We start from the raw sequence: 72,089 nt of genomic DNA, 5'->3' as shown, positions 1-72,089 counted from the left end.
TTTATTCTATACTTAGATTATATTCCAATACTATTTATTTCTTTGCTTTAATTGTTTCAGCTTTGGGAGCTCATTTAATTGACTCTAGTGTCCCTTTAGCATGCCCCTTCATTGGGTTTGTTCATTTCCTTATTGTTGTTGACTTTCTCACTTGCTGGCAGTACACGATATCCCAGGCTCGTTGTTTATATTTACTTCATCAGTTCTAGAATCAGCTATTTATTGAAGGATCCCTGGATCCTTATATCTGAGAATTTTAGAAACTTTTTTTTAGAAACTAAAATCAGAGTGTAAGGTGACCTCACTATATACATATGTTTTAATACTGTGGTCCATTTTATTAACTGGTTGGATCTCCTTGCAATCCAAGGGACTCTCAAGAATCTTTTCCAATATCACAATCCAAAAGCATCTATTCTTTGGTGCTCAGCTTTCTTTATAGTCCAACTTTCACATCCATACATGACTACTGGAAAAACCATAGCTTTGACTAGATGGGCCTTTGTTGGCAAAGTAATGTCTTGGCTTTTTAATATGCTGTCTAGGTTGATCATAGCTTTTCTTCTAAGGAGCAAGCGTCTCTTAATTTCATGGCTGCAGTCACCATCTGCAGCAATTTTGTAGCCCCCCAAAATAAAGTTTGTCACTGTTTCCACTGTTTCCCCATCTATTTGCCATAAAGTGATGGGGGCAGATGCCATGATCTTAATTTTCTGAATGTTGAACTTTAAGCCAACTTTTTCACTCTGCTCTTTCACTTTTATCAAGAGGCTCTTTAGGTCTTCTTCATAAGGGTGGTGTCATCTGCATATATGAGGTTATTGACATTTCTCCCATCAATCTTAATTAGAGCTTGTGCTTCATCCAGCCCAACATTTTGCATGATTTACTCTGCATATGTTAAATAAGCAAGGTGACAATATATAGCCTTGATATATTCCTTTCCAAACTTGGGAAGATCCAACCAGTCAGTCCTAAAGGAAATCAGTCCTGAATATTCATTGGAAGGACTGATGCTGAAGCTGAAACTCCAATATATTATGGCTACCTGATGTGAAGAATTGACTCATTGGAAAAGACCTGATGCTGGGAAAGATTGAAGGCAGAAGGAGAAGGGGGTCGACAGAGGATGAGATGGTTGGTTTGCATCACCAATGTGATGGACATGAGTTTGAATAAACTCTGGGAATTGGTGATGGACAGGGAAGCCTGGCCTTCTGCAGTCCATGGGGTCACAAAGAGTCAGCCACCACTGAGTAACAGAACTGAACTGATTTTATTAACATGCAGTATTTCATAGCATTGTTGTCGTTCAGTCGATAAGTCCTATCCCACTGTTTGTGAACCCATGGACTGCAGCACACCAGACTCCCTCCTCCTTCACAATTTCCCAGAGTTTCCTCAAATTCATGTCCTTTGAGTCCATTACTCTACTCCAACCATCACCTCCTCTTCGGCCCCATTCTCATTTTGCCTTCACAGTATAGGTGTGCTGTGCTGTGCTTAGTCGCTCAGTCTTGTCCAACTCTTTGCCACCCCACGGACTGTAGTCCGCCAGACTCCTGTGTTCATGGGATTCTCCAGGCGAGAATACTGGAGCGAGTTGCCATGCCCTCCTCCAGGGGATCTTCCCAACGCAGGGATCGAACCCAGGTCTGTCCACACTGCAGGTGTATTCTGTACTGTCTGAGCTGCCATGGAATCCTGGTATAGGTGTACCATTGTTTAATCAGTCAGGGTTGAAGGCTATCTGGGCTGTTTGCAGTTTTCGGCTATTCATAAAGTTGCTAAGGAACATTCACCTTTTCTGGACTAAATGTCCAACAGTGCAATTTCCGGGTCATAGGGTTAATGCACGTTCAGTTGTATAAGAAACTGGCTAAACTTTTCTAGAGTGGCTTACCATTTTATATTCCATTTCCACCAGCAGTGTACGCGTGATCAAGTTCCTCTGTACCCTTGCCAGCATTTCAGATTATTTTTAAGCCATTTTGATAGACGTGTAGTGATGTGTTGTTTTGGTTTTATAATAATATTTCTTGTGCCGGAGAGACGTGAGGAACGATGGAAGCGCGCAGGAGACTTGAGAGCTGAGAGCTGCAGAGCCAGTTGGTGAGATCGCGAGATGGCAATATCACGAGAAAGTGCGCCTGCACTGTATAGAACCCTGCGTGGTAGCGCTGTCTCGCGAGAAAGCGCGCTGGCATGGTAGAAAACTTGCAAGCCAGCCTGAGGGAGAGAGATGAAGGAGAGGGAGAGAGCTCGCTAGCGAGGGAGAGTGTCAACTAAGGATACTCCACTGACAGTAAGTTTTATCCTAAATACAGAAATTTTAAATCCTGACGGGAAAATGTGCACTTCCTCCTTCCTATCTTAGGTAAAAGTACGTTTTCTCACAGACCCTTTGCTTGGTTCTGTGAGCTTGATAAGGTCAATGCCTTCTTTTATCTTGTAGTTCCCCCTGTTTATTTTTCCCCATAGTACTGACAATGCTTTGTAATCACATCACAGGGTATTTAGTTGACGCATCCCTCTTTCTCACTAGACCCGGAAGCTTCACAAGGGCAGAAAATGAATATGATCTGATTACCACACTATCTCCACACTTGCTCAGGAATCTGGCATAGAGGTATTTGATAAATACTGTTACATTAATACATAGACATATGTATTATATCTAATACATAGACATATTCTTCATTAAAGGCTTCCCTAGTGGCTCAGTGGTAAAGAATCTGTCTCCCAGTGCAGGAGCCACAGGAGACCTGGGTTCGATCCCTGGGTTGGGAAGATACCCTGGAGGAGGAAATGGCAACCCAGTCCAGTATTCTTGCCTGGGAAAGCCCATGGACAGAGGACCTGGCAGGCTACAATTTGTGGGGTTGTAAAGAGTCCCGGGATCGCAAAGAGTCCCAGGGTCACAGAGAGTTGAACACAACTTTGCATAAGCACGAGATTGTTTATTAATTATTGCAATTTTAATTTGAATAACTCAATATTCTTAAAGTTATATTTACCTATTTATAAAATTGTTGAGTTAGATCAATTCTAAGACTGTCAACCTAAAGGACCCCAAACTAATACAAGGAGGCAAAAAGGCAATTTGAAGACTTCCAGTTACAATTTGGGGTTCTCAGATTCAGGAGGAACCCATAATAGTGTCCTACCAGAGGAAAATGATTAAGGGTTTTTATGGGGAAAGGAGGGGATGTTAATGTAGTCTTATACAAGTTATTTACCAAGAAAATGGGTTGTAGAGTAAAACTGTTCTGTACATATGATTGGGTTATAGAATGTATGCATTTGTTACTAGGAAAAGGTATATTTTCTTTAGTGCAGGAAAACTCCAGGTCTCAGCATTATTCTTTCCTTTTGGCAACTCAGCAACTATTCAGCAGTTTAATTTAGAGTGCTCAGCAAAAGTCTAGCATAAGCAGTAAACCTGGAGGTCCTCAGGTCACTTCTCAGTCATTCCTGACATAGTTCTTTTCACAAGATTCTTGATTTCCAGTTACAGAGAAGACGTGATAAGAGACAAATATATAAAGAGATGATTTCATTTTCAAACACAATTATGATTGATTTAGAAAAGAAGTATCATTTAAAGTTATCAGTAAGGTATACAGTCACCATATAATTCCATAAGCAAGGCTAAACATTTGTTTTTTTTTCTCCTTTTTAAAAGTACACCATTTCCATCTTCATCCTCAGACATGGTCAAATTGGCTAGGATATCTCTGGTTAAGTTATCTTATCTTCCCAGGAGGCTTCAATCTCTAAGTATCTCTGAAAATAATCCATGTTTTTTGATGTTTTTATAACCATCTAAAAATTAAGATAATGCTAGAAGCATAAAAAGGAGGCATAAAAAGGATATTGGGTACACCCCCAGTACCCAATAAATATTTGGTTTGATGAAATCTACCAATAAGGAAAAAAACTTGTCAAAACAGAGTGATTTTGAATTTTACTAGTTATTGATCTATAGTTATATTTCAGAATCCCTCTTAAAGACTGAGGTCAATACAAATTAATTTCAGTGTATTTATTGAAAACAGTTTCCTGACACAAATTTATAGCCAAATTTATGACTAGTGGAATAAAAATAAATTATGTGCCATGATGCAGGATAGCCAATGCATTAAAATCTGATGTGCTTGACATGTCCCCAATAAAAGAGAATGTTATAAATCATATTCAATATAAAATATTAATCAATGAATGGCACCTATGCATTTTTTATGGGAGAGTAAACTAAAATTATAGTAAAAGAGCGTGAGTGGTGATACAAGCATTTTCAAATTAAATATAGGATAGTCTTCAATTTATAATATGCTCAAGCAGTTTTAAATCATTTTTGTTATATCATTGCATATTCTAGAATAAAGATTGATAGGGTATAATTTAATCTTATATGTAGAAATGACTTGAAGGAAATGGAGAATTTACTGGTTTAAGTGAACAATGTGAATAGTCTAACTGGGTAATTCAGGCCAAATTGCTTCATATTTAAATAAATATCAATTTAGGTGCTTTTTTATTTCTTCTCATTTATCTTAAGAAACTCTGTTGGATTCTTCCATCCCTTATAGTCTATTATTTCTTCCTTACTTTTATTTATACAAATATATTGCTACTGGTCTGTAATCTGCATCCCTAGCCTATATTTATAAGGATACATTGGGTCCAGTTGTATGCAGGCAGAATTATATGCAGCTTCCATATCACAGCCTTAAAGAAGGTTACCCTTGACTGGAAAAATTTCTACTGACTGGAAAAATTAATGGTCTATATGTCCTAAGGAAAATGTGAGAATTGAATAAAATAATTTATGTAAAACAGAATAAAATCAGTTATTCAGTTCAGTTCAATTCAGTCGCTCAGTCGTGTCCTACTCTTTGCGACTCCATGAATCACAGCACACCAGGGCTCCCTGTCTATCACCAACTCCCGGAGTTCACTCAAACTCACGTCCATCGAGTTGGTGATGCCATCCAGCCATCTCATCCTCTGTCGTCCCCTTCTCCTCTTGCCCCCAATCCCTCCCAGCATCAGAGTCTTTTCCAATGAGTCAACTCTTCGCATGAAGAGTTGTGGCCAAAGTACTGGAGTTTCAGCTTTAGCATCATTCCTTTCAAAGAAATCCCAGGGCTGATCTCCTTCAGAATGGACTGGTTGGATCTCCTTGCAGTCCAAGGGACTCTCAAGAGTCTTCTCCAACACCACAGTTCAAAAGCATCAATTCTTCGGTGCTCAGCCTTCTTCACAGTCCAACTCTCACATCCATACATGACCACAGGAAAAACCATAGCCTTGACTAGACGAACCTTTGTTGGCAAAGTAATGTCTCTGCTTTTGAATATGCTATCTAGATTGGTCATAACTTTCCTTCCAAGGAGTAAGTGTCTTTTAATTTCATGGCTGCAGTCACCATAACCATCTATAAGTTATGGATGTTTTTGCACTTATAGAACATTGTTAAATAAAATTGTTAAATTGGCAACTTCAAGGAGAATATAAATGGAATGAGACCAGAACTTCCTATGCATTGCAAAATATGTACCCAAATTTAACTATGTCTCAATAGCCAAAACAAAATAAGAAAATGTGACTATTAACGTAATTTTTTGTATCCATGAGAAAATGATGGGTGCTAAGTAGAAGGAAAAATTTTAAATGCTTATATTTTAAAGTAGTTTCTCTTATAGACTTCTAATAAATGCATGGCAAGCTCTGCGTCTATGTCTGTCTATCAGTATAATTTGAGGGGCAGTTTCAAAGCTTAATGAGGTGAAATCAGTTCTGTCAAAGTTAGTGACAAGGCACAGGCAGTAGAGCAGAGTGTGTAAAGGATAGTGAACTAGTTTTGAATCCAGGTTTGGCTTTACCTATGGATCCCCATGCAAGTTACTTACCTCAAGAAAATCTAAAGCTTGTACTGCCTTGAAAACTGATAATTCAGATTCATTCGGTATCCAAGAAAAATTTAAAAAATGCACTGAGATTATTTGCATTAGTTATTTATACCATCATAGTAGCCAAGTTTTACAGAAGAGTTATCAGAACAAATTCCTCTTTGTAATAGAAAAGCAAGTTTCTTATAGCTGGAAGAATCCTCTGCAGAAATAATAGGAAACTGGGGACTTAGAGCCTGAAAATATTAGATTTCCCAATTTGTGTGGTTGTCTTAGTAGCTGTTCACTTATTTTTTTCATTTAAGAAAATTTGTATCCTTTATCTTTGTCAGTTAACATCTTTCCATCAACCTCAAAGGTTGGTGTCAGAATATGGATTAGCACCAAGACCTAGAACTTAAAAATTAAGTTGACTTGAAATTAGAATCTGATTATTAGGGTTGATTTGAAGTAATTAGGAACAACAACAACAAAGTAGTTGAGCAAGAAAATGATATAGAAGGCTAGGGTTGCACCCAGACCATTCTGAGCAAATACTCTATATGTATTTACCAGTGAGGAAGGATTGTTTCAGTAAACTACGACCATTATATCCTAAGATTTCAGAAGGCTTATCAAACTGGGTTAAAAATAAAGTATGGTGAAAAAATGGTAAAGTGAACATTTCTCCTTTAGATTTTGGAGTTCATTGGCTTTACCTGGAGGAGTAGAGATGCCTGAGAATTCCCAACAGAGACTGAAACTAAGAAGCGCTAAACCAGAGATCTAGTAGGTAAGTGAAATAAGAACTAAAACTATGGATTCTTGTGTCTTTATATAACTAAATACTAGGGGTGTTAATGTTAGAAATGTTGATGTTCAGAGGGCTGCATCAACCTCATCCTCTCTGAAATAGGAGTTTATCATAAGTAAAAACATACAAGAGCTGAGAAGTTCTTTGACTTTAACAAACTTGAAGCTTTCTGAAAAAGGGAAAAGAAAGCAGATTGCAGAGTAAGGAAAATAAAATTTCAAGTATGGGATGAATAGTTAATCTCCATTATTACAGGCATTTTCTGAATGAAGTGCACATTTGGAGCTTGATGACTTAATTACTATACATATACTCCATACATTTTTTACTTTTTAAAAATTATCTTAATAATGGATCTCAGAAATGATTTCATATGTGGACTCTATCTCTTCCAGTGTAGAGTTAGAAGTAGGTGATATAGAATTTTTGTTGTTAAAATGTATATAGTAAGAAAAGTTACTTGCAAATTCTCTTTGAATGATATAAGTGAAAGCATGATGCATGAGCAGTTAGGGAGATTCTGAGAGGGTATATTTGCCTCACATGTCCAAATGATTTCACTATTACCAGAGTGATTCATGATTCCACTGTATACGAAATTGGTCTAAATATATGGTGATTGAAGGGTTAACTTACTTTTGTCCTTCAAGCATGGTTGTGTTTTGGGGAAGATATTTTGCTGCACCAGAGCCAAGATAGATAAGTGGGAGAGGCTGGAAATATGCCCAGCTTCTCCAATCCCAAAGTCCTTAGGAAAATAACTTTTTTTCTTTTCTCATCCTCTTGAGGTGTTCTGCTAACAATGGTTTTTACTAAGCTTTCTTAGGAAGTGAAAGCATTTAGCAAGGATATGGATGTAGGTTCCCAACCACCGTCCCCTCCCTCCCAACTACTTTTATTTCTTTATTTTTTTAGTAAAATACATGTAGGAGGTAAAGTTATATTGAAAAGAATAAGAAGTAAAATGATTATAATTTAAAGAAAATTACTCAAGATAATTATCAAATATTAAATTGTTCAGAGCTCTGACAATTACTGTTGGCCAGGAGCAGCAAGTGAAGCTGATAGTTAAACATCTGAGTAAGGGTTGGAACAGTTTCTGCTTCCACATTTAAGGAGTTTGGAAGTCACCCCTCTGTCCTAAGAATAGGTACAAATCTAAGCAGACTGAAAATCAACACCTTTTTTTGTATCCATAAGAGAGGGGAGATCACATGGCAGATTGCTGCCTCCAGGATTGGAGAAAAAGATAGGTGAATACAGGGAGTCATGGCTTACTAGAGCAGAGACATATAATCAGGAAGTAATATAGGTACCAGTGGTGGGGAAGGAAAATCTGAATTGTTATTGACAACATTGTTGGAGGCCAGTATGGACAAATCTGAGGTTTAACAACTCCAGGGAAAACCAGTCATAGGGAGTCCCTGCTTCAGTATTGTGGGATTTACCTTCAGGAGGTCTGCCAGCTCCCACATTACTCATCAGGAAAAAACGCCTTCAGGCTTTGGGCAGGGAGAAAGGGGAAAAGGAACCCATTTTGAAATAATCCAGAGTACTCTGTTCTTGTTAACAAGGCCTCCCTTCTGGTGAAGCTAGTTAACCTGAGCCTAACTTGCTGGCATATTATCAGAGCCTAAGGTATCTAGAGGACAGAGAAATACTCAACTCCGATCAATAACTCTGATAAGCCTCTAGCTATGCTAACTAAGGAACAAAGAAAAAAGACAAGTTACTAATGTGAGAAGTGAGAAACATGTGAAATCACAAACCCAAAGACATGAAAAGTATAATAAAGGATTTATTATGAATAATTCTATGTATACAAATCTGATAACTTAGATGCAATGCACCGATTCATTGAAAGACATAATTTCTAAACTTATATAAGAATAGATAATTCAAATATGTGTTTATTTATTAAAGAAACTGAGTTAATAAATAATCTTACAAAACAGAAAACACCAAGCCCACATGGGTTCACTGGTGAATTCTATTAAACATTTTGTTAAAAATTAAGCCAAATCTCTGCAATCTCATTCAGAGAATAGAAGCACAGAGATACTTGCTAACCCATTCTGTGAGGCCAGCTTACCCTAAAAACAAAACCAGACAAAGACAGAAAGAAAACTATAGATCAGTATCTCTCATGAAATGAATGTAAAAGTCCTCAACAAAATATTAGTGGATCAAATTCAACAATGTGTACAAATAATTATATGTCATGACCAAATGAGATTTTTTACCAGGTATGCAAGGCTGGTTCAACATTCAAATAACAATTTATGTAATCCATCACATCAATAGCCTAAAAAAGCACAAACCCCATGATCATATCAATAGATGCAGAAAAAATATTAATAATATCCAGTGCACACTCATGATAAAAACTCTCAGTAAATTGGGAATACAAAGGGACTTCTTCATCTTTAAAAAGAATATCTACAAAAAATCATACAGATAATATCATACTCAATGATGAGAAACTTGAATCTTTTTCACTAAGATCAGTTATAAAGCAAGGATGTTTTTTCTCACCATTCCTTTTTAAAATTGTACTAGAAGTCTGGTAATAAATGTACTAGAGAAGAGCAAGAATTTCAGGGTAAGAAAAATATCATAAATGTACTAGGATAAAATATGTGCAAATCCTTTTATGAGCTTAGAGTATGGAAGCTTTTTTCAGTTATGATTTAATATCCATAATCCATAAAGGAAAATATTGATAAATTTGACTATAACAACATCAAATACTTCTGCATAGCAAAATGAAGGGAAAAAAAGCACTGTAAACAAACTCTGAGAACAAGTGACAAACTAGGAAAAATTATTTTCAGTTCATCTGTGAGAAGAAGATTTAATCTTCCTAATTTATGTAAATATCTTACAGATATATAAAAGATGAAAGAATGAACAAAAGAAAGCAAATTTATATATACATTAAAGAGTAATTAAGAAGATTCAACCTTGCTCAAAAGAGAAATGCAAAGTAAAAATAAAACAAGATACCATTTTTTACTTCTCAGATTAGCAATAATTCAAAAGGATGAGAAAATCAGAAAATATTCTGTGGGCCAGGCTAAGGGGAAACAGATACTTTGATACATTGCTGGTGGGAGGACAAGTGCTATAATGCCAATAAAAGGAGTTAGAATAATATATCGAAATATTTACCTGTATCCTATGACCAACTGATCTCACTTTCTAGAATTTATCTGGAATACATTTCTATATAGATAAGATGATATAGCTATAAAGTAGGTAACTGAAATATTGTCTGTAACACCAGAAGAATGGAAATAACCCAAGTGTTCATCAATGCGTGTGTATGTATTAGTCACTCAGTCATGTCCAACTCTTTGCGCCCCCATGGATTGTAGCCCGCTGGGCTTCTCTGTCCATGGAATTCTACAGGCAAGAATCCTGGAGTGAGTAGCTATTCTCTTCTCCAGGTGATATTCCCAATCCAGGTCTTGAACCCCAGTCTCCTGCATTGCAGACAGATTCTTTATCATCTGAGCTACAAGGGAACCCTGTGTTCATCAATAGGGGACTAGTAATATATCACTCTAGTAAAGCAGGTAAAGAAAATAAGGAAACTTTCTATATGCTGATATTAAAGAGCTCAAGATACATCATTATCAGTTGAAAAAGCAATTTTCATAGTATTGTCTATATCAAGTTTACGTTTTTTTTTTAAACAAAAAGGGAAAAATGAGTATATATTTATGTTTGCACAAAGCACTCCAGGGTGATGTACCCAAAAGTAATAACAATGGTTGCCTCTGATGGAATGAGGTGGGGTAAATTAGATTGATGGTGATTGAGTGAGTCTGAGACTTCTCATTGTTTACAATTTTGTCTTTTGGATTTTTGAACTGTGTAAACACATGAAAATAAATATTTAAAAGTCAGTCAGTCAAAATGGTGTATTCATAACATTTTTTTGTTACTGAAATAGTTCCAAATTCCTCACTGCACTGATGAAAAAGATTTTGAGCTTTAGAATGTTTAATGACTTCGTTTAATTCACAAAGCTATATTGTAGTAAATTTGAAATTAGAAATGCAGCGACATACACTGATAACACCTGAAATTCTGAGTAGATTTTCTAAGACATTTCTACCAGTTTAGTCCTCACAGAAGCTGCAATGTCAAGAAAATATGTTTATCCAGGTACAGGGGTCAGGATGGAAATGTATTTATATCCTTTCTCAAAGTATCATAAATGTGATAGGTCAAAATAAAACTTATAAAGTTAATCTACAAGGATTAAGTAAGGAAAAACTTAAAGGAAGTATGATGCATGTGGAGATGTTCTTCATAAGTTTATGTGGTTTGTGAGAAAATCAAATCTGTATGGTCTTGGTTGTGCTTACTAAAAAGGAAATTTATGAATATAATCTATTTGCTTTTGATAAATTATATAGCTTAATATAAAATTAATATTTTAAAAATTGTGAAAATGTATATTTTAAATAAACAGGCTTGCTGTAGAGTTTCAAGTTTAAATGCATGCTTTGTGAAATGAGATTGTGCTATTAAACACTGAAAACTTACAATGGAATTGAACAGTGTAAATAAAATGAATAAAATGAGTGACTCTTCCCACAAACCTTTTAGGATCTAGAGTTGTTGAATATTTTTAAAACTGAATATTAAATTTATAATATAAAATGTTATATTATAATATTTAATATAAAATGTAAAATTCTGTTGACTTAAAACATTTTTTAAATCATTAGCTTCAATTTTGTTGACCTTTGCTTATATTCTTCTAAGGCACAGTGGTACAGAATCCATCTGCAGTGTGGGAGCCACAGGAGAGGAGGGTTCAATCTCTGGGTCAGAAGATGGCCAGAAGTAGGGCATGGTAACCCATTCCAGTATTCTTGCCTAGAGAATCCCATGGACAGAGGAGCTGGGGGGGCTACAGTCCATAAGGTTGCAAAGAGTTGGATATGACTGAAGCAAATTAGCACAAACACATATTCTTCTAAATCACTCTAGTATTAAATGAAAAATTTCTTCATATCAAAATCAAAATTTTCATGCTATCATAAAGAGTTGTGTTTTATTGCCACACTTCTATAACATGTATTTCATTGTGATCGTAAATTAAATTAAATAAATTAAATCTCAATTAAGCTAATTTTTTTAAAATTATACTACAGTGAGTCAGAGAACAGCTGAGATGAAAAGAAATCAAATTGCTTTTGCTTCTTTGTGTTTCTTAATTTGTAAAATATCATTTGTATGGAACACCAGTGTTTATAAGGATTAGATGAATATGGAGATCTTCAAGCCAGGATTTGCAAATCTATTCTAACAGTATAGGAGTTTAGGGCAGATCTTCTGTTGTTCTTCTCTATTACTTTCCTATTCTATGCAGTGCAAGTTGTCGTTCTTTGCAGTTGAAATAGTTTTTAAGTTTAGCTAATGCAGTCTAAGTGATGAAAAGGGTTTTAAAATAAATATTTGGAATTTAAAGTATAGCAGTTGTCCCAAAGTAGATTTTGAGAAATTTTGTTTGGTCCTTTCGTTGCACCATATTATAGTGTTTTGATCACCTTTTATTAACTCTGCTGGTGAGTAAGGGTTTCTCTACTCTAAATAGTGTTAAATGGCTGATGTTGAGCCAGGTCAATTTGCCCTATGTACACAAGTCAAAATGCTGAGCCACTAAGGTTTGCAGCAAAGAGAGAGAGGGTTTATTCACAAGGCAGCCAAATGAGGAGATAGGAGAACAAGTCTCAGTTTTGCTTTCCTGGAGGCAAGGGACTTCCAGCATTTATGGGGTAAAGAATAGAGAAGCAAAGTTGTCCAAGGCATGGGAACTATAGGGAAAGGTGACCGGGAAAAGTATGCTAATTGTGCAGTTGTACAGACTTAACTGGATTACAGGCCTCTGCTTGTTCTTAAGGTAATTTTCAGCCTTCTAATGTCCAGAGTCACTGAGGACACTTGTGCCTGTCCAGTTGAAGGGTTGGTGGTCCTGTCTATCTTAACTAACTCAGCTTGAATTAGATGCAGTTGACTCCAAATTCCTAGAAAATAACTTAGGCAGAAATCTTACAGTATTGTTTAGGTTGTGTGCTGCCTGGAGGACAAGCAAGTGTTAAAATGATGTTGATTAGTGAAATGTGGTGAATTGGATTTCACCCACAGTCATGGGCAAATACATGCCACCCAACAATCGAATGGAGAAGGAAATGACAACCCACTCCAGTATTCTTGCCTGGAAAATCTCATGGATGGAGGAGCCTGGTGGGCTACAGTCCATGGGGTCGCAAAGAGTCAGATATGACTAAGCAACTTCACTTCAGCAATCAAATGAAAGTTTATTAATCAAATATACTCACAGCCCCAGAGGAGGATGTAACATGCCACACAGGGATACAGAGTTGCACTCAGTAATACAGTGAATAAACAGGCTTTAGGAGGTAGGGTTTGTGGTAAAAAGAGGGCAGGGGTAACTCTGGGAGGGTGTGTTAGTTAATCAGTCATGTCCGACTCTTTGTGATCCCATGGACCATAGCCCACTAGGCCATTCTGTCCATGGATTTCTCCAGGCAAGAATACTGGGGTGGGTTGCCGTTTCTTTCTACAGGATCTGGGAGGGTATGATTGGCTTATTTGAATGATTTCAAGGACTTGCAAGCAGGTAAAACCCATATGTTATGGATCATCAGATGGCATCCAGAAGGTCTAGCTGATAGAAGATCTGGCCAGGTGGGAAGTTTTCTTCCTGTGGCCAGCATACCTGGTGAGAGCAAGGGGACCTGTGAAGTTCAAAAAGTCAAGGCAATAGCATGGGAAAGTTTGGGCCTTATGATATATAGAATTGTAGTCTAAAATAGTATGTTCCTCTTGACAAGAACTTTATTAATATTTTCTTTTTTCAGTTCTCTCTTAAATGAATGTTTCTGTTTTCCCCCTGAAAGCTCCAGAAATATTTCATTCTTCCATGTGAAATGTTCAGTGTTACATAATTACATAGTACCTCAAGTGTCTAAAATACCTAAAAGGGTAGACTACAGATTTAACAATTTTTAAAAACAGATTATATTCATGTGTAAAAAATTATGAAATGTTACAATTTTATGAAGTGTTCTATTCTGAAGATTTTTTTTTAATTCATAAAATATAGAGAGGCAACATGGAATGTGATAGAATGGGAAAACAACACAGAACAAGTGTAAGAAACAAAGGTTCTAATCTTGGTTCTTTTGGATGTAGTTTAGTTGTTCTAGTCTTCAGCTTCAGCAGAAAATAAGATGGTAAAGCATGTTTTTTATTTTCCTCCTGTCTCCAATATTATTTTAATTCATCTAATTTTAAACATGGTTTAAAAATCCTTGGCCAGTTTCATGTATATTTTAATTTTTGTTCTGTAAATAATGAACCAAAGTTAGTGGAACAGATGGCTATCAGAAGAAAATGATGTTTCAGTTGATACCAGAAAGGAGCGAAGCCAAAGGAAAATACCTTCACTAAAATATTTTGTTGATGTTCACGTTGGCTATTAGGTACCAACTCATTCATATTATAGAATTATTACAAAGATCGTAATTACTTAAGGTATTTACAAATACTTCAATTTTAAAAATAAGTTCATCATATCCTTGCTAGTAAAACTTGTGAAGATAAAATGTAGCAGCTGTTCTTTAAAAGATAATTTGGTCACTTTCAGTATATGAGTTGAAGGGAAGCATCCTTTTACAGTGATTCTATTTATTCTTTTGGAATTTACTGAATACAGATTGAGAGAAAATAGGTTAACCACTACAAAAAAATGAAAGGGAAGCTCTTGCTTATTTTGATTTATCTTACTACTTCTGGGAGTTGAAAATACACAAATAAAGATCTAACTTTGGCAGAAAGAACAAATGAATCAAAATGAAACTCAAATCTGCTGCAGGCAAAAGAGGTTGAATGTTCTTTTTTCTATGCAGTGTTGGAGATTATAGAATTTTAAGTGTGTGATACAATGGGGTTGCTATTGGTGGATTCTTGGGGCATTGTTTAAGTCATTCTCATTTCTCCATTTTTTTCTTTCATTTGTGCAAAACCTTTGGGAAGTAATTTGTTGCAGAATGTTAAAAGATTGTGATGAAATGAGACTTACTTGGAAGAGGGAAAGCTTAGGATTGGCCTAAAGTTTAGCTCCAAGTAATGCTAAAGGTTCTTTTGTGTTTTTCTAAGTTGCTCAACCATTTTTATTGGAATAGGACAAATAGGGAGAAGAGAACAGAAATTTTATGTCCAGGAATAAAAGTCATGGAGTTGTCTGAAACTTCCCTTTTATTCATCTTCCTGGTTGGCAGTCCTTACTGTTGGGCAAGAAATAGATTTGGAATCTGCAAGGATGTAACATTATGTCCAAACTGAAAATTTTATAAATAAGCTTTATAAAATCATCTGCAAGTGAACACCCATCTGAGCATGAACTGAGATACTTTCTAGGTACTATGCCATTTTATTCCTTTGGCAATATTATCAAATATTCCATATAGATAAAGTCTACTCATTGACTATGGAAAAAACTGATATTTTGGGATTTTTTTACTTTTGCAACTTCCTCTGAGAAGATGTCTTCTCAGAGATGTATTCTAAATATTCTTCATTTTAGCACTTTATTTTACTATTGATTGAGTGTTAGAATTGAAACACATACACACACATTTCACTAGCAGCAGGTGCTTTGAAATCAGTGACCAGATTACTCATCTTTGTTTGTCCATTGTCACATAGAATGATAGAAAATACAAAGCAAATGATACTTAGTTTTATTCTTAATTCCTCTAATTAATTCTTATAGTTCCTACACCTTGATTATCTACTTATTAAATCTTACCAATCTTTAGAGGCTCATCTCAGATACAGTCTTTTGAAAGCACTTATTTTTATTTCCATCCAAATAATATATTTTTTCCTACCAATCAAAAAATACTTTGTTTCTTGTCTTGCTTATGTTTCTTGTCTTACTCTTCCTAGAATTAAATTTGTATGTGTGTGTTTTGTCACTAGCATTATATTAAAATATTCTGTTCTCTTCAAAATATCTTTTAAATACTTTCCAGGGTATTGTTTTAGGTCTTTGTATTGTATCCTTGAGGATGTTTTGCTCAACAATAGACAAGTTGTTTTGCTCAGTGGAAATTATATTTTAATTGATATAGGGAAATATAATGAATACACTAATTAAACAGAATATTAGAAAATAATATTATTGGAATAAGCAAAAGTAAAACAATATAAAGGAAATAGAAGTGACAAAAGTTGTAGTTGCAAAGTAAAATAAGGTAATCAGAGTAGGCTATATTGGGAAGATGACATTTTTGTAAAGATTAGACTGGCAGTTAGGGAGTTAGCCATATCCCTCCCTGGGGTTACAGGGAGTGCTCCAGGCAGAGGAAACAGACAGTACAAAGGTCCTAAGACAGGATCATGGGAGGCAAATTAGAGTAATAGAGGCCAGTATAATGGGAAGGGGACCTGTTTGAAAGACGGGGGTGAGGTAGGAAATGAGATTAGGATGATTATGAGGGCCTAGATCATTAAGGTCTTTCTAAACCCTTTAATCCCCTTCATGGATCACAGCCTTCTTGTGGTGAAGGGGCTTGCATAACTCAATGAAGCTATGAGCCATGTCTTGCCAAACTTCCAAGACAGACAGGTCATAGTGAAGAGTTCTGACAGAATGTGGTCCACTGGAGGAGGAAAAAGCAAAAAGATATGACACTGGAAGATGAGCTACCCAGGTTGTAAGGTGTCTGATATGCTACTAGGGAGGAGCAGAGGGCAATTACTGATAGCTCCAGAAAGAATGAAGAGGCTGGGCCAAAGCAGAAATGACCCTCAGTTTTTGATGTGCCTGGTGGTGAAAGCGAAGTCCAGTTCTGTACAGAACAATATTGCATAGGAAGCTGGAATATTAGGTCCATGGAACAAGGTAAATGAGATGTGGTCAAGCAGTATATGGCAAGATTGAACATCGACATCTTAGGAATTAGTGAACTAAAATGGATAGGAATAGGTGAATAGAATTCAAATGACCATTATATCTACTACTGTGAGCAAGAATGCCTTAGAAGAAATGGAATAAACTTCAGAGTCTACAAGAGCATCCGAAATGCAGTTTTGGATGTAACCTCAAAAATGAAAGAATTATTTCAGTTCATTTCCAAGGCAAACCAGTCAACATCACAGTAATTCAAGTCTATACTCCAACCACTGATACTGAACAAGTTGAAGTTGACCAGTTCTATGAAGACCTAGGGGCTTCCCTGGTGGCTCAGATGGTAAAGAATCCGCCTGCAATGTGGGAGACCTGGGTTCGATCCCTGGGTTGGGAAGATTCCCTGGAGGAGGGCATGGCTACTCCATTTTCCAGTATTCTTGCCTGGAGAATTCCCATGGACAGAGGAGCCTGGTGGGCTACTGTTCATGGGTTTGCAAAGAGCCAGACATGACTGAGTGACTAAGCACATACACATGAAGACCTACAACACCTTTTGGAGCTAACACCAAAAAAAAAAAAAAAGATATCCTTTTCATCATAGGAGATTGGAATGCAAAAGTAGAAAGTCAAGAGATACCTGGAATAACAGGGAAGTTTGATTTGGAGTACAAAATGTAGCAGGGCATAGGCTAACAGAGTTTTGTCAAGAGAAAACACTGGTCTTAGCAAACGCCCTTTTCCAACAACACAAGAGATGACTCTACCCATGGATATCATGTGTCAATACTGAAATCAGATTGATTATATTCTTTGTAGCCGAAGATGGAAAAGCTCTATATTGTCAGTTAAAACAAGACCAGGAACTGACTGTGGCTCAGATAATGGCTCAGATCATTGCAAAATTCAGGCTTCATATGAAGAAAGTAAGGAAAAACACTAGACCATTCAGATATGACCTAAATCAAATCCCTTATGATTGTACAATGGAGGTGACAAATAGATTCAAGGGATTAGATCTGGTAGACAGAGTGCCTGAAGAACTATGAACAGGGGTTCATAACATTGTACAGGAGGCAGTGACCAAAACCATCCCAAAGAAAAAGAAATGTTATAAGGCAACATGGTTGTTTGAGGAGGCTTTACAAATATCTGAGGAAAGAACAGAAGCAAAAGGCAAAGGAGAAAAGGAAAAGTATACCCAACTGAATACAGAGTTCCAGAGAATGGCAAGGAGAGATAAGAAGGCCTTCCTAAATGAATAATGCAAAGAAATAAAGGAAAACAATAGATTGGGAAAGATGAGAGATCTCTTTAGGAAAATTGGAAATATCAAGGAAACATTTCATGCAAGGATGGGCACAATAAAGGACAGAAATGATAAGGACCTAACAGAAGCAGAAGAGATTAAAATGAGGTAGCAGGGATACACAGAAGAACTATACAAGAAAGGTCTTAATGACACAGATAACCATGACGGTGTGGTCACTCACCTAGAGCCGTACGTTCTGGAGTATAAAGTCAAGTGGGCCTTAGGAAGCATTATTATAAACAAAGCTAGTGGAGGTGATGGAATTATAACTCAGCTTTTTAAATCCTAAAATATGATACTTTAAAGTTCTGTGCTCAATATATTAGCAAATTTGGAAAACTCTGCTGGGACCACAGGACTGGAAACAGTCATTCCAATCCCAAAGAAAGGCAGTGCCAAAGAATATTCAAACCACTATACAATTGTATTCATTTCACAGCTAGCAAGTTTATGCTCAAGTCTTTTAAGCTAGACTTCAGCAGTATGTGAACGGAGAATTTCCAGACGTACAGGCTGTGTTTAGAATAGGCAGAGGAACCAGAGATGAAATTGCCAACATTTGTTGGATCATAGAGAAAGCAAGGGAACTTCAGGAAAATATCTACTTCTGCTCCATTTACTACACTAAAGATTTTGACTTATGGATCACAACAAACTGTGGATAATTCTTAAACATGGGAGTACCAGACCACCATAGATGTCTCCTGTCTCTTGTATGCAGATCAAGAAGCAGCAGTTAAAACTGGATTAGAATACTGGACTGGTTCAAAATTGGGAAGGGAGTATGACAAGGCTGCATATCATCACCCTGTTTACTTAACTTCTATGCAGAGTACATCAAGAAAAATAACAGGCTGGATGAATCACAAACTGGAATCAAGATTTCCAGGAGAAATATCAACAATCTCAGATACGTAGATGATACCACTCTAATGGCAGAAAGCGAAGAGGAACTAAAGAGCCTCTTGATGAGGGTGAAATAAGATAGTGAAAATGGTGGCTTGAAACTCAGCATTCTAAAAGCTAAGATCATGGCTTTGGATCCCATCACTTCATGGCAAATAGAACGAGAAAAAGTGGAAGCAGTGTCAGATTTTATTTTATTTTCTTGGGCTCCAAAATCACTGTGGACAGTGACTGCAGTTCTGAAATTAAAAGAGAGTTGCTCCTTGGAAGGAAAGCTATGATGAACCTAGACAGCCTATTAAAAAATAGAGACCTCACTTTGCTGACAAAGGTGAGTATACTCAAAGGTATGTTTTTTCCAGTAGTCATGTAGGGGTGTGAGAGTTGGATCATGAAGAAGTCTGAGCGGCAAAGAATTGATGTTTCAAACTGTGGTGCTGAAGAAGATTCTTGAGAGTCCCATGGACTACAAGAAGATCAAACCAGTAAATCCTGAAAGAAATCGATTCTGACTGTTTGTTGGAAGGACTGATGCTGAATTGAAGCTCCAATATTTTGGCCACCTGATGAGAAGAGCCAACTCATTGCAAAAGACCCTGATGCTGAGAAAGATTGAAGGCAAAAGGAGAAGGGGGTGGCAGAGGATGAAATGGTTAGATAGCATCATTGACTGAATGGACAGGAATTTGAGCAAGCTCTGCAAGATATGGACAGTGGAGCCTAGCATGCTGCAGTCTGTGCAGTCTCAGAGTGGGTCATGACTTAGCGACTGAAGAACAGCAACAAGCCCTTTAAAAGAGTTTGTGTTTTACACAGGTAAAATCTGCAGATATTGAAAGAATTTTAGCAGATTAGTGATGTGACCTGGCTGCTTTAAAAGGACAAAGTGTAATTACTGTAATGAAAATATTTGTTAGGTTTGCCAAGGATAGAGCAGAGAGACTAAGAGAATATTGCAGTAGAGGGATGATATTATTAATGTCAGAACACAGAATATCTGTAGAAGTAGGAAGTGAACATATTCCAAGGAAGTTTGCAATGGACAGATTTAGAGGAGAATATAAGCAGTTTAGTTTAAGAAATGTCAATGTGATGTGTATTAAACATTTTCTTTCGCTAAGTGCTGTTTACAACTATTTATTTATTATGTAGAAGCTAGCTATATAACACATAAAAACATCACTCTGTTTTCCTCTTACTTTATGTGATAGTATTCTTAGGTAATAAGAGAAGTTTATTTTCTGTCCAATTAATACTTTGAGAACTAGAGTAAATATTTTTAATTTCAGAATCTTTGGTAAAGATTTTACCAAACTGTAATATATTAGGAAATAAGAAATTGAAAAAAATAACACTTTGTGGCTTATAGATTTCTGTAGATTTGTGAAAACATGGCATATTTTTCACACTGATGGTTTTAATTTATACCTGTCATATTAACTTTCTGGTAAAATGTCAGGTATTTTGAAAATTAGCACAACGAATGAATCAGACACACAAAGATAATGTCTTTGCCAGCCCATAAAATATATGCAGTCCTCCTATGCCTGAATACCCCTTTATTTTTTTTTTTCATGATTTATCATTGAAATGTGAGTTGACAGTTTTATGTATAGGTTGCAAATCTGGCTCACTTTATCAATCCCATGCATATTAATATGTATGTATGGTAATTTTTGTTGCTTGTAGAATGGCCTTTAGACACTGCTTCAATTCTGTGCAATTTAATAGGTGAAGTGTTGCAATGTGCACTTTCCATGGGTTTGTTTTTATTAAACTAGTGAACTAGGCTGTATAAATTTGCTCAGTAATTGTCACTTTGTTATTATATTCCTATACTTGATCAAAAAATAAAATGTGAGATACATTACCATATATATGCATATATAATCCATTTGCCGTAGATGTTGCTTCTATTTATGGAAACTCAATAACTTCATTGAAGCAAGAGAGTCATTTTGGAAGTGTAATTTTTACAAAATGAAGGCACACATTTTCATAAATTTCCAGAAATTGTCTGAATTAGAGTAATTATGATCCACCAAGTGATTCTTAGCTTTCTAATATAATTTTAAGAGAAAATAAAACTTCATAAGCTCTAGTTATTCTAGCACATGTCAAATATCATTATCAGCTAGACTTGGTTATGAAGATGAAAAGCCTCCCTTTGTCTTTTTCCCTTAACTTTTCTCGATGTTGTATTTCAAAAATTTAAAAGTTGGTGTTTTACAGTCAAGAACTTATAAATCCTCAATCCAAGCATTTCCTGAGTGACAGAATTGGACAAATTTTCTGTGTCAGCTTTTGAACTATGAATTGAAATAACAATAGTAATTGATTCACAAAATTTAATGGTATGAGTAATTGAGATAAGAGAGGTAAAATGTTTTATTATTCTGTCCTACACTGAATTACCTCATAATATTTCTATTACTATGACTCTCATCATCAACATACATGTAGGATTTATATAATAATAAAGGACACCTTTTCTCTGTTTATCCACAGTAGCTCTATCCTATAAAGCACATAGATTTTATATCTGCTCAGAATTCTTACACTTAAAAGTGTTATTTGTCTTTTGTTTATTCTGTAGTTACACTGATCCATTTTCATGTGTGTATAAACATGCCCAGTTTTCTTTAAAAAACAACAATAAAATAGTCCTCAGATCCAGATCCATTCTTCTAACCTGCACCACCCTCCAACTGTCAACCTTCTGCCTCTACAGTAGCACCATCCCGGGTTCTTGAAAGTGTTGCTATGCTTGATTTCTTTATTCTCCACTTCACTCTCATTTCTTCATTGTGGATTTGACCTTTATCTTTCTTGTCAAATCCATCTGAGAATTCCACGGTCTTAATAGTTATAAATACAATGAATATTTTTCCAGCTTTTTCTTGTCGTACTTTAGTGACATTTACAAACTTGGCTACTTACACTATTTTCGATATCTCACTAAACCATCAGTGTCCCAACTTTCTTTGTTTTCCCTCTAGCCTGACTGTTCCTTCTTAGTTTCCTTCCCTTATCTTTTAAAGTTTTTGTTTAATGTTCTAGTTTCTCAGGAACTCTTAATGACTTCACCAAAGTTCACATTTTAAAAAATACTTTAAATTTTTCAGTAAATTTTTGCACAACAGTAATTTTAAAAACCAAACAATAAAAACACCTAATTGTTCTGGCTCAAAAAGCAGAACACATATTTGATTTCTTTTCCTCACTTTTACGTTCATTACATCAGTATATCCTGTCACTTCTACATTTGTATATAGTATGAAAACTCTGATGACTGTTCTCAGTTTCTATGATTACTATCTCCACTGGGATACAATGTTATTGTTTTCTATGTAGCTATAAGATAAATAAGAGGAATAAGTACAATAGTATAATATAGCATAGTTAGATTTGTTATGCTGTGACAAGTGTTGTGGGGAAAAATTAAGCAAGGAAGGGCAGTAGGTGTGTTCTAGAAGTGGATGTGTCTCCAGTTTTAAATAAGAAGTTGAATGTAGGCCACACTGAAAAGCGGACATACAAATAAACGTTTGTAATGTGTGTTATTCCAAAGAAATTCGCTTAAATAATTCAAGCTGCCTGAATTTTTTATAAACAAGATAAATAACACAAGAACTTTACAAAAATTAATTCAATGTAAATCATGACATGTGAAAACTAAATGCATGTAACATATTAAATGTGATCTTGAATGTTTTTTCTAAGTTTTATTATAAATTTGAAGACAATGTAATGGAGGTATTTAGAGAGAAGTAATTGCTGGTATACTGTGGGTTTCCTCTAACCTCTTATGATCAGGCAGTATCTCCTCCTTATCTCAAAACAAATGAGAGTGTACTTCAAGTAAACCAAGTCTGTATTCAAGTGTGAAATGCAGTTAAATGTATTCAAGTGTGAAAGTCTAAATGCACGAGAGCAGATCTAAAGTCTGCTAAAGAGCAGACCTAAAGTTTACTTGGAACAAGTTCAGATGTACTACTTTGAGAGAGAATGGCACTTTTACTGGCTGCCAAAACAGAGGTATTATTTTTTTCGTGAGCTTCAGAAGGAAATGGCAACCCACTCCAGTACTCTTGCCTGGAAAACCCCATGGACAGAGGAGCCTGGTAGGCTGCAGTCCGTGGGGTCACTAAGAGTCCGACACAACTGAGTAACTTCACTTTCACTTTTCAGTTTCATGCATTGGAGAAGGTAATGGCAACCCACTCCAGTGTTCTTGCCTGGAGAATCCCAGGGACGGGGGAGCTTGATGGGCTGCCGTCTATGGGGTTGCACAGAGTCAGACACCACTGAAGTGGCTTAGCAGCAACAGCAGCAAGAAGAATACTGAACAAAGTTCTAATAGTGAGTCATTTCTAAAAGATGCTTTCCAGGATGACTGCCAATCAGAAATGAGGTAACCTCCAAAGGAAAGGCTGGAAGTCTAACATGGCCCTATAAGAGATGGGACATGAGTGATGGGGACAGAAACATTGACATGACAGAAGGAACACTGTCAATCACTTTAGAAACTTCAGGAAGCTATGCAACTACGAAGAATGTCTTACATGAGAAAGAGTTAGCTTTTCACAATCCAAATGATACCAGTGGTGATTTACAACCTTTCCAGATAGCTGCGACTTCTTACTCTTATCTCTCCCCACTTCTCTTGCTTCAACTTGGAATGTACCTTAAAGTGTGGGTCAGGAGATCAAGACAAAGCAACTATGCATTTATTTTCCTTTGATTGCTTATCAGCCAAATAGAGAGAAATTATAGATTTGAAGAGAGTTAAAGATTTGATATTAGACTGACAGGGATTTATATTACCTGAAAGGAATGAGAAATCTATGAGATTTTCCTGAGGTTTCATTTAACCTTGGGAAATAAAATCAGTCTACAGAATGCACTGCAAGGGGAAGTTATGAGGAGAAATAAAGTTTCTCCCTGATTGCATTCTATCGCATCCAATTTTTCAGTAAACCGAGTATGTGTAATTTTATAAATTTCATTAAGTTCTTCATTGAGTTATAATTGTTTCTGTTAGGAACTTTGTTGATTAAATTCATTTGTTCTGTATCTAAAATTAGAGATCAGTTCATTTAATAGGAACAATTTGGCAAATTATTCCTAATGATAAATTCAGGAATAATTGTGAATGACTTTGAAATGCAGAAAAAAGATCATTGGGTATTCTTTCTAGCTCATCCTTCACTGCCTTTGAGCTATATAACCACTCTAAGTTGTAGATAAATGATGGCAATGGATGTAATTTTCTCAGAGGCATGTAAAATAAATCTTGTTCTGTAGAAGTTCTATTGATTTCCTTCGCTCTCCCAAAGAAGTCAGTTTTCAATCTATTGAACAAATTCATTTCATCATTCCTAATTACTTAATATGTATCTCTTAATTCTCCTTTGAAGACTTTTATATTACTAATCCTGTCCCTAATTAATGAGTTAAATAAAAATCTTATGTTCATTTTTTGTATGAGGATTATGATTTTATTCTTTTCTATAGTTTATCCATATTTATTTTTTATTGTTTTAATTGAAATATAGTTGATTTATAATATATTAATTTCAAATACAAAACATAGTAGTCAAAAAAAAACATAGTAGTCATTAATTTTACTAATTATACTCCATTAAAAGTTATTACAAGATATTAGCTATTATTCCCTGTGCTATTTAATATGTCCTTGTTTATTTTATACATAGTAGTTTGTATCTCAATCCTATGCCCTACCTTGCTCCCCCTTTTCTTTCTTTACTGGTAATCACTACTTTGATTTCTATATCTGTAAGTCTGTTGGTATATAACTGTTTATAGTATTCTCTTATGATTTTTTGTAGCTTTGTGGTTATTTCTCCTCTTTCAGTTTTTATTTTATCTGGTTCTCTCTTATTTTTGGTGAGCCTTCTTGGCTAGAGGTTTTTTAATTTTATCTTTTCAAAAAACTAGCATCAATGATCTTTTCTCTGATTTATTATTGTTAAGTATAATAGAAACAAAGGGCTTCCCAGTTGGCACTAGTGGTAAACAATGTGCCTGCCAAGCAGAAGACCTGTGTTTAATCCCTGGATTGGGAAGATCCCCTGGAGAAGGAAATGGCAACCCACTCCAGTACTCTTGCCTGGAGAATCCCATGGACGGAGGAGCCTGGTGGGCTACAGTCCACGGGGTCGCAAAGAGTCAGACACGACTGAGCGACTTCACTTTCTTTCTTTAATATTAAGACAGATTTAAATTTGTTCAATTAAATTGAATAATTATTTTGTCATACTTTTTATTTCTACAGTAATTATGTTTTATATCATGCCAGTTCAAGGGAAATTTCTGAGATCTTTCAGTTCAGTTCAGTTGCTCAGTCGTGTCCGACTCTTTGCGACCTCATGAACTGCAGCACCCCAGGCCTCCCTGTCCATCACCAACTCCCGGAGTTCACTCAAACCCATGTCCATTGAATCAGTGATGCCATCCAGACATCTCATCCTCTGTCATCCCCTTATCCTCCTTCCCTCAATCCTCCCAGCATCAGGGTCTTTTCCAATGAGTCAACCCTTCACATGAGGTGGCCAAAGTATTGGAGTTTCAGCTTTAGCATCAGTCCTTCCAATGAACACCCAGGACTGATCTCCTTTAGGTTGGACTGGTTGGACCTCCTTATGGTCCAAGGGAGTCTCAAGAGTCTTCTCCCACACCACAGTTCAAAAGCATCAATTCTTCGGCATTCAACTTTCTTCACAGTCCAACTCTCACATCCATACATGACCACAGGAAAAACCATAGCCTTGACTAGATGGACCTTTGTTGGCAAAGTAATATTTCTGCTTTTTAATATGCTATCTAGGTTGATCATAACTTTCCTTCCAAGGAGTAAGCGTCTTTTAATTTCATGGCTGCAATCACCATCTGCAGTGATTTTGGAACCCAAAAAAGATAAAGTCTGACACTATTTCCACTGTTTCCCCCTCTATTTGCCATGAAGTAATGGGACCAGATGCCATGATCTTTGTTTTCTGAATGTTGAGCTTTAAGCCAACTTTTTCACTCTCCTCTTTCATCAAGAGGTTTTTTAGTTCCTCTTCACTTTCTGAGATCTTTAAATAATCTAAAACCACAGTCTGATATTACCTTAAGCTACTTAACGGATACTCATTGTATATACCTAGATAATTTTTAAGTAAGGTAGATTACCAGAGCCTAGTTATTAAACATCATTTTGATTCTGTATGCCTTTTTAATTTAATATTCTATAGAGAGCCTGCAGCTTTGGGTCATGAATGTGTAAGAGACATATGTCTCTAACATATGTGATATTAGAGAATTTATTGTGTACATTCATGAAGCTGCTAGTAAGACAGTTCTCATTTATCCAACTCCGTGCTTTTTCTGTGAAAATTGTAGTTTAATTTTGTTAAAAGTTATCTATACTAGGAGCAGTGGTAACAAAGAAATGCAATTGTGTATCTGTTTTTTGTTTATCAAGAAAAAAGTATAGGGTTTTCTTAATGCAGAAGTTTTCAGGAGTCTTAGTCTCTGAACCTTTAATACTTTTGTGTACTTCAAAGAGCTTTTGTTTATGTGTGTTAACTCTGTACACTTACTGTATTGGAAATAGAAACTGACGTTTTTAACACTTATTGATTCCTTTGAATATAGTGATAATGAACACATTGCATTTTAACATAAGTAGCATTTTGGTATTATTGCAAAAATTATTTTGATCTTGCAGACCCCATGAGAGAATCACTGTCCCTAAAGTGTCCATTTGGAGAAGGCAATGGCAGCCCACTCCAGTACTCTTGCCTGGAAAATCCCATGGGCGGAAGAGTCTGGTAGGCTGCAGTACATGGGGTCGCTAAGAGTCAGACACTACTGAGCGACTTCACTTTCATTTTTCACTTTCACGCATTGGAGAAGGAAATGGCAACCCATTCCAGTGTTCTTGCCTGGAGAATCCTAGGGACGGGGTAGCCTGGTGGGCTGATGTCTATGGGGTCACACAGAGTCGAACACGACTGAAGTGTCTTAGCAGCAGCAGCAGCAGCAGCAAAGTGCCCGTTGGTTCCAGAGAATAAAAGGGCATAATGAAGTATAAACATTTGGATTCATTCAATTTGGGGGTGAACTTGCAAATTTTCTAATTAGTGCCTTTAGCAACAATAAAAGGAGTTATTTTTCAATCTGATGCAATCCACAAAGGTCCGTCTAGTCAAGACTATGGTTTTTCCAGTGGTCATGTATGGATGTGAGAGTTGGACTATAAAGAAAGCTGAGCGCCGAAGAATTGATGCTTTTGAACTGTGGTGTTGAAGACTCTTGAGAGTCCTTTGGACTGCAAGGAGATCCAACCAGTCCATTCTAAAGATCATTCCTGGGTGTTCATTGGAAGGACTGATGTTGAAGCTGAAACTCCAATACTTTGGCCACCTGATGCGAAGAACTGACTCATTTGAAAAGACCCTGATGCTGGGAAAGATTGAGGGCAAGGGGAGAAGGGGACAACAGAGGATGAGATGGTTGGATGGCATCACTGACTCAATGGACATGGGTTTGGGTGGACTCTGGGAATTGATGATGGACAGGGAGGCCTGGCGTGCTGTGGTTCATGGGGAGGCAAAGAGTCGGACATGACTGAGCGACTGAATGAACCTAGATAGTAGAGATTCTGTGTTGTATTAGATTAATTTTCTATGTCTTATGCTGAATTTAAAGTCTTCTTTACTACTTAAAGGAATAAGAAAGAAGACAAAGTTTTCTTCATTTTTGAAAAAAAAAACTATTAAGTTCTTCACAATTGCATTATTTTCTATGTGTCCATAAAACTTTTTCTTGTCACTGTGATTAAATGCAAAACCAACTATTGCTTCTCAGGCAACCACAATCTATCCTAATCAAATGCCCCAATCTCTGACAACTCCTGGTTTCATCATTTCCAAAACCTACATTAAAACTTATAAAATGTCTACTTATAATTTTCTTTGAGATTTTCCATTCAGCTTTTGAGAAATCATATATATTCCTTTTCCTCTTTATGTAAAGGGAAATGATGGAAATCATTAGGTTGGTTTCATGTTATTGTAAGAGCTGCATAGAAAACTGTCAGATCAGAAGATATGCCCAGTCTTCCCATAGTTTATGCAGGTAAAGCATTAATAATATAAATATTTCAGAGACAGTATGCATTTTGGGAAGAATGGAGATTTGTCAATGGGTTTCTTTCCATGATATGTACTTATCTTCAGGGAAAGCACTAATTAATGCTTATAAACTATGCTGCCATAGAGAATTTTGGTCTCCTCCCCTGATATTATTACTTACAGAAATAAACTAACCACAACCAGAAATTAATCCAATATCATCCACAGATATTTTTATTTTACTATTTGGCTTTCTTGAAGACTTTGATACAAACTACAGGCTAGAGAATATGCTTTCAAAAAAGAAAGAAAGACAGTCTCAGAGATTTGTGGAAAATACTCCATCAGGCATTTCAAACTATGGACAGTAAGGCTTAGACTTGAAGGTAGAGTCTCTTAGCAAACGTCACTTAGATAACTTTCAGATCATACAAGTGACCTGAATCAGAATTTCCAAGGCTCATTTTAATACAGAAGTCAGTTGCAGTATTTAATACAGAAGTCACCTGCAACTGGATGCATAACCTAGGCTCCAGCAGAAAAACAAAAACATGCAAACAAAACCAACCCCAAACTAATTACATAGGAATGAGTGCACTGATGGGAGAAATTACACTGTGTTTATTTATTGCAGTATTATTGGTGTTTTTTGAATGTTCCATTTTCCAAATATACATGGAAGTCCTTTTTCTTTTTTCTTACGCTATTTGCAACTCAAAACAATTAGTTACTCCAGTTTAGTAACTCTAACAATTTAGCATTTATTAGTTGAAATAATACATTTAAAATGATATCTGATTCTCACTGACCTCCCAGAATTATTAAAATCTGAGTCTCTTGACTTTTTATGGAAAAATAAAAATAGATTGCATTAGTACTGTAAAAGTCTGTTCTCATTTTTACCAGTACATACGTGACAAATTACATAATCACAGCCACACCTGCAGTATCATATGATTCTGTGATGCTTATTGAATTGGGTGTGATAAGAAGGTTTTTAATAAGAATGCTTGCTTTATTGACAACACAAGGCATACAAAGTTCTGTTAGGAGAACTGACCTTACAGAGCTGAGTCTCCAAGCTGGTAAGAAAGGTAAATTTCTGATAAGCCAGGAGCCTTAGAAAATTTTGAGGATCTCTGAAAGAGAATTCATTCATTCAAATGTACAAGCACTGTAGTACAGATTTGCTGGAGATAATTTCTTGTGTTTGTTTTCCTATTCTCTGAATAGTGAATACATAGAAATATTTAAAATGATGATCTTAATTTTTTTTTAATGGAAACATTTGAGTGGAAATGAATTTTGTGTACTTGTGAATTTATTCAGTACTCTATGGCACTTGATTAGTAAAAGAATTCTAAAGGAAGCTTACAGAGTTAATGAAAAAAATCTTACTTGATCTACATAAAACTAGGTCAAACCTAACAAGACTAGTCTATTTTTCTGTGACCAATAATAAAATGTATTTGATATCATAATGAACGTAAGGTGGGAAGACTGTCAGAAAAATGAGTGTGAGTGGACAAATGGAAATTGGCAGAAATTAGTACCAGATGTCTTATTTAGTGCATAAATCCTACTTATCTCTGTCTTTTTATAATCTTTGAGCTATTTTTATAACGTTGTAAATTGTAGATAACTGCTAGTGGTACAACTAATTCTTGGTTGTTATATGTAGATGCATTCTGATGAGTGGAGTGCAGGTGATTTCTACAAACCTTGTTGAAGGATCAAAATATTATGCCTATTAATCACATTAATTTCAATATTCCTGTTTGCTTATATATGTATCTGCTTTCTGGATAATCAATCGACCAGATGTAACATCCTTCATTGGTGAAGGCAAAGGCACCCCACTCCAGTACTCTTGCCTGGAAAATCCCACGGACGGAAGAGCCTTGTAGGCTGCAGTCCGTGGGGTCGCTGAGAGTCAGACATGACTGAGCGACTTCACTTTCACTTTTCACTTTCATGTATTGGAGAAGGAAATGGCAACCCACTCCAGTGGTCTTGCCTGGAGAATCCCAGGGACAGGGAAGCCTGGTGGGCTGCTGTCTATGGGGTCGCACAGAGTCGGACACGACTGAAGTGACTTAGCATAGCATAGCATAGCAACATCCTTCATGCTGTCTCATTAATTAATAAATTAAACTATATATTTGAAATTTGTTCATATATTTAGATGAGAATCATGGTTTTACCTTTTTCAAGATTATGCTTTAATGTTACTGACATATATATTATTTCAGTTTGTCTTTCAAGCCCTTAGTGTCATTTTTTTCAACTTCTACTGTGTAACAGGTTCCATTTAAGTAGATGTACACATCCTTTCAATTCTAAGAACCACTCCACCCTGTAGGTATTAGTATGTTCATTTTACATATAAGATCAAGGTTCTAAGTGGCAAAATTATGATTTAATCTATTTCTTATGACTGTACCATTAGTAACAGTTTGTTAACTCTTCAAATGTTTAAAGCTCCAAAATGCAAATAATTGATACTATCACTTATCATCTACCTTGATATAACACAATTTGGTTTAATTGTTTTGGTTATCATTCAGAAAGTAAACTATAAAAAAAATATTATAGGGAAATTCTCAATGAGATGAAGGAAACTGGCATCTGATGTATAAATTCTGTTGACAACAAAAAGAAACCTCCATAAATGATCCTAGAGAATTGGCTGCTTTATTATTATTATTTTCTTTTATTTTAAATTTTGTTTTATTTTATTTATTTTATGTTATTTTTATTTTTTTAAATTTTATTTTATTTTTAAACTTTACAATATTGTATTAGTTTTGCCAAATATTGAAATGAATCTGCCAAAAAAAAATGGCTGCTTTATTATTGATAAACCTCTATAAAATTGGCCAACTTCCTAACTTTCAACCTTCCAAAGAACCTATTAACCTTAGCTGGTATTGTTTTGAACAATTTTTAGAATCATCTACTTTATCACCAAAAGCCAGGAATTGCTTGTTCATTTTTATGTTGTTTTCAGTTTTGTTTTTTATAAAACTAGAATTCTTGACAGAGCTGACTTTCCTACATACCTCAGCAATGTGACTTGCTCATACTTAGATATGACGTAACATTTTGAATGTCTTGCTATAAAACATTTTCTCTGTCTAAATTGCAAGGCCTTTGCATTTTTATTTCTTTTCAAAGATTTCTCTATTCTATAACTATGGGTTTCCAATAACTATTTTAGTGAGAACAATAAATTATTGTTCCCTCTTGTTCTAGAATTCTTTTACCAAATGTCTACTTGTCTTCAGATGTTGGCCACTTTTTGCTTTCTCCTAAATTAAAAAGTCCAGAACAAAAGCTACACTGGGACTTGTGATAGTTTTGGATAATTTATATCTTAATTTCTCTTGTCCTTCATGATTGAATTTTGGTAAGACACAGAGAGCCTTTCCCCCCCTGTCAGTTTCTGTATACCAGCAACATAAGATAATCCATTGTGTGGGAATTATGTCAGTCTTAATCAATGCTTATCTCATAAATTTGTGAGAATTAAGTATATATATTATAATAACTTGAGCTTCCCTGGTAGCTCAGACAGTAAAGCGTCTGCCTACAATGCGGGAGACCCGGGTTTGATCCCTGGGTTGGGAAGATCTCCTGGAGAAGGCAATGGCAACCCACTCCAGTACTCTTGCCTGGAAAATCCCATGGACCAAGGAGCCTGGTAGGCTACAGTCCACGGGGTCGCAAAGAATTGGACACAACTGAGCGACTTTACTTCTTCACTTCATTATAACAGCTAAGCCCCTTTTGAGCACATACCAAATTTCAGTTTCCTCTCTTGTTTTTCCTTTATGTTTAGTTTTGTCTTTTCTATCACTGATTATCAGTGATATCCTAGATATACCTACTATGCTTACCCAGTTCTTATTTGGATTAGTTCTTCTTATCTGAAAGTTGTTTAACTCTTCTGCTTGGGTATTTCTTTGGCAAGATGTGTTTATACTTTAATGATTCTTAGATTTTCTTTCTGTTTTCTGTTTGTTGCCTTACTGATTAGCCGCATATTTAATTCTTGAATCTATGTTTGTTTTACTTTCTATTCTTTACTTTATAACATTTATATATTCAAGTTTGTACTTGAAGCTGATCTCTTCAAATATTCTTATCTTCTTTATGATGGGGCTTTCAAATGTGTAAGGGTTTTTACACTTTTTTCTGTAAATTCATCCTCAAAATTAGCAAGTCAAGACTGATTTTGTTAGTTTCTCCAAGAAATATATCATTTGAAAATTCTTGATTTGGGATCATCCTACCATAATGCCAATCTCTACTCAAAGTGTAATGGGCTAAAAACAACTCTGAAGCTTTTTCAAATTACCTTCTTTTACTTCTGATATTTTCATACCAGTATCAACCTCCACTTTAATATATATATATATATATATATATATATATTTAACTGAAGGATAATTGCTTTACAGATTTTTGTTGCTTTCTGTCAAACATCAATATGAATCAGCCTCAACCTCCACTTTTTCTTTTTCAAATAAGGATCTTAAATTTCTTCTTCCTTTTCTACTTACACAAGTACTAAGAGTTAATCATTTTGTTTTCTATTCTCACTTATTGTAATACAGCTACATCTTAGAATTTCTTAAACACACTTTACTTTCCATATGTCCTTCCTCCATTCTGTCATGTTACTGCTAAATTCTAAACTCTTTAATTTTAAAACGCTTCACTTTTCTATGTTCATTTATAGAGTCAACTATTAAATTCTTTCCATTTTCCTCCTCACTGGCTCCTTGGTTTGATTTATCAGTTGTATCTCACATGCTTCACAATCCTTAGATTATATTGCTCAGTCAATCCCAGCTTTGTTGTGTTTGTCATATCTGTAAGTTCAGTAATTTTACAAATCAAATAAAAAATAAAATGGGGAACATTTTTTCTATAGACATGTGCTCTAATGTTAAATTATATCTGGGAAGAATTTCTTTAGAATTTGCCATCCATATCTGAATTAAGAATCAGTAGAAATCTCCTTATGCATTCTGACTTGATGTTCAGTCGCCAAGTCGTGGCTGACTCTTCGTTACCCTGTGGACTGTAGCACGCTAGCCCTCCCTGTCCCTCACCATCTCCAGGAATTTGCCCAAGATCATGTCCGTTGAATCGGTGATGCTATCCATCCATCTTATCCTCTTCTGACACTGGCACCAAATGCATACTTTTTATTTTATTCAGTGTTGTAAAGGTGCTGTTGATCATATTTTTCTCATTCAGTCATTCTTTCAATCATTCACTCATTTATTAAGCAGGTTTTTGAGGGTGATGTCTATATCCAACCCTTATGAACATATATAAAAACAAGATGTCACTGTGTTCAAATTGCTTTAGTGTAATGGGGTAAGAAAATAAGTAAAATATTAACATGCAGTGTGATAAGGATCACAATTAAGATATGGTGGAAATGCTATGAAAGGATAACCTTCAGAAGTTTTGAAATGCTATAAAGGGGAAAGAGAAGAGGATTTATCTGGAGGGAGAAACAACACAAAACTTCCGGGCATAGGGATTACTTGTAAAATGGCATGGCAGGTGCTTGTGGAAAAGCAGTGTGGGGTTAGGCACGGTAAGGAGTTTGGTATGACTTTATATGAAGTAGTTGCTCTCTCACTTTACTGTCTTTGTTTCTCCAGTATTTTATATAAACTTTCCTTTGTCACCCTTACAGTTTACAGAAGCCTTTAGGATTAGCAGTAATCTGATGTTTTGTTTTTGTGAAATGATAGTAACTGTTAAAACTCAATTTGCAAACAGCATGGTAACCATGTAGTTAGGTACCTTTTCTTATTTTTTATAGAGACAGAATTTGAGTTAGTCTGTCAAAGTAACCTCTATTTTAATAAGTAGAATAGTCATGAAGTAAATTAATGAATGGGAGAAGGCAATGGCACCCCACTCCAGTACTGTTGCCGGGAAAATCCCATGGATGGAGGATCCTGGTGGGCTGCAGTCCATGGGGTCGCTAAGAGTCAGATACGACTGAGTGACTTCACTTTCACTTTCCACTTTCACGATTTGGAGAAGGAAATGGCAACCAACTCCAGTGTTCTTGCCTGGAGAATCCCATGGACGGAGAATCCTGGTAGGCTGCAGTCCATGAGGTTGCACAGAGTCGGACATGACTGAAGCGACTTAGCAGCAGCAGCAGCAGCAAATTAATGAATGTTTCAATATGTACATTTGTACATATTTATACTTTCACATGGATAGCTCTAACTGGCGTGATTCAGATTCATTTCAGTTCATACACACAAGAACACATTTATCAGACTCCAGACGGCAAGGCTCCTTTAGAAAGTCGAACTGCCGAAGGGGCTTCTTTGGTAGCTCAGTTAGTAAAGAATCTACCTGCAATGCAGGAGACCCCGGTTCAATTCCTGGGTTGGGAAGATCCACTGGAGAAGGGATACGCTACTCACTCCAGTATTCTCGGGCTTCCCTGGTGGCTCAGCTGGTAAAGGATCCGCCTGTGATGCAGGAAACCTGGGTTCTATCTCTGGGTTGGGAAGATCCTCTGGAGAAGGGAAAGGCTACCCACTGCAGTATTCTGGCCTGGAGAATTCCATAGACCGTATGGGGTCACAAAGAGTCGAACACAACTGAGTGACTTTCACTTCATACTGCAGGAGAGATGTTAAAAAATGAAATTATAATTATTCTTGACATAGGACATTCTTAGGGTGCCTTGTGCCAAAATACTGAGTTACTTTTCTTCAGGAAATTGAAGAGATGATGCATAAGACACCTTCAGATTTCCACGGAAGTGGAGTTAAATAAGAAACAAATGTACCCCCGTGGTGGATTCATATCAATGTATGACAAAACCAATACAATATTGTATAGTAATTAGCCTCTAAAAAATTAAATAAATAAAGTGAAAAAAAAAAGAATTTGCTCACAATGTCTATTGGCAGTAAAGTATAAAAAATGTATTCTAGGCATATAATATTTAAATATTTCATCAAAAAGAAATTAAATACTAAAATTATTTTCATATTTTAAAAAGTCTTAAAATATTAGACTAATTTGGCCACCTCATGTGAAGAGTTGACTCACTGGAAAAGACTCTGATGCTGGGAGGGATTGGGGGCAGGAGGAGAAGGGGACGACATAGGATGAGATGGCTGGATGGCATCACTGACTCGATGGACATGAGTCTGAGTGAACTCCGGGAGTTGGTGTTGGACAGGGAGGCCTGGCTTGCTGCGATTCATGGGGTCGCAAAGAGTCAGACATGACTGAGCGACTGAACTGAACTGAACTGAATATTCAAATTAGAAGGCAAATATGAATATTATTATTATCTCAATTTTAAATAAAAATTTAAATAACTTAATTTTTGGAAACTTAAATGAAATGTAATTAAATAGTTTTATAAATAAAATTCCTTGCAATTCAAAAAAAAAAAAAACAAATGGTACTTTCTGATACATATAGATCATCCTGAAATCACTTCACATCTGCTTGGTAAAATAGAGAAATAACTATAAATCTTTTTAAAAACAAGGGAGAGAAAATGTAGCAAATGTCACGTAAGAACTTCATGGCATCATTTAGCATGGCTCTATATAGGTTATTTATAATGGTAGACTTATTGTTTTACACAAGTAAAAAGGAATTAAATTATAGATGGGTTGCAATACTATATATAATCTTATTAACCTTTGATATTTCCAAACTTTGATATGTCACTTTGATATTTAAAAAACTTATTTTTAATCTTTAGCACTATTTAAGAAATTTACAAATATTTACATTTTCAGACTATTGTAAGCTCATTACATTAGACTATTCTAAATTAAAAAAACTTTTTTTGTAGAAATTTAAATGAGTATTTCTTACCCTCACATATGCATATATGTGAAAAAACTATGTTGAAGGAGTATTAATAGTGAATTAATATACATGGTGGAATACATTTTTTGTAACTATGTATATGTGTGTGCAAGCTCAGTCACTTCAGTCCTGTCTAACTCTTTCAACCCTGTAGACTGTAACCCACAAGACTCCTCTGACCACGGGGATTCTCCAGGCAAGAATACTGGAGTGGGTTGCCATGTCCTCCTCCGAGGGATCTTCCTGACCTGGTGATCGAAGTCACATCTGCCTGTGTCTCCTCCATTGCAAGTGGATTCTTTACCCACTCAGCCATGCGGGAAGCTGGGTTCGATTCCTGGGTCGGGAGATCCCCTGGAGAAGGAAATGGCAACCCACTCCAGTATTCTTGCCTGGAAAATCCCATGGACAGGGGAGCCTGGCAGGCTACAGTCCCTGGGGTCACAAGAGTTGGATACAACTTAGCGACTAAACTACCATCATATATAAGCACTTAATAGGAAATTTTTTTAAAGCTCGCAATTAAATTCACTTAATTTTCTGCCTTCTTAAAAACGTTTCTGGAACACGCTGCTCTTCCTCATGCTGTCTTTCCAACAAAATGCCATTTAATTATTCAAACATAATTATATAAGATTTTTTATTTTTGATTTCTAACAATGGAATTAATTTTTAGTACTTTCTTACCACTTAAAAGCTAATATAAAATATGTATCCATGAGGGTTAAAACATAGACATTACTTAATTTATCACTGGATAACTAGTTTTGAATCTACAGGTTTGAATATACATATAGCATATATTAACACTGTAAAAGTATTCTCATGTGAGAAATATAAAAATAATATTTTCATAGATATTTATGTAATATAAGAAAAGATTGTGACCTTCAAAAAGTCCTAATTTGGAAATATTTTTATCCAAATCTGCATTCCTATTTCCCTTAAATCTCAGAAAAGGACTATTGATTTTTTTATAAGAATTAAATAAGAAAGAAAGGAGTCAAGCTGCTTCTTTTATTCCACTCAAACTCAATCGCATACATCTGGGAAATGGTAGTGTTGGTGAAGGCAGGGATGCTGTGGGAGTTTTCATATGGCAGCATAGCGTTGTAAACTAATAAATATAGAATTTGCTTCTTTGTCTTCCTCTTCACTTCTTCAAATAATTCCCAAATGGCATCAGATGGGAAAAGTCAAGGCTTCACATCAGACTGAGCAATGAGAAAGGACTGCACACTGAGTTAAATATCTGTTTGATTTGAAGATTAAATTCTAGTTCTATTATGCTATGCTTTTTTCTCATACTGGAGACTGCCCATTATTAAATACTAGGATGTGTGATAAAATTCTGGCCTAGTATGAATTTTCAACCAAAGAAAAGAAAACCATTTCAGGAAACTGTCAATATAAGATAGTGAAATGTAATGACATAATTTGAGTCAATATTATAATATTTTGAAGGGGTATTGAAGGCCAGAATTAAACTAATTTTCAGATGCAGAGACAGTTAACAGTGAATTTTAATGAAATATTCAAGGTAATTGTTTGCTTTTATTAGATGTGAATTGCTTATTTTATTTAGTTTCCTAGTTTTTATGTGCCTAGTGGTAGTTGTTGAATTTTTCCCATAAAATAATAAGATTATTCATATATTAGGATGGGAAGTGCATAATGGAGATAATCCTACACCCAAAGAAAGAACTCACCTAGAGCCAGACATCTTTGAGTGTGAAGACAGGTGGCAACAGGAAGTATCACTATGAACAAAGCTAGTAGAGGTGATGAAATTCTAGCCGAGGTATTTCAAGTCCTAAAGGATGATGCTGTGAAAGTGCTGCACTCAATATGCCAGCAAATATGGAAAACTCAGTGGCCATAGGACTGCAAAACATCAGCTTTCATTCAGGTCACAAAGAAGAGCTATGCCAAATAATGTTCAAACTACTGCACAATTTCACTCATCTCATATGCTAGCAAGGTAATGCTCAAAATTCTCCAAGCTAGGCTTCAACAGTACATGAATCAAGAACTTCCAGATGTTCAAGCTGGATTTAGAAAAGGTAGAGGAACCAGAGATCAAACTTCTAGCATTTGTTGGATTATAGAAAAAGCAAGAGAGTTCCAGAAATATATCTACTTCTGCTTCATTGACTATGCTAAAGCCTTTCACTGTGTGGATCACAACAAACTGTGGAAAATTATTAAAGAGATGGGAATACCAGACCACCTTACCTGCCTCCTGTGAAACTTGTATGCTTCTAGTAAGAAGCAACAGTTAGAACTGGACAAAGAACAAAAGACTGGTTCTTGATCAGCCCTGGGATTTCTTTGGATGGAATGATGCTACAGCTGAAACTCCAGTACTTTGGCCACCTCGTGCGAAGAGTTGACTCATTGGAAAAGACTCTGATGCTGGGAGGGATTGGGGGCAGGAGGAGAAGGGGATGACAGAGGATGAGATGGCTGGATGGCATCACTGACTCGATGGACGTGAGTCTGAGTGAACTCCGGGAGTTGGTGATAGACAGGGAGGCCTGGTGTGCTGCGATTCATGGGGTCGCAGAGAGTTGGACACGACTGAGTGACTGAACTGAACTGAATTTACAAAAGGAGTACATCAAAACTGTATATTGTCACCTTGCTTATTTAACATATATGCAGAGTACATTATGTGAAATGCCAGGCTGCGTGAAGCACAAGCTGGAATAAAGATTGCTGGGAGAAATATCAATAACCTTAGATATGCAGTTGACAGAACCCGTATGTCAGAAAGTGAAGAAGAACTAAAGAGCCTCTTGATGAAAGTGAAAGAGGAGAGTGAAAAAGCTGGATTAAAACTCAACATTCAAAAAATGAAGATCATGGCTTCTGGTCCCATCACTTCATGGCAAACAGATGGGGAAACAATGGAAACAGTGACAGACTTCATTTTCTTGGGCTCCAAAATCACTGCACATGGTACCTGCAGCCATGAAATTAAAACATGATCGCTCCTTGGAAGAAAAGCTATGACCAACCTAGACAGTATTAAAAAGCAAGAACATTACTTTGCCGACAAAGGTCTGTATAGTCAAAGCTATGTTTTTTTTTTTTTTTTTCCAGTAGTCATGTATGAATGTGAGAGTTGAACCATGAAGAAGGCTGACTGCCGAAAAATGGATGCTTTTGAACTGTGGTGTTGGCGAAGACTCTTGAGAATCCCTTGGACTGCAAGGAGATCAAACCAGTCTATCCTAAAGGAAATCAGTCCTGAATATCCATTAGAAGGATTGATGCTGAAACTGAAGCTCCATTACTTTGGCCACCTGATGCGAAGAACCAGTTCATTTGAAAAGACCCTGATGCTGGGAAAGTTGAGGGCAGGAGGAGAAGGGGATGACAGAGGATGAGACAGTCGGATGGTATTACTGACCCAATGGACATGAGTTTGAGCAAGCTCTGGGAGATTGTGAAGTACAGGGAAACCTGACATGCTTCAGTTCATGGGATCTCAAAGAGTTGGACATGACTGAGGGACACAACAGCAACAAAAAGAGCAGAGTAGTTATGAGATACAGTTGGGAGAATGGGTCTAGCTTAGAAATTGCCCTTTTCCTTCTTCATAATTCATATTGAAGGGAATTTTTGTGAGAATAAGTGTTCTAGATTAGGGTTCTAATTAATTCAGCATACTGAGGGAATTTATAGGAGTGATGTGTTATAGTATAACAAATAAATTATTGGGTGTAAAAATCCTGCCCCCCCAAATCCTTTAAGATATCAACTTAAAGAGAGAGAGAGAGAGAGAGATGGAAAGAAAGTTAAATAAAGGGTAAGAAGTCCAATTGCAAACTGCCTAGACATGTTTCATATGCTAAGCGCATGGCAGTTAGTATCAACTCCCTCCTGAGTATCTCTTCAGCACTGCAAAGAACCAGAGCCTATGTACTCTCTAATAACAAGAGAAATGGAGGACAGGTAGTTCTTTTGTTAAATCCTTATGACCTTTATAGCAATCCCTTCAATTATTTTGATAGGAACAATAAAAGGTTTGAAAATAGGAGTAAGAAATCCACAGAAAAATGTGTCAAAATATCTAGAGTAACAATTAAAGAATGATTTCTTAACAATTTCTAATGCTTAAGTCTGGTCTCTTGTTGCATAGCTATAACAAGTTTAATCACGGTGGCAATGAAATAGAGGTCATTTTATCTGGTATAAATAGTTGGAAACTCTGTCCCATTACTCCTCCAAGGCAGTGATCTGATTACATTTGAGTTAGAACAGAAGGGTAGATGGAATCTAACAGAGAAAGCAAGCTGTTATAGTATCTCCAGTTCACTGAGTATCAGTGTCTTTGCCTTCTTGTTAAAAAATGACAGCCTTATTGTTCACTTTTCTTTATATTGCCTAGTTGCATTCTGCTTATGACTTTAAAAAATTTTGACAAAGTTACTCTATGATCTGTGGTCAAATTAGTGTCTCTTCTTGGACTTCTCGGGAACTCTCAGAGTGTGGAGGGTAATAATGACAAGAGCCGCTCTTATGAAACCTTGGATGATGTTCCTAAAAATCAGGTTTTTGGCAATATATGGAGGTTGATCAGGTTTTTTTTTTTTTTTTTTTTTAATCAGGTTTTAACTTTGTATTCCATTCCCTTTCATTAGGATTTTGTTTTAAAACTACCAGGGAAAAGAAGTTAAAAATATTTTACTCCAAGATTTCAATATATAAAAATGTCACTATAGCATAGCTATACTCCTTAGTTAAATATAGGAGCTTAAAGAAGAAAGAACATAAACTCTATATTTGGTTCAAGTAAATAATCTAGATATATTTATTATGATAAATTAGATTTGGAGACTTCTAAGGAAATCTGAAAGTTATAGTTTTTTATGGTCTCTATTCTTAGGTTAGGGATTACCAGCATATATTTTTTATTTAGTATCCCTAAAAGAACTCTCATCTGTTGGCTGTGAGCTAAGAAAGGGTTAATTGGAAGAAGCGATTACATATTTATTTAATGTCTCCTCTGTGCCAGGTACTATATTAAATGTTTTACATAAAAAAACCCTGAATACAGTAATTTTATGAGGTATGTGTTCCTTATTTTTAGACTGCATGTATGGGCATGCACAAATATACACACAGACATAAAAAAGACTCAGAAATTAAGAAAATTAAATATATATTACCTCTAGGATATGAAGAATTTTTTGTGTCAGATTCTTCATCTCTACTATCTGTGAGTTGTGATCACGCGATCCTATCTGATTCTTTGAAGTTCTAATAGAAGAGAAAAAGATTTTTGACTTAATCATTAGATTGTTACCAATAACACACTAAAATTGATGGCAGAAGAGGGAGAATCATTTCACAGCCAGTCCTTCTGTGATGCTGAAGGATGCAGCTTGAGAAGAAGGTCTCTGATTTAAACAAATATGTCAATCTGATCTCTGTACAGTCAAGAGGGCACAGGGTGAAGATGTGGGCATAGATGAATTGACTCCAATTCTCTTCAAGTCTTTCTAGTCTTTGAGCAAAACCACTTTCCTCCAGGTAGCCATCTTTTCTTTTCTGGTGTACTTCTCAAGTTAGCTTCTCCTACATGGTGCCCTTCTAATCCAATCTTCATATAAATATTACCAAATGATATTCTTAAGATGTAAGTCCATTCATGTTACTCGGTTACTCTTTAACCTTTTAGTGACTTCTCATTATCATTAGTATAAAGTTCAGTAGTCTTACACTGTTTTAGTAAACCTTTATCACCTGACCAACTATGATCTGGGAAATGAGGGTATAATTTTCAGGATAGGGTATAATTTTCAGGAGAATAGGTAATATCAGATGCAAAACAAACGTTTCTGTGTAAATATATTCAAATCTATAACTTGCAATAAATACTTATAAGTTGTTGTTTTTTTTTTTTAACCTTATGGGAAAGTTTATCTGCTCTTTAGAGATTTTGAAGAATTTGAGGGAATGCTTTATTTTGCTCTTGTTTTTGTTTTCATGCTGCTGCTGCTGCTAAGTCGCTTCAATCCTGTCCGACTCTGTGCGACCCCAGAGACGGCAGCCCACCAGGCTGCCCAGTCCCTGGGATTCTCCAGGCAAGAACACTGGAGTGGGTTGCTATTTCTTTCTCCAATGCATGAAAGTGAAAAGTGAAAGTGAAGTCGCTCAGTCGTGTCCGACTCTTAGCGACCCCATGGACTGCAGCCTACCAGGCTCCTCCGCCCATGGGATTTTCCAGGCAAGAGTACTGGAATGGGGTGCCATTGCCTTTGTTCTCAAGAAACAGTATGTGTTAGCAGACTATTACTTTGAAACCATTTTACAAAACTCTTTCAGACTGAAAGTTCTTCAGTTAGAGAGCATAAAGGAGAAATGTAGAGCATAAAATGTATTATGATCTTACCAGAAATCTAGGTGTCAAAGTGATGAAAAACAATCACCAAGGTCAAGCAATGGTTAAAGCAGGCTAGTCTTCAGTGTCAGTGGCTGAATTCAGGTATTATAATTCATTATTTTTTCAACTGCTCCGTAACCACCTGCTTTCTATATAAAGTAAGACTTCAGAAAACATTTAGAAATAAGAATTATCCTTTCTCTTCTTTGTTCTGTCAGCCTAACACATTGCTTTAGAGGATATTTAAACAGGTTCTAGTCAAATGAGCAGTGCTTCCCTGACGAGTACTTTGGACAAATAATAACAGGGTAAACTTTCAAATGTGCATGGTGTCATACACTGCCATATTATCATTTAACAATTACACATATATATTTGTTTTAAAATAATAAATAGGGCTATGCATTAAGTGTAGAGTATAAGAGATGAAACCACTGGAAGCACACAGGAATTTTTTTACAAGTGGTATGTTTAATATTGAACTGGCTATAAATCAAAGGAACTATAATAATACTAGTTTTCTTTGTGTGTGTTTGAAGTGCAACTCATTGTGCCTCATCAAAGGAAAATCATCAGTGCCTTTTCTTAGAATGGAAACATGACATATGATAACATTCACGTGCTTTTCATGTTTCTATAATATGTTGGAAGGAACATTTGAAATCAAGAAAACATAGATAAATTACATTACTATGTAGGACTAACCACTTTGATTTTTTTCCAACAATTTTTCGGTTCATGGTCTGCTTATATCTCTCTGCTAATACACTTTGAAGAGGCAGAATTATTCTCAGTGATTGCTGCGACTTTGATTCAGCAGAGCAAGGACAAGCTAGTTGGTATAAATGGATATTCAGTATTTTTCTGTATGCTAAAGATCATAGAGTTACACTTGTAATATGTGGTTCCTGCCTCTCTCAGTGAAATCAGCACAATTGAAATATGCTTCCTTGTTTTGAATAACATCTTGGATAGGATCTGTACTTGCTATCAAACATAGTCAGGAAATATATTTGACATAATCTTATATGCTGTTCAATTATAAAAGTGAGGGATTTTATTTTATTTCAGGGTAAGTATCTTTATTTTTTTCATTTTTAAACATTTTATTATAATTTAGATTATAGTTGATTAACAATGTTGTGTTTAGGTGTACAGTAAAGTGATTCAGTTATGTATATATATGTATCTACTTTTTCCAATTCTTATCCCATTTTTTCTTTTTTGTTAATTTATTAAAAAATGAGGAATTTCATTTCTTGAGTTATTACATCTGCAAATCCAAGTCACTCTTTCATATGAAGATATAAATATTAGTATTATACTTTCAGTTCAGTTCAGTTCAGTGGCTCAGTTGTGTCTGACTCTTTGTGACCCCATGAACTGCAGCACACCAGGCCTCCCTGTCCGTCACCAACTCTCAGAGTTTACCCAGACTCATGTCCATTGAGTTGGTGATGCCCTCCAGCCATCTCATCCTCTGTTGTCACCTTCTCCTCCTGCCCCCAATCCCTCCCAGCATCAGGGTCTTTTCCAGTGAGTCAACTCTTCGCATGAGGTGGCCAAAGTACTGGAGTTTCAGCTTTAGCATCAGGTCTTCCAATGAACACCCAGGACTGATTTCCTTTAGGATGGACTGGTTGGATCCTCTTGCAGTCCAAGGGAACTCTCAAGAGTCTTCTCCAACACCACAGTTCAAAAGCATCAATTCTTTGGCGCTCAGCCTTCTTCACAGTCCAACTCTCACATCCATACATGACCACTGGAAAAACCATGGCCTTGACTAGACAGACCTTTGTTGGCAAAGCAAGGTCTCTGCTTTTTAATATGTTATCTAGGTTGGTCATAACCTCCCTTCCAAGGAGTAAGTGTCTTTTAATTTCATGGATGCAATCACCATCTGCAGTGATTTTGGAGCCCCCCAAAATAAAGTCTGACACTGTTTCCACTGTTTCCCCATCTATTTCCCATGAAGTGGTGGGACAGGATGCCATGATCTTCGTTTTCTGAATGTTGAGCTTTAAGCCAACTTTTTCACTCTCCTCTTTACTTTCATCAAGAGGCTTTTTAGTTCCTCTTCACTTTCTGCCATAAGGGTGGTGTCATCTGCATACCTGAGGTTGTTGATATTTCTCCTGGCAATCTTGATTCCAGCTTGTGCTTCTTCCAGCCCAGCGTTTCTCATGATGTACTCTGCATATAAGTTAAATAAGGAGGGTGACAACATACAGCCTTGATGTACTGCTTTTCCTGTTTGGAACCAGGCTGTTGTTCCATGTCCAGTTCTAACTGTTGCTTCCTGACTTGCATATAGGTTTCTCAAGAGGCAGGTCAGGCGGTCTGGTATTCCCATCTCTTTCAGAATTTTCCACAGTTTATTGTGATCCACACAGTCAAAGGCTTTGGCATAGTCAATAAAGCAGAAATAGATGTTTTTCTGGAACTCTCTTGCTTTTCTGATGATCCGGCGGATGTTGGCCATTTGATCTCTGGTTCCTCTGCCTTTTCTAAAACCAGCTTGAACATCTGGAAGTTCACGGTTCATGTATTGCTGAAACCTGGCTTGGAGAATTTTGAGCATTACTTTGCTAGCGTGTGAGATGAGTGCCATTGTGCAGTAGTTTGATCATTCTTTGGCATTGCCTTTCTTTGGGATTGGAATGAAAACTGACCTTTTACTAATAATTAAATACTAAGGATTTAAGTACTTTAAAAAAGTTTTGTTTATTTATTTATTTTTGGTTGTGCTGTATCTTTGCTGCTGCTCATGGGTTTTCTCTAGTTGCAGCAAGTGGGGGCTACTCTTTATTATGGTGTGCAGTCTTCTCTTTGCAGTGGCTTGTTGCAGAGCATTCGCTCTAGGGCACGTGGGCTTAGTAGCTGCAGCATGTGAGCTCAGCAGTTGTCGTTCCGGCTTTAGAGTGCAGGATCAATAGTTGTGGTGCACAGGATTCGTTGTTCCATGGCATGTGGGATCTTCCCAGACCAGGGATCAAACCTTATCCTCTGCATTGGCTGGGAGATTCTTACCTACTGTGCCACCAGTAAGTCCCAGTGTTCGGCTTTTCATTTCATCTATAAGATATAGAAAGACTAGTCAGAAGATAGGATTGAATCATCACTCTGGAATTCTCCAGGCCAGAATACTGGAGTGGGTAGACTTTCCCTTCTCCAGGGGAGCTTCTCAACCCAGGGATTGAACCCAGGTCTCTCGCACTGCATGTAGATTCTTTACCAGCTGAGCCACAAAGGAAGCCCAAGAATACTGGAGTGGGTAGCCTATCCCTTTTCCAGGGGATCTTCCTGACCCAGGAATCCAACCAGATCCCCTGCATTGAAGGTGGTTTCTTTACCAACTGAGCTATCAGGGAAGCGCAACCTGTACTAAGTTGCTTAAAATGATTTCGGCTTCAGTTTCTCCACTCATGCAATGGGAAAATAGCATTAGTTTCTGATAATTTTGAAAGGATTAAAATAGATGATTTACTTGAAATAATGTTCTACATAGTAAAGAGCTATTTATGTTATTGTTTGAGAGATTTATGTGACAATTTATAGGTTTGTTTTTTTATTTTACACTGAAGTATTTTGGTTAAAAGATCATGAGGTGTGAATGTAACGAAGGAGTTACAGAAGAATAATGTAATTTCATTGAAATCAGTAACCTGCATCACAAGGTTACATAGAGAACTACCTACAGCATCTTTGTGTCTCACAGTGTACTTTATGTGAATATGAAATATTCACCATAGTGTTAAATCATTGAGCATTTCTTCCCACTGTTAAGTAATCTATGCTATTCCTATGGGGCTGGTGCACTGGGATGACCCAGAGGGATGGTATGGGGAGGAAAGAGGGAGGAGGGTTCAGGATAGGGAACACATGTATACCTGTGGTAGATTCATTTTGATATATGGCAAAACCAATACAATATTGTAAAGTTAAATAAAATAAAATTTTAAAAAATCTTATAAAATAAAAAATAATAAAAAAGAGAAATTTATTAAAAAATTTTTGAAATGCATACCATGAATAAAAATAAAGATAGATATGGCTGTATTAAAATAGGACACCATCAAATACAAATTTAAATGACTGCTTAAAGACTGTATGTATTATACAGACATAAAGCAAAAATAATTTAAATTTGAAGTATATACACATCTTAGAAACCAGTAAGAAAGTAAAAAAAACAAGAACAGTAGAAGAATTGGCAAACATATTAAAACAGAATTCAGAGAAAAAAGAAACTATGGGAGCAAATACATTTATGAAGAAAATGAATGATGTACAAAATTGAAAATTCAAAGTAGATATCAAACATTTAATTGTCAGGCTAGAAATAAAGTCCTAACATTCTGAAAGTACCAAGTGTTATCAAGGATATGGAGCAAAGAAAATTTAGATATTAGGCTGATGAGAGTAAATAAAGATAAAGCATTTTGCAAAGTAATAGAAAAACTTCAGTAAAGTTGAACATGTTCTTATTACAAAACTCCTCATTTCTAGTCATAGTTAATTCCCAGAAAAATGTTTTTATATGTATAAGACCATTTATTAGAACATTGAGTATAAGAGCAAAGTATTTGAAATGACTTAAATGTCTATCAAAAGGAGAGAGTTGGGACTTCCCTGGTGGTTCAGTGGTTAGGACTCCGATCTTCCACTGCATGGGGTACAGGTTTGACCCCTGGTTGGGGAAATGTGACCCCTCCCCAAAGAATTAATTTATTTGCAATATACTTTTACAAATAATACTAGTTAGCAGTTAAAATATTTGAAATGAAATACATGTGTCAACAAAGACAAGTTTCACAAATATATTTTGAAGTAAGAGAATTGGAATGGAACTTTCAGTTTTGTGATACAATCAAAAATATAAAAATGTACAAAAAATACTGTGTAATATATATATGTTATGTATGGAGTAAAATTATGAAATGTGAGGAATGAAAAACTACAGTTCAGGACAGTGGTTCTTTCTTGACAGAGAAAAGAAATGAGGAGATGAGATCAAAGAAATAGAAAACAGGAAATATTAGTTATATTTATAATAAATCCATTACAAATACTGAGGAGATTTAAGCTTCCAGGATTAAGTAAACCTAATCAACAGTTCTGCTGAAGACAACTATGAGAGCTGAGTGAAACATAAAAAAATTATCTGTCTGAAGGAACTGGCAAATTAGCAAGACTGAAAAATTAATGAACCAAGAATTGGAGAAGCTGCAGTTCAGTCAATGGGAATCTGGTATTTGGGACTTTCTTAGCCTTGCGGGTATTTGTTAATTCTGTAAGCGGTGACTGAGTCTAGGATTCTAGGAACTATCTGACAGTCTTGTGTACTAGGCATGAGTCCAGGAATTTCCCTGAGGAAGAAAATAGCCCAGATAAATCCACCATCTTTGGGCTGTGACCCTGAAATGTTAAAATACAAAATCAAGAATTAGCTAGATGTAGAATGACTTTCTGAAAGACTGAAGCCCAGCATCAGTTAGTTTTAGTCACAAAGACTTGAGTTCATTGTCAAAATTGGGGTTACTTTTGAGGGAACAAAGGAGATAGCTAGTAATGAAAGAGAACAATGAGGGAGCTTGGTGTCGGCAAATACTCTTTCTTAAACTGGCTGGTGGTTACATGAAATAATTTAGTGATAAATCTTGAGCTTTATATTTTTCTTTTGTGCATTTATAGGCATATTGAAATATTTCATCCTAACTAAAGCCGATTCAGTTCAGTTCAGTCGCTCAGTCATGTCTGACTCTTTGCAACCCCATAGACTGCAGCACTCCAGGCCTCCCTGACCATCACCAACTCCCGGAGTTTACTCAAACTCATATCCATTGAGTCAGCGATGCCATCCAACCATCTCATCCTCTGTTGTCCCCTTCTCCTTCTCCTTCAATCTTTCCTAACATCAGGGTCTTTTCAAATGAGTCAGTTCTTCTCATCAGGTGGCTGAAGTATCAGAGATTCAGCCTCAGCATCAGTCCTTCCAATGAGCACTCAGGACTGATTTCCTTTAGGATGGAATGGTTGGATCTCCTTGCAGTCCAAGGGACTCTCAAGAGTCTTCTCCAACACCACAGTTCAAAAGCATCAATTCTTTGACATGCAGCTTCCTTTATAGTCCAACTCTCACATCCATACATGACTACTGGAAAAACCATAGCTTTGACTAGACAGACCTTTGTTGACAAAGTAATGTCTCTGCTTTTCAATATGCTGTTAAGGTTACTCATAACATTTCTTCCAAGGAGCAAGTGTCTTTTGTTTTCATGGATGCAGTCACCATCTGCAGTGATTTTGGAGCCCAAAAATACAAAGTCTCTCACTGTTTCCACTGTTTCCTCATCTATTTGCCGTGAAGTGATGGGACCGGATGCCATGATCTTAGTTTTCTGAATGTTGAGTTTTAAGCCAACTTTCTCATTCTCCTTTTTCACTTTCATCAAGAGGCTCTTTAGTTCTTCTTCACTTTCTGCCATAAGGGTGTTTTCATCTGCATATCTGAGGTTTTTGATATTTCTCCTGACAATCTTGATTTCAGCTTGTGCTTCATCCAGCCCAGTGTTTCTCATCATATACTATGCATATAAGGTAAATAAGTAGGGTGACAGTAAACAGCCTTGATGTATTTCTTTTCCAATTTGGAACTAGTATGTTGTTCCATTTCCAGTTCTAACTGTTGTTTCCTGACCTGCATACAGATTTCTCAGGAGACAGGTAAAGTTGTCTGGTATTCTCATGTCTTTTAATAATTTTCCACAGTTTGTTGTATTCCACACAGTCAAAAGCTTTGGCATAGTAAGTAAAGCAGAAATAGATGTTTTTCTGGCACTCTCTTGCTTTTTCAATGATCTAACCGATGTTGGCAATTTGATCTCTGGTTCCTCTGCCTTTTCTAAAAGCAACTTGAACATCTGAAGTTCACAGTTCACATATTGCTAAAGCCTCCTGGCTTGGAGAATTTTGAGCATTACTTTGCTAGCGTGTGAGATGAGTGCAATTGTGCAGTTGTTTAAGGATTCTTTGGCATTGCCTTTTTTTGGGATTGGAATGAAAACTAACCTTTTCCAGTGCTGTGGCCACTGCTGAGTTTTCCAATTTTGCTGGCATATTGAGAACAACACTTCCATAGCATCATCTTTTAGGATTTGGAATAGCTCAACTACAATTCCATCACCTCCACTGAGACCCAGTTTCTCTCTCAGTCAGTCTCTCCCATCAGGAAGCTTCCATAAGCCTCTTAACCTTCTCCGTTAGAGGGCAGACAGACTGAAAACTAAAGCCAAATACAACTTCTAAAAAAATTAGTAGGCATTCAATAAATTTAATTGATTTTTTGCTAAAAAATATATCAGGTAAATAAGACAAAAGTATTAAGATTTAATAAAGCTGGACCTTAAACTCATGGATGTTTGTTTTATTGATCACATTTTTGTATCATAAAAAGTGATATGTTTCACAAATAAAATTTCTACTTACCAATCATACCTCAACACAATTGGAAAAAATTAGTAAAATAATTTTTAAAACTATCAACAAAATATGCAGTCCAAGAAAGACTGGAGGAAAAATTACTGTCACCTGTATTCCAAGGAAGCAAAATATTAAGTCTGGCTTATAAATAATTTGTAGATGATATTTATAATATCTCGAAGACATTTCTGAATATTTTTAGAGGGTCTAGATTTCTTACTTTATCTATTATAATTTTCATTGCATTCTTTTGTTTTTCAGACAGAAAAGATATTATGAAATAATTTCAAAAGGTTTAGAAATAACCACTAACTAATGCAGATGTAGCTCCTTAGGCTAATTCAACAATCCTGTTAAAAAGAAAACCAGACAAAAACAGAAAGAAAACTGTGGATCAGTATCTCTCATAAAATAAATGTAAAAGTCCTCAACAAAATATTAGTGGATCAAATTCAACAATGTGTACAAATAATTATACGTCATGACCAAATGAGATTTTTTACCATTCAAATAACAATTTATGTAATCCATCACCAAAGAGTCTGAAATACAGTACTTGGATGCAATCTCAAAAATGACAGAATGATCTGTGTTTGTTTCCAAGACAAACCATTCATTATCACAGTATTCTAAGTCTATGCCCTAACCACTGATGCTGAAGAAGCTGAACAGCTTTATGAAGACCTACAAGACCTTCTAGAACACTGCAAATAAATGTCATTTTCATCATAGGGGAGTGGAATGCAAAAGTGGAAAGTCAGGAGAAACTTGGATTAACAGGCAAGATTGGCCTAGGAGTACAAAATGATGAAGGGCAAAGGCTATCAAAGTTTTGTCAAGAGAACATACTGGTCATAGCAAACACCCTTTTCCAACAACCCAAGAGATGACTCTACACATGGACATCATCAGGTGGTCAATGCTGAAATCTGATTGATTATATTCTTTGCAGCCAGCCAGAGATGGAAAAGCTCTATACAGTCAGTTAAAACAAGACCTGGAGCTGACAGTGGCTCAGATCATGAGCTCGTCATTGCAAAATTCAGTCTTAAACTGAAGAAAGTAGGGCCAACCACTGGGCCGTTCAGGTACGACCCAGATCAAATCACTTATAATTTTACAGTGGAGGTGACAAATAGATTCAAGGAATTAGATATGGTAGACAGAGTGCCTGAAAAACTGTGGATGGAGGTTTGTAATATTGTACAGTAGGCAGTGACCAAAATCATCCCAAAGAAAAAGAAATGCACGAAAGCAGAGTGGTTGGTGTGGTGTGGTTACCTACCTAGAGCTGGACATCCTGGAGTGTGAAATCAAGTGAACTTTAGGAAACATTACTAGGAACAAAGCTAGTGGAGGTGATGGAATTTGAGCTGAGTTATTTAAATACTAAAAGATGATGCTGTTAATGTGCTTCACTAGTATGTCAGCAAATTTGGAAAACTCTGTTGTGGCCACCAGGGCTGGAAAAGGTCACTTTTCATTCCAATTCCAAAGAATATTCAAATTAACATACAATTGCATACAATCATTTCATACGGTCAAAATTCTTCAAGCTAGGCTACAACAGTGCTTGAACCAAGAACATGCAGATTTATGAGGTGGGTTTTGAAGAGGCAGAGGAAACAGAGATCAAATTGTCAACACTGTTGGATCATGGAGAAAGCAAGGGAGTTTCAGAAAAACATCTACTTTTGCTTCATTGACTATGCAAAACCCTTTGACTGTTGTGGATCATAACAAACTATGAAAATTCTTAAAGAGTTGGGAGTACCAGACTACCTTACATGTCTCCTGAGAAACCTGTATGCAGATCAAGAAGCAACAGTTAGATCCAGACATGAAACGACTGACTCGCTCAAAATTGGGAAAAGAGTACATGAAGACTGTATATTGTTACCCTGCTTATTTAACTTACATGCAAAGTATATTATACAAAATGCTGGGCTGGATGAATCACAAGCTGGAATCAAGATTTTGGGGAGAAATATCAACAATCTCAGATATGCAGCTAATACTCTAAGGGCAGAAAGTGAAGAGGAACTAAAGAACTTCTTGATGAGGGTGAAAGAGGAAGTGAAAAAACTCGCTTGAAATTCACCATTAAAACAACTAAGATCATGGCATCTGGTCCCATCACTTCATGGCAAATAGTAGGAGAAAAAGTCAAAGCAATGACACTCCAGAATCACTGCAGGTGGTAACTGCAGCCATGAAATTAAATGACACTTGTTCCTTGGAAAGAAAGCTCTGACAAACCTAGACAGCGTATTAAAAAGCAGAGACATCACTTTACCAACAAAGGTCCATATAGTCAACACTATGGTTTTTCCAATAGGCATGTACAGATGTGAGAGTTGGACCATGAAGAAGGCTGAGTGCTGAAGAATTGATGCTTTAGAAGACTTTTGAATTGTGGTGCTTTAGAAGACTCTTGAGAGTCTGTTAGACTGCAAGGAGATCAAACCAGTTAGTCCTACAGGAAATCAGCCCTGATTGGAACTACTGTTGCTGAAGCTCTCATAGTTTGGCCAACTGATATGAAGAGCTGACTCATTGGAAAAGACCTTGATGCTAGGAAAGATTGAAGACAAAAGGAGAAGGGGGAGGCAGATATGAGATGGTTAGATAGACTTGAGGTAATGACTGAACAACAACAACAAAGTGGTTTTTACAAAATAAATATTCAAAAATAAATTACAATTACATATCAGCAACATAAGAATTATAATTTTCAAACAAAATTAAGTGTACAATTGTGGGAAAATATAAACTATAAATGTTGCTATGTATTAGATTAGAATGTTAAATAATAAAATTGAGTCCCCACTTCATCAATAACTAAACAATCTCTGGGTAATGAAAGTATTAAATTAAAATCACAGTTTAACGAATGTTATCAATGAGTATTTTTATTACTGGGTTTAATAAAATATTTCTTAAAGCTTTAAAAGTATCAACAACGAAGGTATTTGTTGACAAATAACTATGGCAAACTTTAAAGTAGCTATTTTGTGAAGGCCCTCATAAAATTTAAAAGAGAAATCACAGAAAGAAACCTTTATATTATATTATTTATCAATGATTAGTACTCAGATTATAGAATACCTTGACCAATCAATAAGGGAAGATAACACAATAAGAAAATGGACAAAAGTTTAAGATATTTACATAAGTGGGATCTTAAATGGACGTTAACCTATGAGAAATTATTCAATCTTACTAGTAATTAGGAAAATACAAATTAAAAGCAAAATGGGATACTATTTCCCATTCATTAAAATGTGAAACATTAAATCCTGACAATAGCAAATGTTTCAGAAGTGCTGCAACAGGGGAGGCATATGCTCATGATTAAAGTGTAGTCTGGCACAATTACATTTGAAAACACAATAATAGAGGATAACACCAAAGATGACCAGATTCTAAGGTACAATTTTGCTTGTTGGTATCCAGCCCAGATAAATTTTTGCATATATATACAAGATAACAAGTAAAATAAAGATAATTACACTGTTGTTTTTAGTGATGAAACCTAGAAACAATTCAATACCAATATCTGTAACATGAGAATAGAAAAAGTGTGACTGTATTAGTTATGTAATGCTGCCATAAAAAAATTGCTACTGACTGGATGTTTTAAACAACAAATATTTATTTCTTACAATTCTAGAGTCTGAGAGTCCAAGATCAAGGAGTCAGTAGGTACTTTGGTTTCTCCTGAGGCCTCTCCATGACTTTACAGTTGGCTATGTTTTTCTTGTGTCCTCATATGTCCTTTTCACTGTGTTTGTGTATCTTTGATGTCTGTCTCTCCTCTTATAAGGATATTGCCCCTATTGGATTAGTATCCCACTTTTATGACCTCATGTGTGTGTATGTATGCTCAGTTGAAGCCGGCTCATAATGACCCCATGGCCTGTAGCCCACCAGGCTCCTCTGTCCATGGAATTTTCCAGGCAAAAATATTGAATTGGGTTGCCATTTCCTACTCCAGGAGATCTTCCAGACCCATGGAAGTAACCCAAGTCTCCTACATTACAGGCAGATTCTTTATCACTAGATAAAAGAATTCTTTATCACTAGATAAAGTTATCACAGATAACTAATTACTTCTTGAAAGTCTTGTCTCCAAATACAGTCACATTAGGGGTTAGGGTTTGAATTTGCAGGGACACAATTTAGTCCATAATGTTTACATATTCATATAATGGATCACTGTAGAGCAGCAACAGTAAATGACCTATCAATAAGGACAAACTTAAGCAAATGTTAAACACAAAACACAAGTATCACAAAGGTTTTAGATATGGGAAATAATATATAATATTTATTGCTTAGGAATAAAATAATGTGTAGTAAGTTTTAAATAACTGCACAAGAATAAAACATGCAAGATAGTCCTTTCTTCTGTAGGAGAAGGAGGGAAGATTCAATAGCATCTGTGTATACTAGATGCTTTAGCTCAGTTGTGGTTAGATGGTGCATATATGTATATTTATTATTCTATTTTGGGGGGGATTAAAGTTTACACGCAAAATGTATTTTGTGCAACAATGTTGTGTCAAACATTCTTGTAGAATCTTGGGATATGTTACTGAACACATTGAGATTCCCTGCTCTCATAGAACTTGCATTCTATTGCAGTAGACAAACAATAAGCATAATATATATATATATATTATTTTAAAAAATAGAGCATATATTTAAAAAATTTTTATGTTTTCACTATTTGTTTTCATCTACAGGAATTGTTTTCTTTTTACTTTATACAGTTTGCTAGTTTTCTATTTGATCAGAACATTTTCCCCCCAACTTGGGTGTCAGAGCTTAGATCCACTGTTATGTTATAATGTTATGTATTTTACATTTAGCCCTAACTTGATTTTAGATCTGTAACTTTAATGCTAACATTCTTAAAATATGCCTTAATTATGTCTATAAAATAATCTCTGAACTATAAATAAACAAATGGATAAAGAAAGAGCAAATCAGGTAATCTTCACGTTGTCAACAGATTGAATATGATAAGTACATTGTTATTTATTTAGAGCAGAATACATATTTTCTGATTTCAGTAACATTAAAGATATTGATTAAATACCAAGAGCCCAATTTAAAAAGTTAACAAAAACAGAATATGAATAGACAATTCAAAAAAATCCAGTAAAAATTAATAAAAATATTATTCATTGTCCAACATATACATATTAAAATAATAATTTAATTTATAAGCCATGAACAATATGAAAAGGCAAAAGATATGACACTGAAAGATGAACACCCCAGGTTGGCAGGTGCCCAAAATACTACTGGAGAAGAGTGGAGAAGTAATTCCAGAAAGAACAAAGAGAAAGAGCCAAAGCGAAAACACCACCTAGTTGTGGATGTGACTGGTGATAGATGTAAAGTCTGATGCTGTAAAGAACAATATTACATAGGACCCTGGGATGTTAGGTCCATGAATCAAGCTAAATTGGAAGTGGTGGTCAAACAAGAGATTGCAAGGGCAAACATCAACATTTTAGGAAACAGTGAACTAAAACTTTAGGACTGTAATGGGCACATTTAATTCAGATGATTATTATATCCATTACTGTTGGCAAGAATGCCTTAGAAGAAATAGAATACCCCTCATAGTCAACAAGAGTCCAAAATGCAGTACTTGGGTGCAATCTCAACAATGACAGAATGATCTCTGTTCATTTCCAAGGCAAACCATTCAGTATAACAACAATTCAAGTCTTTGCCCCAACCACTAATGCTGGAGAAGCTGAAGTTGAATGGTTCTATGAAGACCTAAAGATCTTCTAAAACTAATGCCAGAAAAAGATGTCCTTTTCATGATAGGGGATGGGAATGCAAAAGCAGGAAGTCAAGAGATACCTGGAGTAACAGGCAAGTTTGGCCTTGGAGTACAAAATGAAGCAGGGCAAAGGCTAACAGAGTTTTGCCAAGAGAACGCACTGGTCATAGCAAACACGCTCTTCCAACAATACAAGAGACAACTCTATACATGGACATCACCAGATGGTAAATATCAAAATCAGATTGATTATATTCTTTGCAGCCGAAGATGGAGAAACTCTATACAGTCAGCAAAAATAAGACCAGGAGCTGACTGTGGCTCAGATCATAAACTCTTTATTGCAAACTTCAGACTTACACTGAAGAAAGTAGGGAAAACCACTCTACCATTCAGGTATGACCTAAATCAAATCCCTTACAATTATACAGTGGTAGTGACAAATAGATTCAAAGGATTAGATCTGGTAGACAGAGTGCCTGAAGAACTCTGGACAGAGGTTCATGACATTGTGCAGGAGGCAGTGATCAAGACCATCCCCAAGAAAAAGAAATGCAAAATGGCAAAATGGCTGTCTGAGGAGGCCTTACAAATAGTTGAGAAAAGAAGAGAGGCTAAAAGCAAAGGAGAACATGAAAGATATACCCATCTGAATGCAGAGTTCCAAAGAATAGCAAGGAGAGATAAGAAAGCCTTCCTCAGTGAACAATACAAGGAGACAGAGGTAAAGAATAGAAAGGGAAAGGGAAAGACTAGAGATCTCTTCAAGAAAATAAGAGATACCAAGGGAACATTTCATGCAAAGATGGGCTCAATAAAGGACAGAAATGGTATGGACCTAACAGAAGCAGAAGATATTAAGAAGAGGTGGCAAGAATACACAGAAGAACTGTACAAAAAAGATCCTCATGACCCAGATAACCATGATGGTGTGATCACTCACCTAGAGCCAGACATCCTGGAATATGAAGTCAAGTGGACCTTAGGAAGCATCACTACGAACAAAGCTAGTGGAGGTGATAGAATTCCAGTTGAGCTATTTCAAATCCTAAAAGATGATGCTGTTAAAGTGCTGCAGTCAATATGTCAGCAAATTTGGAAAACTCAGCAATGGCCTGACTGGAAGAGGTCAGTTTTCATTCCAATCCCAAAGAAAGGCAATGCCAAAGAATGTTCAAACAGCCACACAATTGTACTCATCTCACACACTAGCAAAGTAATGCTCAAAATTCTCCAAGCCAGGCGTCAACAGTACATGAACCAAGAACTTCCAGATGTTCAAGCTGGATTTAGAAAAAGAAGAGAAACCAGAGATTAAATTACCAACATCTATTGGATCATAGAAAAAGCAAGAGAGTTCCAGAAAAATATCTACTTCTGCTTTATTGACTACACCAAAGACTTTTACTGTGTGGAATACAACAAACTATGGAAAATTTTTAAAGAGATGGGAATACCAGACCACTTTACCTGTCTCCTGAAAAATCTGTATGCAGGTCAAGAAGCAACAATTAGAACCAGACATGGAACAAGGGACTGGTTCCAAATTGGGTAAGGAGTACGTCAAGGCTGTATATTGTCACCAAGCATATTTAACTTAAGTGCAGAGTACATCATGTGAAGTGCTTGGCTGGATGAAGCACCACCTGGAATCAAGATTGCCAGGAGAAATATCAAAAACCTCAGATACGCAGATGACACCACCCTTAAGGCAGAAAGTGAAGAGGAACTCAAGAGCCTCTTGATAAAAGTGAAAGAGGAGAGTGAAAAAGCTGCCTTAAAACTCAACATTTAAAAAATGAATATCATGGCTTCCTGTCTCATAACTTCATGGCAAATAGATGGGGAAACAATGGAAACAGTGGCTGACTATTTTTTTTTTTGGTCTCCAATATCACTGCATATGGTGACTACAGCCATGAAATCAAAAGACACCTGCTCCTTGGAAGAAAAGCTATGACCAACCTAGACAGTATTTTAAAAAGCAGAGACATTACCTTGCTGACAAATATCTGTCTAGTGAAAGCTATGGTTTTTTCAGTAGTCACATATGGATGTGAGAGTTGTACTGTAAAGAAAGCTGAGCACCAAAGAACTGATGCTTTTAAACTATGGTGTTGAAGAAAACGCTTGGAGTCCCTTGGACTGCAAGGAGATCAGGAAATCAGTCCTAGATACTAACTGGAAGGTGATGCTGAAGCTGAAACTCCAATACTTTGGCTACCTGATGCATAGAGCTGACTCATTTGAAAAGATCCTGATGCTGGGAAAGATTGAAGGCAGGAGGAGAAGGGGATGACAGAAGATGAGATGGTTGGGTGGTATCACTGACTCAATAGACATGAGTTTGAGTGAACTCCGGGAGTTGGTGATGGACAGGGAGGCCTGGAGTGCTGCAGTCCATGGGGTGGCAAAGAGTCAGACACTATTGATTACCTGAACTGAACTGACTGGTAAGCAAATATTTATGTCTGTATCTATATCTATATAGGTATATATATCTATACACCCCCCCCACACACACACACACATACTAAATCATGGAGAAGTAAATTGTTTTTAACATTAATATATATTATATCCATCATAGCCCAGTTGCTTAAGAATCTGCCTGCAATGCATGAGAGCCTGGTTGGATATCTGGGTCAGGAAAATCTGCTGGAGAAGGGATATGCTACTCACTCCAGTATTCTTGTGCTTCTCTTGTGGCTTAGCTGGTAAAGAATCCACCAGCAGTGTGGGAGACCTGGGTTCAGTCCCTGGGTTGGGAAGATCCCCTGGAGAAGGGAAAGGCTAACTACTTCAGTGTTCTGGCCTGGAGAATCCCCTGGACTATATATTCAATGGGGGTCACAAAGAATTGGACTTGATTGAGCGGCTTTCACTTCACTTCTCATCCATATAATATCAATATTTTACTTTTGAAAAATATTGAAGCACATAACAAAGACATATAGTTGTAGGAAGAGGAACCCCTTCTAGAGCCCAGGAGTGGACTCTTGTCTAACACAGGTAAAGGAATCGTCTGAGGAGAGAGACGTGCTAAGAAAGCAAGAGACTTTATTGGAAAGGGTGCCTGTTCAGAAAGCAGCAGGAAGAGGAAGCCAGGAGAACTGCTCTGCCATGTGGCTTGCAGTCTAGGGTTTTATGGTGATTGGATTAGTTTCCAGGTTGTCTTTGGCCAGTCATTTTGACTGAGAGTCCTTCCTAGTGGCCCACTTGGCATTGCTCAGCCAAGATGGATGCCAGCAATAAGGATTCTGGGAAGTAGTCAGACATGTGGTGTTTCCTTTTGACCTTTCTCAAACTCTTTTACCTGGTGATGGCTTATTAGTTCTGTTTTCCTTACGAGGACCTCCTGTCATAAAATAACTCACATGAATGATTACTATGCATAGTTCCTGGCCAGGGTGGGCAGTCAGTCAGTGTGCTTTCCATAATGCAGTGGAATATTTAATGAAAAACGGAGGATACAAAATTCTCTTCTATAACAAATTATTTTTTCCCAATTATATAATATAAAAATGTTTGCAGAAATATAATGGTTGACATTTAATGAGTGCCTACTTTGTTTCAGACACTGAATTGGGGATTTTGTCAATATTACTTCATTAAATCCTCATAAGAATTCTATAACGTAGATACCAAAATTATCTGCATTTGACAGGTGAGATAAGTTTTACAAAGATTAAGTTCATAAGGCTAGTTATTGTGGAATCCAGGATATATACAAAGTAGTGAGATTCCAGGACCATAATTACTATGCTAACTCAGAATTTAACTGGGGTTACTCTTTATGATAAAAATATGATTAGCTAGAGATTAAAATTATAACCTGCTTCTAATAGTAAGGCCAGTGCTGTCTCTAATATTATGTGAATTTATTGGGGCTTATATTATTATTGGCTTTCGATTCATTGAAGTGATATTCATTATAGCAACAGAAACTGTGGATATGAGAAATCTTGGATATGAGAATCCTCGGATATGAGAAACCTTTACTAAGAGTCTTAGGTCATCCTGACACTAGAAACTTGTTGCTTGCCACCTTTGGTTCCACATGGAACTTCCTAATCTTGTTTTTCTTCCCTCTCTCTTTCCACTCCCTCTTTGTCTTTTCTTGTTCTAGCTTCCCCCATTAACTGTTCATTTCTTATGTAGAACAGTTTTAAGTATCATTTTTTTATTTCCTTCCAAGCCATGTTGTCTTGATGACCTTTCAAGACATTTTGTTCATGAGAAATTTTCATAAACAGTAGATACTGTTAATGATTATTTATCTGATACCCTTTAAATATGAAAATCTAAAAAGAAAAAATATGTAGCAGATAGTTACAAGATGAAATACATATGACCAATATGCATTTGAGAAATTTTTCAAGCTCACTAGGAATTAAAGAGATGCTATTATAAATACTCACAAGATCATATTCACCTCAGAAATTGGAAAAACTTTAGAATACATTACTGGGTGCTAAAAAACGTGTTTTGGCAGTATTCACAAATATAAACTTTACATTGCTACTTCTGGCAGGTTTTTTGGTACTATAGGAAAAGGAATCATTGTTTTAAATTCATACATTTTGAGCCTATAATTAAATGAATGTCTTATAAAGGGAAGAATCCTATACTTTATATGTAAAAGTAATTCCTAATATCTCCTGTCTCCTGTTTAAAATATTACTTATATCCAGATAGTAGAGTTAATATTCATAATGGTCATTATAAAATGCTAGTTATTTATAAATGTTTGTATATAGATTTATATATGAATATGTGCTAAATTTTAATTCTAATTTCTAATTCACAGTAATTTCCTCCTTCAAATTTATTTATTCACATCTTATTCCTTTTGTTCATCTGTATACCCATATATGATCATCCTTTCTGATATTATCTCTGAAACCAATTATCTTCATGGATTTGCTTACTAGTTCCCTTCAGTTTCATCTTCAACACTAGAATGTTAGTACTTTATGGGATTCTACTTCTTTCTCCCAGTTGTCTCACTTGGGGCATTTTGTCCTATACTCCAGCTTCTCTTGATCATATAGATCTCTTCATGTCTGATTCTCTATGCCCTATCCATCTCTAATCCTGTGTTTTATTGGCATTTTAAAATTAGATCTTTAGCTAGATCTGTAGCATGTATTTCCAGTAGTTATGTATGGATGTGAGAGTTGGACTGTGAAGAAAGCTGAGCACTGAAGCATTGATGCTTTTGAACTGTGGTGTTGGAGAAGACTCTTGAGAGTCCCTTGGACTGCAAGGAGATCCAACCAGTCCATTCTAAAGGAGATCAGTCCTGGGTGTTCTTTGGAAGGAATGTTGCTGAAGCTGAAACTCCAGTACTTTGGCCACCTCATGCGAAGAATTGACTCATTGGAAAAGACTGATGCTGGGAGGGATTGGGGGCAGGAGGAGAAGGGGATGACAGAGGATGAGATGGCTGGATGGCATCACTGTCTCGATGGACATGAGTTTGAGTGAACTCCAGGAGTTGGTGATGGACAGGGAGGCCTGGCGTGCTGCAATTCATGGGGTCGCAAAGAGTCAGACACGACTGAGCAACTAAAGTGAACTGAACTGATAGCATGTATGTCTAATGTGGGCCTATTTCAGTGGCGTTTTAAAGGCAAATAACCAACCTTCCCTTAATAGTTAAACATTCTGATAATCAGTATGGGATGTGTTAGCAGGGGAATTAGTGTCTTCAATCAGTAAGCCAGAAAGAAAACCACCAACAGTATACTAACGCACATATATGGAATTTAGAAAGATGGTAACAATAACCCTGTATACGAGACAGTAAAAGAGACACTGATGTATAGAACAGTCTTTTGGACTCTGTGGGAGAGGGAGAGGGTGGGATGATTTGGGAGAATGGCATTGAAATATGTATAATATCATATATGAAACGAGTCGCCAGTCCAGGTTCGATGCACGATACTGGATGCTTGGGGCTGGTGCACTGGGACGACCCAGAGGGATGGTATGGGGAGGGAGGAGGGAGGAGGGTTCAGGATGGGGAACACATGTATACCTGTGGCAGATTCATTTTGATATATGGCAAAACAAATACAATATTGTAAAGTTAAATAAAATAAAATTTTTTTTAAAAAGGGTAAAGAATGTGTGAGGTTTAAGTTGGAACAAAAACTGGTCTTCATTCAAATAATATTCAAAATTCAAACTCTTAAGATCAAACAGCAAAAGTACTCACAGATAGGAGAAAGAAGGAAAACCTAATTTTAAGTCATGTTCACTGGTGCTTCAGAATTAAGAAACAGAACTGTTTCACTAGAAATAGGGTGAGAAAATTCCTCCTTGAATATTTTAATCATTATTTGTATTTATCTATAGCTTCTGAATCTCAAGTTTCACGTGTCCATGGATTTAGAAGAAGCTACATCTGCAGAAATAATACAACTCTCTCTGTACTGATCTTCCACCTGATTGACTCTAGGGATTCCATCCTTAACCAGGAACTTCTGGCTTTAACTTTCTAGAAATCTCCTCAGTTGCTCCAAAGGAAAGGAAGCTGTTGTTTGCCAGTTTTGATTACTGTGGAAGAGTAAAGTCCTTCACAAGGGCTTGAAAGGACAATGAGCCCAAGACACTGTGGATCTCACTGAGTACTAACTGCCCCAAGCTGTCATGTGGTGGTACTGGAAGCCATTGGTCCTCCCCACTGGCAACCTTCTTGTGTGTGTTCAGTCGCTCAGTTGTGTCTGACTCTTTGCAGCCCCATGGACTATGGCCCTCCAGATTCCTATGCCCATGGAAATTTCTAAGCAATAGTATTTAAGTGAGGCACCATTTCCTACTCCAGGTGTTCTTCCTGACCCAAGGATTGAACCCACATGTCCTGCATCTCCTGCATTGGCAGGCAAATTATTGTCTTACCAAGTCAGAAAACCATGAACATTCTAGGTGTTTCAGCTAATGTAATCATTGCTAGTTTTAATAAGACAGGGTGAAAGCTGTATAGGTATGTGTCACACGCAGTCAGGAAGCATTCCTCAGAGTTGCCTAAGAACCAAAAAATTACAGCTGTAAATGATGCATTCCTTTGAATTCATAGAATCACTGACACAAAAAGAAAGATACAGATATTTACACCAACGCTCTTCTAGCACCACTACCAAAATATGTGACCTAGTAACTGGATGACAATTAGTTATGGTACTGGATATATTATTGGTTCTTTTTAAACCCTCTAATCTTGGAAGAATTTCAGTCATCCTAACAGAGTATGTTTATTTGTAGTATGTTTAACTGTGTCAGTTCAAGTTCACCTCAAAAATGCTTATATGGTATAGTTCCAGTGTGGGTTGAGTCCAAGTCCACTCTATCTCCAAAAGACACTTCAGCTAATAATATAAATTAGCAGATATAAATCAATATGTAAGAACAAGGGAAGGAGAAATTTCATATTACTAACATCTTTTAAGCATCAAGTTCAGATGTAGATAATGGAGTTTGAGTAACTAATTTCAAATATGACCAGAAATAGGCCTTGGGCTTACCTGACATGTCTTGTAATTTACAGATTGTTTATAATTTGGGTGCCTGTAAATCCATAAGTCTTTATGTTTAGTATCAAAAGTAGAGAAAACTCCTTGGCTATTCAACTTCCATCACCAACTGATAGTGACTATTTTGAATTGCATTCAGAGATACTAGAGGACTGATTTTGTCCCTTCTTCTGAGGCATTCTACTGAAGTTGCATTAGGAATTTTAGAAAGGGGACTAGTCAGTACCATACAATTTGTCCTATACCAGTGCTGGGAAATGGAAGAATTTATATATAAATCAAAAAGATGTATGTGGAATCTAAAATAAAAGAGAGACACAAATTAATTTACTTATAAAACAGAGACTCAGAAATATAGAAGAGAAATCAAAGGGGAAAGATAGAGGAACGATAAATTACAAGGTTGGGATTAACATATACACACTACTATATATAAAGCAGATAAACAACAAGGAGGTACTGTAGTACAGTGACCTCTAATCAATATTCTATGATAAAATATACAGGTAAAGAATATGGAATATATGGAAAGGAATATATATATATATTCACAGAATATAGACTCCAAAAAGATGTATGTATGTCTATGTGTGTGTAAATATATATATTTACACACACACACACATTAAATAGGCTTCCCCAGTGCTCAATGGTAAAGAACCACCTGTGATACAGTAGCCACAGGAGGTGCAGGTTTGATCCCTGGGTCAGGAAATCTTGGCAACCCACTTCAGTATTCTTGCCTGGAGAATCCCATGGACAGATGAGCCTGGGGGGCTACAGTCCATAGGGTCACAAAAGAGTTAGAAATGATGGAAATGACTTGGCATCCATATATATATATATATATATATATATATATATGAATCATTGTGCTGTATACTTAAAAGTAACATGACACTGTGACTCAACTCTCAGTTTATTTCAGTCGCTCAGTCGTGTCCGACACTATGTGACTCCACTGACCGGCTTCCCTGTCCATCACCAACTCCTGAAACCTGCTGAAACTCATGTCCATTGAGTCGGTGATGCCATTCAACCATCTCATCCTCTGTCATCCCTTTCTCCTGCCTTCAATCTTTTCCAGCATCAGGATCTTTTTCAAGGAATCAGTTCTTTGCATCAGGTGGCCAGAATATTGGAGTTTCAGCTTCAGCATCAGTCCTTCCAATGAATATTTAGGATTGATTTCCTTTAGGATTGACTGGTTGGATCTCCTTGCCATCCAAGGGATTCTCAAGAGTCTTCTCCAGCACCACAGTTCAAAAGCATCAATTCTTTGGCACTCAGCTTACTTTATGGTCCAACTAGCACATCCATACGTGACTATTGGAAAAACCATAGCTTTGGCTAGACAGATCTTTGTTAGCAAGGTAATGTTTCTGCTTTTTAATGGTCTGTCCATAGCTATTCTTCAAGGAGCAGGTATCTTTTAATGTCATGGCTGCAGTCACCATCTGCAGTGATTTTGGAGCCCGAGTAAATAAAGTTTCTCACTGTTTTCATTGTTTCCCCATGTTAGCCATGGAGCGATGGGACTGGATGCCATGATCTTCGTTTTTTGAATTTTGAGTTTTGAGCCAACTTTTTCACTCTCCTTTTTCACTTTCATCAAGAGGCTCTTGAGTTCCTCTTTGCTTTCTGCATATCTGAGGTTATTTTTATTTCTCCCAGCAATCTTGATTCCACCTTCTGCTTCATCCAGCCTGACATTTTGTGTGATGTACTCTGCATATAAGTTACTTAAACAGGGTGACAGTATAGAGCCATGACTCTTTACTCAATTGAGTACTCCTTACTCAATCTGGAACCAGTCCATTGTTCAATGTCCTGTTCTAAATGTTGCTTCTTGACCTGCATACAGATTTCTCAGAAGGCAGGTAAGGTGGTCTGGTATTCCCATCTCTTTAAAAATTTTCCACAGTTTATTGTGATCCACAGTCAAAGGCTTTAGCATAGTCAATGAAGCAGAAGTAGATATTTTTCTGGAACTCTGTTGCTTTTACTATGATCCAGCAGATGTTGGCAATTTGATCCCTGGTTCCTCTGCCTTTTGTGAATTCAGCTCGAACATCTGGAAGTTCTTGGTTCACGTACTGTTGAAACCTAGCTTGGAGAATTTTGAGCATTACTTTGCTAGCGTGTGAGATGAGTGCAATTGTGTGGTAGTTTGAATGTTCTTTGACATTGCTTTTCCTTTGAATTGGAATGAAAACTGACCTCTTCCAGTCCTGTGACCACTTTGGATTGACCATACTTCAAATAAAAAATAAATAAGAAGGACATGAAAGAAAGGTTATATTTAAACTTTTATGATACAATTCTGAATACTTTGAGAATCTATTTTCTCATATACTTGAAAAAATATTTATAAAATGTTAGTTTCTAAGGGATGATTTTTCCTCAACAAGTATTTGTATACCAGTATACTAAAGGCAATGAGAAGTTTGTATATAGCTTATGGTTTATTTTTAAGATTCCAGGTATTCAGTTTATCTGCATATAAATATGACACCCACACAAGCATGCAAGTTTATTCACCAGTTTAAGTGAAGCCCCTCTAGCTACATTCCTTGTACTTTCTTCAGAGATCAGTTCTGCACGAACCACATTATTTATTCAGGATGACATTAAGGTATTCACTTTTCACAAGAATAAACACATTGATGATGTTAATGCCTGCAGTTCATTTTCTATGGAACACTTATACTTAACTACAGCAGAGATGTGCATGACATTTTCTTTGCATTTTTCATTTCAACATTTGATTATAGCTTTGTATTTGTGCTAAATCATTTCTGTAAGATTTTTCAGATTTAATTTAAACTTTTAAATATTATATATACTTCTAGATTTCCAAGTAAGTAACCTCAGTATGATTTTATCATTGCTGCTCTTTGGTGGAAGCCCATAGTAAAATTTTAAAGAAACATAAGGACGCCAAGTTCTATTTTTCTAAAGGACTCCAAAGGAAAAATAAAAATGGAAAAAAACACTGAACAATATGAGGAAAGTCACAATACTCATATATAACTCTGGGTAAAACAAAGCTCCTAAAGAAGCAGATGTGTCATTTTACCATGAACTGTGAGGATTTTTATGGTCCACTGGAGCACGCACTATAACGTGTCAATGAAGAAGGTTAGATAAGTCTGTAAGCTAAGATTCTATCTTCTTAAGGGATAGTAAACAGCTCCAGGATGTACCCACAAAGGCTTTTTTGTTCTTGCTAGACAAACAATAGAAGTGGATGCAACACTGGCTGAGACAGCATCTGTTTTTTTCCATATATATAAACTTTGCCCTTGGGCTTCTGGTTCTAGAAGCTTGCTAATGGCTGTTTACAGTTAACATCTTATACATGATTAACTCTTGAGATACTCTTGACCCTGAAGTAATTGCTGCTGCTGCTACTGCTGCTACTGCTACTGCTGCTAAGTCGCTTCAATCGTGTCCGACTCTGTGCGACCCCATAGACGGCAGCCCACCAGGCTCCCTGGTCCCTGGGATTCTTCAGGCAAGAACACTGAAGTGGGTTGCCATTTCCTTCTCCAATGCATGAAAGTGAAAAGTGAAAGGGAAGTCGCTCAGTCGTGTCCGACTTAGCGACCCCATGGATTGCAGCCTGCCAGGCTCCTCTGTCCATGGGATTTTCCAGACAAGAGTACTGGAGTGGGGTGACATTGCCTTCTCCATGACGTAATTGATGATCCTTCAATTCTGCCCATTTCATTTTCTGAAAGAAAATAAGCCATTTCAAGATTCCACAGAATGGACTCCAAAAAGATGTATAAAAATCCTTTTAGGACCAGTGGACTACTTCCAAGTGAAAAATCATAAATATATTTTATTTATTTATTATTATTATTTTACTTTACAATATTGTATAAGTATATTTTAAAACTAGGGGAAAAAATAATGAAGTAGGTATTCCTCAGAGATCTGGGAAAAAGTCAATAAAAGCCATAGATATCAAATATATCCCACATAATTTAAAGACAAAGTGATAACACATTGGGCAGTGTTGAAATAAAAAGCTTAAACATTATCTCCAAAGGATAGTCATAATAGCAATAATTTAACAAAAATATTTGATCTTTCAAATCCTATTAAACAATGTAATCATACTTAACTGACTAAGCAAACAAATAAAACCCAATTCTATACATAACAAATGTTCCCAATATTTATGGGATAAATATTATACATCATGTACAGTTAATTTCACTCAATTTTAGAAAACATGCAAAGAAGAAAAGTAATTATTTTATACTCTAATTTTAAAAAGAATAAGTTGTACTTCTTCAGGAGCATGTAACAGTAATCAATCTCAAAATTAGAAGGAATTATTTAAATTAGATTAAATTTAATGGATATAATAGCTTAAAAATATTTTACAATATGGATTTGATTACCTGATAGGTAAACTTGCAGTTGGAGGAAAATTCAGTACTTAATACAATACAATGAAAAATCATTGAAAAATTCAATACAATGAAAAATCAGTTTTTCTCCTACTCTGATCACCTAAGCTCTCCCATTCCAGAAACAACCATGATAGCATTTTTGTACAAACATTGTTTTTGACGTTTTTGACATGACATGTTTTACATATTATAATGTAAAAAGATTTCCATGAAGTTCACGTGCATACATGCTAAGTCATTTCAGTCCTACTCTTTGCAACTCTATGGACTGTAGTCCGCCAGGCTTCTCTGTCTATGAAGTTCTCCAGGCAAGAATAGTGGAATGGGTTGCCATGCAGGGGATCTTCCTGACCCAAAGATGGAACTTGCCTCTCAGGTCTCCTGCATTGGCAGGCAGCTTCTTGACCACTAGCACCACCCGGAAGCCAAAGTTCACATAGTTCTGTCTTACTCTTTGTGAAGTTTACAAGGTACTCCATTGTTTGGGTATATCACATTTTTTTTTTTTAGAGTTTTATAGTTTCCAATATTCTGGCATTACGATTGATGACAATAGTAACTTGAATTTGTATGTGTTTTCTTAGATGAATATATCTATAGATAAATGATGCATTTCACAAATCTTTTCTATTGATTGTAAGGTAAGCCACTGATTTTTCACTCATGAAGAGAAAAGCACCACCATAAAAATAATATATGCTATCAATTATAAAATGCACCTGGATTTTAGCAATGTTAAAATATGTCTTAGAATGAATGAAATATGGTAAGTTTGTGTTTCTTAGAATCAATGAAATGTGGTGCTGCTGCTGCTGCTAAGTCACTTCAGTCATAAATTGCCACCTATTGCAGTCTAAATGACTTACATTTCTTTGTCAATGCAAGGTGAAGCGTGTTTCCTCTTTCCAAAACAGTGCATATTAAATTTTGACTCTTGGGTATTCTAATACATTAAAAAAAGTATCTTTATTTTTTTCAAATACATGGAGTCTTTAAAGTAACTGTGATATTAATTTCTCATTTTGATATTAACTTGCCATTTAAATGCTCTCTTCTCTGCAATCACCCTCTGTGATTTTTCAGACTTTAAACTTTATTGAGGCTTTCAATGGTAAGTCAAATATCTCTCTTGGTATATGTCACATTGTGCTTAAAATATGAATTATTTTCAAGTATATTTTGATATTAATTTCTAACATAATTCCACAATGATAAGAGAACAGACTCTATATGATTTTAATACTTTATATGAAATTTTGCACCTTATTTTATGTCCTGGACATATTCCAGTGTCTCCTGGTTTATAGCCTATGGGAACTTGAATAGAATTTGTACTTTACTGTTGTGTGGAAATTGTATAAATCTTAATTATATTGAATTGCTTTATAAAAAATGTAAAAACAACAACCACAAACCAAAAAAAAAAAAAAATAGTATCTTTTAACATGTGGAAATGGCATTGGTATTCCTATCCTAAAGATTGCTCTAGATTTTTTAAAACAATTTTTTCTTGAAACAGTAAATAAATCTGCTGAAATCCTGACAATTAATGAAAGTTTAGACAGTTTTTCAAATATTCACTGGCAGGAATTTAAAATCCTGTGTGATATGGGGCCTTTCCCTTAATTATTTTAATCCTAATTTTCTTATTCTGTAAACTGAATATAATAATCTTATTATCATTGTCCTGAGGATTAAGTAAGATAATACATGTAAGGTATTACTGGAACATAATGGTTTTTCCTTATATATTGGCTATTACTATTTTTATTATCATTAATACTACCTACCACTACTATGGTATTGTGTTTATGCATGGAATAATCTTAATTTACTTATCACAACAGTTTTTCATTCAAAATAGTTTTTCAGTAATGAGTGCATATGTAATGCCTAAGGAAAATCACTCAGGCTTTTAGGATGCCTTTTCAACAATAATAAATATTGTGTTTGATATCCAAAGTGGTGTCAGGAGTAGTTTTAATAAATTAATACTTATCACACTGTAGTATCATGACTAAGACATACTAATTCTGTTAAATAATCCTTATTACATAATTTTGGCCCATCCTCATTTTAGTATCTAGCTCTTCCTCTACTTGTACCTTTAGCTAGTGCCTTCAATTCCTAAGCCTAATTCTCTAGTTTGTGTATATTGCCATGCTTCTCGCTGTCTTCACCCTCTGTTGTTCAGTCGCCCAGTCGTGTCCTACTCTTAGTGAACCCGTGGACTGAAGCAGGCCAGTCTTCCTTGTCCTTCACTGTCTCCGGGGTTTGCTCAAACTCATGTCCATTGAGTCGGTGATGCCATCCAACCATCTCAACCTCTGTTGTCCCCTTCTCCTCCTACCTTCAGTCTTTCCCAGCATCAGGGTCTTTTCTAATGAGTTGGCTCTTCACATCAGGTGTCCAAAGTATTGGAGTTTCAGCTTTAGCATCAGTCCTTCCAATGAATATTCAGGATTGATTTCCTTTAGGATTGACTGGTTAGTTCTCTTTGCCGTCCAAGGGACTCTTAAGAGTCTTCTCAAACACCACAGTTCAAAAGTATCAATTCTTTGTCGTCAGTTGTTATTCAGCATTTCTCCATTTCCTTTCCTCTTTACTCTTTATTTCATCTTAAAAAATGTTGAGTATTTATGTTTATTCTGAAATTATCCATAAATATACATTTATTTTTTACAGTTCTTATTTTATACGAATATAGCTAGTAAAATTTCAGATTTAATTAACATATTAAAATTGCCTAGTAAAATTAGATTAGCAGTTATTCATTTAATCAAATTGTGTTATATTAAAATAATTCTCCCTAAAGAAAAGCATATGATATTTTACAATTAATTTTATAAAAAGTCTCCTTATGATCTGACTTTTAAATAAAATTAAGCATCTCCCAGAAAGATATCTCTGGGAGATAGTGGAGGACAGGGAAGCCCGGCATGCTGCAACCCATGGGGTCACAAAGAGTTGGACATGACTTAGCGACCAAACAACAAAATAATAATGTTTTACTTTTCCAGTTTGCCTATTTTCTAGGTTTCTCATTTATAAAAATATCTTATTGTCCATAAACAAGCACCTCACTGCTCATTCAGTTCTTTTGTGTATTTTTCCTTTCTGTATGAAAGATTCTCCTTCTCCATTTCTCTTATCAAAATGCTATCTTTCAAGATCCTTCTACAATATCCTCCTTTTCCTTTTTTGAGCAGTTAGTGTGTTTTCTTTCACATTAAAGCAACAAGACAAGTTTTTGAGTTCATCAAATCTTTTAAAATCCCACTGATAATACCATTTTTCGTATCCTCATTGTTTAGTTCCTGAATTATAGTAGGAGACTTCTATCTGCTTTTCTGCCACTATTCTCTCTCTTTAATTAATTCTCCATATTTCTGTAAGAATTACATCCTCCAAAATTTTCTTAAGTAATTTCTCTTCTGAAAAAATCTCTCTTGGTTTGTTCATAACCACCAAATAAACCTAAGCGTGTAATACGGATGCTTTTCAAGCGTTGCTGTCACCTGGCCCTCTGCCCACTTCCACTGCTCCATCTCCCCATTCCCTTGTCATTGTATGTCCTCCTTTAGTGTGTGTGTGTATATACATATATAAAACACAAAATAGGTAAACTTTTATTAATATAAACTTGCTTTTTCATCTGACTGTACAAAATAAATATTGAACCAATATTGAAATTACAATAACAATAAATTATTATTCTCCTGGCAGACTCGATAGGATTAGTCAGTGAATTATACAGTGATGATAAGGAGAATAAAAAGTCAGATGTGACTCTGTTTGATCCTGAATGATTGGAAAGACAGTGTTGCTGGTAGAAAAATTTAAGGAATATATAAGGAGGCAGGTTTAGGGAAAGCTGATATATTCAGTTTGGAAATAGGCTGAAGTGCGTATGAGGACACTCTAGTGGAGAAAACAAAGAATAGTTGAAAGTGTGATTAAAGATTTGAGGAAGGATTAAGCTTGTATATGGGTACTGAAAAGTTTACATTAGGGTGAATGTCATATCACAGAACTATATTAATCACTGAATATTATATGTATTTAAATATTTATACAAAGAAAAAATGTTTTAGTATGACATATGTATACCAACCAGAAATTTCATAAAAAGATAATGATTCATTTGTTACCTATCTACATACTTAAACCAACCTCCTGTGTTAAAATTATCACAAATACATCTATTTGAAAACAAAGGACTAAAATATTATATTTAAATACAGAGAAAGAATAATACATAATGTAATAGATTCTTTCTGATATTGAAATACCATCTGAATAGTGGTATGCAGTATTGTGCCTCTTGGTTGTCTTGGCAACTGCATCTCAAATTTGGAACATCAAGTTTTCATTTTCTATGAGTTTTCATAACAAGAATGTATAACAGATTATATAATGGCTTCTTTATTTTTTTTAGTTTGATGTAGCAGATGTAAATACATCCCTTGTAATATGAAATATAGATCAATTAAAGTAATAATTATTCTTAATGGTGATAATTTAGAAA

Source organism: Bos mutus, chromosome 17, assembly GCF_027580195.1.
Source record: "Bos mutus isolate GX-2022 chromosome 17, NWIPB_WYAK_1.1, whole genome shotgun sequence".
Classification (NCBI taxonomy): Eukaryota; Metazoa; Chordata; class Mammalia; order Artiodactyla; family Bovidae; genus Bos; species Bos mutus.
This window is presented reverse-complemented; position numbering follows the sequence as displayed.